The sequence below is a fragment of the Bos mutus genome, chromosome 5 (assembly GCF_027580195.1).
Source record: "Bos mutus isolate GX-2022 chromosome 5, NWIPB_WYAK_1.1, whole genome shotgun sequence".
NCBI lineage: Eukaryota > Metazoa > Chordata > Mammalia > Artiodactyla > Bovidae > Bos > Bos mutus.
The window spans coordinates 72,643,245-72,715,333 of NC_091621.1; the positions used below are offsets into that span (position 1 = coordinate 72,643,245).

The window sequence follows — 72,089 nt, forward strand, 5'->3', positions numbered from 1 at the left end:
GAGAGTAGCCCCCAACTGTCTCAACTAGAGAAAGCCAGTGCAGCCAAAAATAAATCAATAAGTAAAATTATTTTAAAAAAGAAAGTGTCAAAAACCAAAATGACTGAGCTAAATGAGGATAACTTCATAAACAACATGTCATATTGAGTGTGCAAAAATTTGATTTAGATTTAGAAATTGACAAACTCAACAAATCAGCCCCTCAACTTCACCTCTGAGAGGCAGTTGTTAAACATTTACTATTCTCTCATTTAGAACATCTGTCATGTCATGTGGTGGATACTCAATAAATATTTCTGAATGAATAAATATTTGAAATAGTTTTTTTAAGGAATCTTTTAGTGTATACTCAATAAAATCAATTTTGGATCAAGTACTCAATAAAATCTTAAAAACTTCAGTTAAAAATAAAGAAAAAAAAAAGAAGAAACAAAATAGAAATTGAAAAAAAAGAATCACTATTTGGATAAAAAAATGTTAGTTGCTCAGTCGTGTCTGACTCTTTGAAACCCCATGGACTGCTAGCCCACCAGGCTCCTCTGTCCATGGAATTCTCCAGGCAAGAATCCTGGAGTGGGTTGCCAGTCCCTTCAAATATAAAGGCAAAGTCTCTTACCGGGGCAGATTTCAAGAACCTGTGCACAATTGGGTCCCATGATGTGGTCCAGACAGGCTCCAGCACACCACTGCTGGGAGTAAACCAGTTCATCTACAAAGTGGACAAAGATCCCTGCTTTCATGGGGTGAGGGATGGGAGAGAATGTAGACAATATGCATGAATGTAATAATAGTAAGTGTTTTGGAAAGGAAGAGAAAACTGAAATGCCTTGAAAGTGGGGAGCTAGTATAATTTTAAATAGTGTCAGTGGGGTAGATTTTATTGAGGTGATATTTGGACAGAGATCCGAAGGAGGGATGGGTGCTAACCATGTGATTATCTGGGAGAGGGATACTTTCCAGCTTAAGAAACATTTAGTGTAAATATAGTAATATACTAGAAGGAAAATCATGCTGATTGCAAAGAATTATTTTTGGTTGTTTATTTTGTTTTCTCATTTCTGATATTTTTCAATTTTTGTTAAACTAGTTTCCTGGATAGAATCTCCAGCAGAGTATTGAATAAAGCAGTTATAGTGGTTCTTCACATCTTAAAATTGATTTTACCAAAAACACAGCTACTATTTAACATTAAAAATGATATGTGCTGTAAACTTTAAATTATGAATATTTTAAAGTATACACTAGGATAGAGAACTGGAGAAATAGTTTCAAGTACAGATCAAGCAGATTCAATAAATATGAAGGCTATTTTATATTGCTTTATCTGTTTTTTGAAAAGCTTTGAAATAGTTTGCTGTATTTTAAACTAGAACTTATATAGCAAACTTTTCTTACCTGTATATTTTCAGTATGAATTCCTAATATGTGTATCTTAATCCTGATGCAGTTTCCAAGCTAGCTAAATTAGCAAAATGTCTTTGGTATCATTTATCACCTTGCACACACTTGCACATATTCATGCTCACTTGCTCAGTTGTGTCCAATTCTTTGTGACCCCACGGACTCTAGCCCACCAGGCTCCTCTGCTTATGGGATGTCCCAAGCAAGAACACAGGAGGAGGTTGCTATTTCCTCCTCTAGGAGATCTTCCAGACCCAGGGACTGAACCCATATCTCCTGAGTCTTCTGCCTTGGCAGGAGGATTCTTTGCCACTGAGCCACTGGGAACATACTCCTAATACCCAATTGTCTCAAAACATCATTTTTTGTTGACTTGTTCAAATTGGAGCCAGACAAGGAACAGGTAGCATATCTAGTTGTGATGATCTAGTCAGGTTACTTATGCTACTGAAATAATGTTCTATTCTGTTTTACTAAGAGACTTTAAAAAGTCATGAATGGTCACTGCATTTTATCATTGTATATATGATTTTAATTTCAACTTTTGTTTTTCATTTTTAGTCTTTTGATGAGGCAAATTCCACAAGTAAATTCTCTAAAGATAATTATCTTTGGGATAAGGCCACATGTAACATGAAATACTAGTTTTGATCATTTCTTTTAGTACATTATCTCCTTATTTATGAGTCAAATTGCTGGTGACTTTCTCACTTAATCTTTTGATATCAAAAACCAATATAAATGTCCAAAAATGAGTTAGAAATGTTTGCCTCATCTTTTCTTCTATAAATATTTTATAAGTTGTCCTCATTCACCTTCTTAAAAAATAAATAAATGACATTTGCTGTTAAATTTGAAAATCTTATATCTTTTATTGAATTTTCAAATTTTAGTCAAATTAACTTATATTAAATAGGAAATAATATACTAGCCAAAGTTTATGCAAAAACTGTTGTCCATTTGTCATAGTTGGCCCACCACATATTTGTGTTAAAAGTTTAATTGGGCACACCTGAGCCCTTTCATTCACATATGGTTTATAGCTGCATTTGTATGACAGAGGGGGAGAACTGAGTAATTTCATCAGGGACACTATAGTCTGCAAATTCTAAATTATTAATATAGTGCCCTTTAGGCACAAATTGTGTTGACTTCTGATACTGATAATTAAAATGTTTACACTGATTGAAAACTTTATAATAACCACTAAAGAGTTTGTGTAGAGTTAGCCACATTATTTGATATCAGCATAAACCCCTTCATATCTTTTGTAATAAAATTTACAGTTTCTTTAATTCTTGGAACTATAACTTGCTAGTTTATGGTATATTTTTATTCAGGTATCAAGAACCCACATCATCAATCAATTCTAAACTTCACTATTTTAAAATATTTCCAATTAACTGTAGAAATTATTAATTCAACAAGAAGGTAGGAGATAGTAGCTCCATGACTCTTTCCAAACTGGAAAACTCTTTAGTAATGTTTAAAGTTGTTTTCTTTGTTTTTCAGCAATTATGGATCTAAACTTTCAACTGAGTACAGTGTATGCATATCAGGAATAATTTGGCTCAATGAATTAGGATTACAGTCATAATAGAAAATAGGTTAGAAAATGTAAGTTGAGTTTGGGTAACATTCAATATTATTTAAAATTTTGGCTTCATGGAAAAGCAAAAAAAAAAAAACAAAAAAACAACTTAGTGCCAGAGTTGCATGATCTTGTATAATCATCTTCTAAATTCTAATCATTATAATGCTTAAAGCAGAGTGAACATACAAATTTTTAACAAAAGAAAATTTCAAATTTATATACAGTAAAATTTTGCCAATGTCAGCATCTTTATCCCTATTCATTAAGATTGTCATTTAATTAGGTAATTGAATGCTTTATATTTGTATGATATTAACTCAAAATAACCACTAATATAAGAAAGTTGTAAAAACTGTCAACTATTGATTAATTAAAAAAACAGCTTAATTTCAAGCATTAATTTAATATAAAACTGATTATAGCAAATGTAGTCATATATGGTTTCCAACAATATTTAATTCTTCAGGCTTTTATTAGAAATTATTATGTGTTACTTAAAGTGTTCCCCAAAAGAGGGACAATTTCACAGTTTTCTTGAAAGTATATATTCATAATTGTTCTCAAATTGATAAATTACTTGGCAGAGAAGATTTTAAGTTGGGTAATAAAAGATTTTTGATTTCTCAAGAAACTATATTTCCATTAATTTTTTTTTTGCTATTTTTCACGCATAATTCCAAAGTAGGCCATTGTAGGGAGAGAATAATATATGTAATACTCTAATAAGATGGTCAGATTATGCTCATGGTCTTCTATAGTAAATTAAAAATAGTGTTTAGCATGATTTACTGTTTCCTGAATTTCTAGAAAGAAATCTCTCTTGTGCATTCTTGCTCTGCCTCTTTCTGTCTGAATTCAATTTCCCAAAAAATATTGTGGAAGAAATGGAATTTTAAAAGTTTCAAAGAAGGAAATGGCAGTTTCATAGTTACAGAGTGGAACACATGTGTGCAGCTGCACAGTCATGCCAGGTCTTTGTGACACCATGGGCTGTAGCCCATCAGGATCCTCTGTTCATAGAATGTTCCAGGCAAGAATACTGGAGTGTGCTTCCATCTCCTACTCCAAAGTGTCTTCCCCACCCAGGGATCAAACCTGTTTCTCTTGAGTCTCCTGCATTGGCAGGTGGACTCTTTACCCCTGGCACCAACCAGGAAGCACAGAATGAAAAGCTGAGTCCAAAGGAAGGTAAGTGAATGAGAGAAGGATGGGAATTCGAATAGAAAAAAAAATGTATACAATATGCTTGCAAAGCTGCTGTCAATGAAATTATGAGTAATGAAAAATAACTCTGGAGACAATATGAAAATCAATAGATTTTGAAAAGTTCTGAGTTTTATTTAATTGCATTTCATTATGCCTCTAATTTATGAAATATAACTTTTATTTTTTCATTTCTTTGAGAAAAGTACATTCTTCCTTGCCATGTCCATGAAGGCTCTCTTGACTTGCTGATTCCTAGGATATAGATGAATGGGTTTAGCATGGGGGCAATTGAGATATTTTGCGTAGCTACTCCCATGCTCAAAGACCACTGTCCTTCCCTGATGGATTCATGTACATGAAAATGCAGCTGGCATAAGAGATAGAGATGACAATCATGTGGGAAGAACATGTGGAGAGGCCTTTGACCTATCAGTGGTAGAAGGGATCGTGAAAATTGTTCTAATGACATATGTATCAGTTCAGTTCAGTTCAGTTGCTCAGTCGTGTCTGGCTCTTTGCAACCTCATGAACCACTCCAGGCCTCCCTGTCCATCACCAACTCCCGGAGTTCACCCAAACCCATGTCCATCAAGTCGGTGATGCCATCCAACCATCTCATCCTCTGTTGTCCCCTTTTCCTCCTGCCCTCAATCTTTCCCAGCATCAGGGTCTGTTCAAATGAGTCAGCTCTTCATATCAGGTCACCAAAGTATTGGAGTTTCAGCCTCAGCATCAGTCCTTTCAATGAATACCTAGGACTGATCTCCTTTAGGATGGACTGGTTGAATCTCCTTGCAGTCCAAGGGACTCTCAAGAGTCTTCTGCAACACCAGTTGAAAAGCATCAATTCTTCTGTGCTCAGCTTTTTTTTTTTTTTTTTTTATTTTAGAAATGTTTTGGCAATTTAAAAAAAAACAAAGCTTGCTGGTGTTTACATTGGAACTACACTGTACATCAGTTTGAAGAGAATATTATAAATACTCCTCATAATCCATGAATGAAGTATATCTCACCATTTATTTAAATTTTCTTTGATTTTTCAAATCAAATTTTACAGCATGTAATATACAAATTTTGCACATATTTTGTAAGATTTTTCCCCAAATGTTTCATGTGTTTTTTTTTTTTTAATAAACTTCTGTTTGATTTTGTCCTGCTATTCTGTCATTTCTTACAGAGATCCTCAGCTAAGAACTCAGAAGGGTAAAGGGAAGTAAGCCTCTATGTCACCCTAAGTCAGCTTCAATAATTGCCATAGTGAGCAGTCTTTTTTTTTTTTTTTTTTTTTGGATGAAATGTCCTATAGCTATCAATTAGGTCTAACTGGTCTATTGTATCGTTTAAAGTTTGTGTTTCCTTGTTAATTTTCTGTTTAGTTGATCTATCCATAGGTGTGAGTGGGGAATTAAAGTCTCCCACTATTATTGTGTTATTGTTAATTTCTCCTTTCATACTTGTTAGCATTTGTCTTACATACTGCGGTGCTCCCATGTTGGGTGCATATATATTTATAATTGTTATATCTTCTTCTTGGATTAATCCTTTGATCATTATGTAGTGACCTTCTTTGTCTCTTTTCACAGCCTTTGTTTTAAAGTCTAATTTATCTGATACGAGTATTGTGACTCCTGCTTACTTTTGGTCCCTATTTGCATGGAAAATCTTTTTCCAGCCCTTCACTTTCAGTCTGTATGTGTCCCCTGTTTTGAGGTGGGTCTCTTGTAGACAACATATGTAGGGGTATTGTTTTTGTATCCATTCAGCCAATCTTTGTCTTTTGGTTGGGGCATTCAACCCATTTACGTTTAAGGTAATTACTGATAAGTATGATCCCGTTGCCATTTACTTTATTGTTTTGGGTTCGAGTTTATACACCATTTTTGTGTTTCCTGTCTAGAGAATATCCTTTAGTATTTGTTGGAGAGCTGGTTTGGTGGTGCAGAATTCTCTCAACTTTTGTTTGTCTGAAAAGCTTTTGATTTCTCCTTCATACTTGAATGAGATCCTTGCTGGGTACAATAATCTGGGCTGTAGGTTATTTTCTTTCATCATTTTAAGTATGTCTTGCCATTCCCTCCTGGCTTGAAGAGTTTCTATTGAAAGATCAGCTGTTATCCTTATGGGAATTCCCTTGTGTGTTATTTATTGTTTTTCCCTTGCTGCTTTTAATATTTGTTCTTTGTGTTTGATCTTTGTTAATTTGATTAATATGTGTCTTGGGGTGTTTCTCCTTGGGTTTATCCTGTTTGGGACTCTCTGGGTTTCTTGGACTTGGGTGATTATTTCCTTCCCCATTTTAGGAAGTTTTCAACTATTATCTCCTCAAGTATTTTCTCATGGTCTTTCTTTTTTTGTCTTCTTCTTCTGGAACCCCTATAATTGAATGTTGTAGCGTTTAATATTGTCCTGGAGGTCTCTGAGATTGTCCTCATTTCTTTTAATTCGTTTTTCTTTTATCCTCTCTGATTCATTTATTTCTACCATTCTATCTTCTAATTCACTAATCCTATCTTCTGCCTCTGTTATTCTACTATTTGTTGCCTCCAGAGTGTTTTTAATTTCATTTATTGCATTATTCATTATATATTGACTCTTTTTTATTTCTTCTAGGTCTTTGTTAAACCTTTCTTGCATCTTCTCAATCCTTGTCTCCAGGCTATTTATCTGTGATTCCATTTTAATTTCAAGATTTTGGATCAATTTCACTATCATTATTTGGAATTCTTTATCAGGTAGATTCCCTATCTCTTCCTCTTTTGTTTGGTTTGGTGGGCATTTATCCTGTTCCTTTATCTGCTGGGTATTCCTCTGTCTCTTCATCTTGTTTAAATTGCTGAGTTTGGGGTGTCCTTTCTGTATTCTGGCAGTTTGTGGAGTTCTCTTTATTGTGGTGTTTCCTCGCTGTGTGTGGGTTTGTACAGGTGGCTTGTCAAGGTTTCCTGGTTAGGGAAGCTTGTGTCGGTGTTCTGGTGGGTGGAGCTGTATTTCTTCTCTTTGTTCAGTCGCGCTGTGGGGAGGGAGGGAGGGATGCTGCAAACAAATAACACTGGCGTGCGCTCACAGTGCCTCAGCCACACTGGGTCTGCCCCCGCTCACGGCGCGTGTAGCCTCCCTGCCCACACTGCTCAGGCTCTAGGTTGTTCCGCCAGGAACAATCCTAGGCTGGCCCTGGGTTGCATGCACCTCCCAGGTCCAAGCCGCTCAGGTTCAGGCACTCAGGTAGTCCTCAGAGGCGCAGACTCAGTTGGGCCTGCGTTTTGTGCTCTTCCCAGGTCCGAGCAGCTCAAGTGATGAGGTGTTTGGCGAGCGCCAATGCTGCGACTTATCGCCTCCCTGCCACTTGGTTATCTGTGTGTAAAACCGGCGCACCTTCTCAGGCAGATGTTGACCGTCCAGACCCCCAATAAGTTTTAGTTAGCAAAGAAGCCAGTTTTATAGATAATGTCTCTCTGGGGCTGCGATTGCCCCCTTCTGGCTCTGGCTGCCTGTCACCAGAGGGGGAAGGTCTGCAGCCGGCTATCTCTGTTTAGTCCTTTGTTCCGTGCGCGGGCTGGCGGTGTCTTAGGTTAGGGCTGGCTTTTCGCATGGTAGATATCCCACAGTCTGGTTTGCTAGCCCAAATTATTTTGCTCAGATAGTGCTCAGGATATTCAGGCCAGATTCTTACTCTCAGCGATGCAGCCCGCGCCGCGCCTCCCTGCCCAGCCCCCGCTTGCTAATGGCGGATGCAGGCGTCTGCGCTGCTTCTCCACTGGGGGGAGTTACCGTAGGGCTCGCAATCTGCGAGTTTTAATTGTTTATTTATTTTTTCTCCCTGTTATGTTGCCCTCTGTGCTTCCAAAGCTCGGCACGGATTCGGCAGTGAGAAGGTTTCCTGGTGTTTGGAAACTTCTCTCTTTTTAAGACTCCCCTTCCCGGGATGGAACTCCGTCTCTCCCTCTTTTGTCTCTTTTATTGTCTTTAATATTTTTTCCTACCTCCTTTCGAAGAGTTGGGTTGCTTTTCTGGGTGCCTGATGTCCTCTGCCGTCATTCAGAAGTTGTTTTGTGGAATTTACTCGACGTTTAAATGCTCTTTTGATGAATTTGTGGGGGAGAAAGTGTTTTCCCCATCCTACTCCTCTGCCATCTTGGCGCCTCCCCTGTGCTCAGCTTTCTTTATAGTCCAACTCTCACATCCATACATGACCACTGGAAAAACCATAGCCTTGACTAGACAGTCCTTTGTTGGCAAAGTAATGTCTCTGCTTTTTAATATGCTGTCTAGATTGGTCATAACTTTCCTTCCAAGGAGTAATTTTCTGGAAGGAAACTTACTGATGGATTTTAATTTCATGGCTGCACTCACCATTTGCAGTGATTTTGGAATCATGGCTGCAATCATCAACTGCAGTGATTTTGGAGTCATGGCTGCAGTCACCATCTGCAGTGATTTTGGAGTCAAGAAAAATAAAGTCAGCCAGTGTTTCCACTGTTTCCCCATCTATTTGCCATGAACTGATGGGACCAGATGTCATGATGTTACTTTTCTGAGTGTTGAGCTGTAATCCAACTTTTTCACTCTCCTCTTTCACTTTCATCAAGAGGATCATTAACTCTTCTTCACTTTCTGCTATAAGGGTGATGTCCTCTGCATATCTGAGGATATTGATATTTCTACCGGCAATCTTGATTCCAGCTTGTGTTTCTTCCAGTCCAGCGTTTCTCATGATGTACTCTGCATATAAGTTAAATAAACAGGGTGAAAATATACAGCCTTGACGAACTCCTTTTCCTATTTGGAAGCAGTCTGTTGTTCCATGTCCAGTTCTAACTGTTGCTTCCTGACCTGTATACAAATTTCTCAAGAGGCAGATCAGGTGGTCTGGTATTCCCATCTCTTTCAGAATTTTCCACAGTTTATTGTGATCCACACAGTCAAAGGCTTTGGCATAGTCAAGAAAGCAGAAATAGATGTTTTTCTGGAACTCTCTTGCTTTTTTGATGATCCAGCAGATGTTGGCAATTTGATCTCTGGTTCCTCTGCCTTTTCAAAACCAGCTTGAACATCAGGAAGTTCACGGTTCACATATTGCGAAGCCTGGCTTGGAGAATTTTGAGCATTACTTTACTAGCGTGTGAGATGAGTGCAATTGTGTTGTAGTTTGAACATTCTTTGACATTGCCTTTCTTTGGGATTGGAATGAAAACTGACCTTTTCCAGTCCTGTGGCCACTGCTGAGTTTTCCAAATTTGCTGGCATACTGAGTGTAGCACTTTCACAGCATCATCTTTCAGGATTTGGAATAGCTCAACTGGAATTCCATCACCTCCACTAGCTTTATTCGTAGTGATGCTTTCTAAGGCTCACTTGACTTCACATTCCAGGATGTCTGGCTCTAGGTCAGTGATCACACCATCGTGATTATCTGGGTCATGAAGATCTTTTTTGTACAGTTCTTCTGTGTATTCTTGCCATCTCTTCTTAATATCTTCTGTTTCTGTTACATCCATACCATTTCTGTCCTTCATCGAGCCCATCTTTGCATGAAATGTTCCTTTGGTATCTCTGATTTTCCTGAAGAGATCCCTAGTCTTTCCCATTCTGTTGTTTTCCTTTATTTATTGCACTGATCGCTGAAGAAGGCTTTCTTATCTCTTCTTGCTTTTCTTTGGAACTCTGCATTCAGATGTTTATATTTTTCCTTTTCTCCTTTGCTTTTTGCTTCTCTTCTTTTCACAGCTATTTGTAAGGCCTCCCCAGACAGCCATTTTGCTTTGTTGCATTTATTTTCCATGGGGATGGTCTTGATCCCTGTCTCCTGTACAGTGTCACGAACCTCATTCCATAGTTCATCAGGCACTCTATCTATCAGATCTAGGCCCTTAAATCTATTTCTCACTTCCACTGTATAATCATAAGGGATTTGGTTTAGGTCATACCTGAATGGTCTAGTGGTTTTCCCTACTTTCTTCAGTTTCAGTCTGAATTTGGCAATAAGGAGTTCATGGCCTGAGCCACAGTCAGCTTCTGGTCTTGTTTTTGCTGACTGTATAGAGCTTCTCCATCTTTGGCTGCAAAGAATATAATCAATCTGATTTCGGTGTTGACCATCTGGTGATGTCCATGTATAGCGTCTTCTCTTGTGTTGTTGGAAGAGGGCGTTTGCTATGACCAGTGCATTTTCTTGGCAAAACTCTATTAGTCTTTGCCCTGCCTATTCCATATTCCAAGGCCAAATTTGCCTGTTACTCCAGGTGTTTCTTGACTTCCTACTTTTGCATTCCAGTCCCCATAAAGTCATCAGTGAAATGCAAATTAAAATGAGACAAAGCACTATGTGTTCTAAGTCACTTCAGTTATGTCCACTCTTTGCAAGCATGGACTGTTGCCCGCCAGGTTCCTCTGTCCATGATTTTCCAGGCAAAAATACTGGAGTGGTTTGCCATTTCTTTTTCCAGAGGATCTTCTCGACCTAGAAATTGAACCCATGTGTCCTGCTTGGCAGGTGGATTCTTTACCACTGAGCCATCTAGGAAACACTTTCAAGTTATGATATCCTCTAACAAATACATCACAGAAAAATGTATTTATACGATTATTTCTTTAAAAATGCAATTATTTGAATAAATTGGACAAAGCCAAGAATTGGTTTAATGTAGTCACTGAATAATACAACTTATTGTGTGAAAATTACCTAACATCTCCTGCTCGATTTAGAATGAGTGCTAGAAAATAAAGCAGGACTCAAATGTTTTAAGGTACAATGCAAAGAAAATAATCAAAAGAAAATAACATTGGCATGAATATAGAGAATGTTTTAGAATTGTATTCATGTTAATGATATTGATCACAATGAATTAAATTTTTCATCTTTTCCCTTTAATACACTTTGCACCTAAATATATTTATAAGAAGGAAAAAGGAGAAAAAGAGACAGATAAATGAACCACACAGTGATAACAGAGTTTGTCCTCCTATGCCTTTCTGATGATCCTGACCTTCAGATTGTGATTTTCCTTTTTTTATTTATCACATATGTATTGTTACTGGAAACCTATTATCACCCTAACCTGAGTGGACTCCCATCTCCAGAGACCAGTGTATTTCTTCCTCCTAAACTTCTCTTTCTTAGAAATCTCCTTTACTACTGTGTGTATCCCCAGATTTATGGGGGCAATCATTACTAGGGACAAGACTATTTCTTACAATTGTGCAGCCTAACTATTTTTCTCTATTTTCATGGGGGTGACTGAATTTCACATTCTAACCTCCATGTCCTATGACCACTACGTTGCCATCTGCAAGTCCATGCATTACACAACCACTGTGAGCAGGAAATTCTGCAGCGGGCTTGTGCTCTGTGCTTGGTTGGGCAGGTTTCTGACCATCTTCCAATGCCTTATGCTTTTCCTCCATCTGGATTACTGTGCTTCCAATAGAAGCATAGTAATAACTTTTTGATCACTTTTTGTGTGACTGTTTTCCCCTTTTACAATTGTCTTGTTCACATTGATCATTTTGTGTGTGACTGTTTCCCCCTTCTGCAATTGTCTTGTTCAGATACATGACTTCTAGAGGTAATGGGATTTTTACTTTGTTTTTGTTAGTTTGCTATTCACCTTGGCATTAGTGATTTTGTCCTGCTGCTGCTGCTGCTGCTGCTGTGTCACTTCAGTCGTGTCCAACTCTGTGTGACCCCAGAGACGGCAGCCCACCAGTCTCCCCCGTCCCTGGGATTCTCCAGACAAGAACAGAGGAGTGGGTTGCCATTTCCTTCTCCAATGCACGAAAGTGAAAAGTAAAAGTGAAGTTGTTCAGTTGTGTCCAACTCGTAGCGACCCCATGGACTGCAGCCTATGAGGCTCCTCCGTCCATGGGATTTTCCAGGCAAGAGTACTATTAGGGTCCAATTCCTTTCAATTTATTACAGGAGAATTAATGCTGTTGTTCATAATTCCTTTACCAAATCTAGAAAAAGAAACTTCGGTGCTCAAGCAGATAAACAGCCCACCCAGGCAAAGGACTATTTTAAAAAGAGGCGCCAGGTCTATAAAGACACAAGATATCCTCCTGAAGTCTGTGTGCAAGTTGAAGCTCTGTTACTTGTAGAAGTATAAATGCTACCACATTATTAGGACTTTAGAGAATTTCATCTGCTAGTCAGAGAAAAAAGGCCTTCTCTACTTGTTCCTTTCACGTGATTGTCATTTCCATCTCCTATGGAAGCTGTATATTCATGTATGCTAATCCCTCAGCCAAAGAAAAGGCATCGTTGACAAATGGAGTAGCTATTCTCAATACCTCTGTGGCCCCCATGCTGAACCCCTTCATCTACACCCTAAGAAACCAGCAAGTGAAACAAGCCTTCAAAGACATGGTCTATAAAGCAATGTTTCCTGCCAATAAGTGAGATTTTGGTAAAAAATGAAGGCCACTTTAAATAGAAATTAGATTAAGTCCTGAAATTCCTAAATATCTGTATAGCTATGCTTGCTGTTTATAGTCTTTTAACAGGCCACATAATAGTTAATATAATAATTTCCCAAGGTTTCTTTCACTTCAATGCCCAAGTTTCTCCACTGAATTGTTATTGGCATTTAAAATTATAGAAAATGTTATTTCTTATGCAGAATTTTCTGGAAATGAAACATTTCTTTAAGATATAGCACAATGTGAATAGTTTTAATTCTGTTAATCAGTTCCTGAAAGGATCCTATAATGCTGCATCGTACTTCAAATGTAGAGTTTCAAAATGAGTGTGTAATTTCCAGTGTATTTTCAGGCTGAACATTGACAATTTCCAATGGTTTAAGAATTTATATATTAACAATGATAAGGCACTAAAGAGATAAAAGTCCAAAGAGATAAAATGTACTTTAAATGTAGAGCTTTTTATTTTGTAAAGTTCAGTAGCTATTTTCAAGGTAAATGTTTACCATATTATGTGCTAGTCATAGAATTCATATATTCTCTATCACTTTTGAAAAATATTTATATTCAAATAATTCAGAGTAAATGCAATAAAACTAAATCACTACCACTTTCCTGAACTTAGTGATCATATTTATGACAATTGTTTTTCATTCCTGGTGAAGTGTTCACAAACCTCCAATTTTTAGGGTCTACTTTTCGAAATTAATTTTATTTGATTGTTATTTTCTCTTTCTTCATGTCCCTTGTAAATTGGTTGTTATCTACACATTTGACAAAACAGTCAGTTCTCCCTGAGGATGGATTTGTTTACGGGAAACCATAATCATTCGGTCCGTCTAGAGTTTCTGGGAGCCTCTCAGATCTTTTCTAAGGATGTGTCTCCTCAGATTTGTGTTTGGAGATTCCTCGGTAAACTGAGTGAAGGTGGGAAACATTTCTACTTTGATTCCATTGTGTCCCTGTTTTTGTATAGTATCTAAAGATAGCAGGTCTGCAAAAAATATTTGTGGAATGAATAATAGTGATTCAGTCAATAGATTATTTTTGTCACTTCTAATATGAGATTAAAAGGAATCTGAATTATAAAATCTTGTAAAATTCCTAGATTTTATGCTTCCTTTAATTCCTGGGACCCAGTTTAATAATTGGATAAAAAAGGACACTTGGATAATAGATCCTTCTCAACAACCTGTCCCAGAACACGTGTATACCTGTGGCGGATTCGTGTTGATATATGGCAAAACCAATACAACATTGTAAAGTTAAAAAATAAAATAAAATAAAATAATCTAAGAAGATTCTTGGAAAAGACTGACAATTTTAATGAACATTTTTTCAAAGTTTTTCATGTTGCTTTATGGGAATTCACTTAGCACTATCTTCTAGATCATTCTTATTTTATTGTTCTCAATTTCATGTTTTGAATAATTCATTTTATACTTAATAGATTTGGGAGCTACTTTATGGAGACATTTTATTATATAAGAAAGTAAGTTGAAAAAAAAAAAGAAAGGAAGTTGTAATGTTTACATATGAGATTCATTCATCTTAGTATTTTAGCCAGCTAGCAAAACAATGCTTTTCAGAGAAATACTGACTTAGGAAATTCAGGAAACCACTTCCATAACTTTTGCACATTTAGATATCTTCACATAGATACTATGCAAAATATTGCATATGCCTCTGGCCTATTTCTCATGTTTTTCTATCCCTATGGACATTGTCTGGCAAGTTTTCTGTTTCAGTAGTGGTACAAATGTTGATAACATGTTTATAATCCTCAGTGTATTTTCCTCTTCGCCCTGGTTGGTACATTTGATTCACTGGAGTATTTCCAATGAGCCTTGGGCATATGTAGTGGATAAAGCAACATTTGTCTCATGCAGGTTAAATTCCACATTGAAATCATGTCCATAAAGGACCACATTAACTCCATATATGCTTTCCTTCACTATTTTCGCTCTCATGGTTAAATGGAAAATGCATTCAAATATTTTCTATAGTAACTATATAAATAAAATAATTTCAAATGTATTGAGAAAGAATAACTCTCAGAAGTGCTGCATTGCTTAAACGAAAACTGAAACAGTTTCCAATATATTATTTGTAATTTCAACTGGGTGATGTGATGCATTGTATGACAAGGAGAGGTAAGATTGTGGAGTAAAAGGCAATGAATCTTTTCTAAGCACTGATTTATTAGTTTTTAGCTCAGCTTTTTATCAGGTTCAAATGAATAATTGAGTTGCCATTTCTTTCTGATGTATGTCAAGGATTATGAAAAATGAGCATGTTTATATTTCCTGATTGTCATAGGAATATATTTTTTCATTAGTTTTCAGAAAATTATTCTCTGAGTTTGGTCTTCCTTACTAAATAAAGGTTTGCAAAGTAACACAAGCTTCTGTTTCAGACAAAAAGAGTTTAGAATTCTAATTTGACCATTAACTAGCTGTATGATTTTGTTCATATTATTTAACCTCTTAGTGTCAGTTTCTCCAAACTTAACATAGTGTTATTATAGTAAGTAAATGAGATAAGTACATCAACTGCAGCATTGTCCCTTAAATGAGGTTCTTCATAAATAGTTACTATTGTTTTATAGTGACACCATCTTTCTCAAATGTGATAACTGATTTTATTTTTAGGAATAATGAAGAGAACAATATTTATGTGAGTAAAAGCTTTAAAAATTGTATATAATTTAATTTTACTTGTAAATTAAATAAGCCCTCACAATAACTCAGTGAAGCATTGTCCAAATTTTCACAGTGGGGGAAGGGAGTAAGCACAGAATCCAAACCAAAAATTCAGGGAGGGTTATATTTTTAACAAATTTTCCTTGGAATGCAAGCCCCAATAATCTCACACATTATAAATTAACTCCTGATCAGTTCAGTTGCTCAATCATGTCCGATTCTTTGGGACCCCATGGACTACAGCATGCTACGCTTCCTGTCCATCACCAATTCACGGAGCTTGCTCAACCTAATGTCCATTGAGTTGGTGATGTCATCCAACAATTTCATTCTGTTTTCCCCTTCTCTTCCTATCTTCAATCTTTCAAAGCATCAGGATTCTTCCCAGTGAGTCAGTTATTCATATGAGGTGGCCAAAGTACTGGAGCTTCAGCTTCAGTATCAGTCCTTCCAATGAATATTCAGGACTGATTTCATTTAGGATGGACTGGTTGGATCTCCTTGCAGTCCAAGATACTCAACAGTCTTCCCCACATCACGGTTCAAAAGCATCAATTCTTCGGTGCTCAGCTTTCTTTATAGTCCAATTCTCACATTTGTATATAACTATGAAAAACCATAGCTTTGACTAGACAGACCTTTGTTGGGAAAACAATGTCTCTGCTTTTTAATATGCCATCTAGGATGGTCATAGCTTTTCTTCCAAGGAGTAAGCATCTTTTAATTTCATGGTTGCAGTCACCATCTGCAGTGATTTCTGAGCCCCCCAAAATAAAGTCTGTCACTGTTTGCATTGTTTCCCCATCTATTTGCCATGAAGTGATGGGACTGGATGCCTTGATCTTTGCTCTTTTGAGTGTTGAGTTTTAAGCCAGCTTTTTCACTCTCCTCTTTCACTTTCATAAAGAAGCTTGTTAGTTCTTCTTTGCTTTCTGCCATAAGGGTGGTGTCATCTGCATATCTGAGGTTATTGATATTTCTCCTGGCAATCCTGATTCCAGTTTGTGCTTCATCCAGCCCAGCATTTTGGATGATGCAATCTGCATATAAATTAAATAAGCAGTGATAGTGTACAGCCTTGATGTACTCCTTTTCCTGTTTGGAACCAGTCTGTTTTTCCATGTCTGGTTCTAACTGTTGCTACTTGAACTGCATGCATTTCTCAGGGGGCAGGTAAGGTGGTCTGGTATTCCCATCTCTTGAAGAATTTTCCACACTTTATTGTGATCTACACAGTCAAAAGCTTTGGCATAGTCAATAAAGCAGAAGTAGATGTTTTTCTGGGACTCTCTTGCTTTTTCAATGATCCAGCGGATGTTGGCAATTTGATCTCTGGTTCCTCTGCCTTCTCTAAATCCACCTTGAACATCTGGAAATTCATGGTTCATGTACTGTTGAAGCCTAACTTGGAGGATTTTGTGCGTTACTTTGCTAGCACGTGAGATGAGGGCAATTGTGTGGTAGTTTGAGCATTCTTTGGCATTGCCTTTCTTTGGGATTTAATGAAAACTGACCATTTCCAGTCCTTCCACTGCTGAGTTTTCCAAATTTGCTGGCATATTGAGTGCAGCACTTTCACAGTGTCATCTTTTAGAATTTGAAAGTGTTCAACTGGAATTCCATCACCTCCACTAGCTTTGTTCATAGTGATGTTTCCTGAGGCTAACCTGACTTCAGACTCCAGGATATCTGGCTGTAGGTGAGTGATCACACCATCGTAGTTATCTGGGTCATTAAGATTTTTTTTTGTATAGTTCTTTTGTGTATTCTTGCCAGCTCTTCTTAATATCTTCTGCTTCTGTTAGATCCATACCATTTCTGTCCTTTATTGTGACCATCTTTGCATGAAATGTTCCTTTGGTATCTCTAATTTTCTTGAAGATAGCTCTAGTCTTTCCCATTCTATTGTTTTCCTCAACTTATTGGATTTATCACTGAGGAAGGTTTTCTTATCTCTCCCTGCCATTCTTTGAAACTCTGCATTCAAATGGGTATATCTTTCCTTATCTCCTTTGCCTTTTGCTTCTCTTCTTTTCTCAGCTATTTGTATGCCTCCTCAGACAACCATTTTGCCTTTTGCATTTCTTTTTCTTGGAGATAGTCTTGATCACTGCCTCCTGTAGAATATCATGAACCTCCATCCATAGTTCTTCAGTCATTCTGTCTATCAAATCTAATCCTTTGAATCTATATGTCACTTCTGTTGTATAATTGTAAGGAAGTTGATTTAGATTGTAACTGAATGGTCTAGTGATATCCCCCACTTTCTTCAATTTAAGTCTGAATTTGGCAATAAGGAGTTCATGACCTGAGCCACAGTCAGCTCCCAGTCTTATTTTTGTGGACTCTATAGAGCTTCTCCATCTTTGGCTGCAAAGAGTATAATCAATCTGATTTTAGTAGTGACCATCTGGTGATGTCCATGTGTAGAAACTTCTCTTGTCTTGTTGAAAGAGGGTGTTTGCTATGACCCTTGCGTTCTTTTGGCAAAACTCTGTTATCCTTTTCCTGCTTCATTTTGTACTCCAAGTCTAAACTCGCCTGTTAGTTTAGGTATCTCTTGACTTCCTACTTTTCCATTCCAATCCCCTATGATGAAAAGGACATCTTTTGGGGGTATTCGTTCTAGAAGGCCTTGTAGGTCTTCACAGAACTATTCAACTTTAGATTCTTCTGTTTTAGTGATTGGGGCATAGGCTTGGATTACTGTGATATTGAATAGTTTCTCTGGAAAAGAACAGAGATCATTCTGTTGTTTTTGAGATTTCACCCAAGTACTCCATTTTAGAATCCTTTGTTGACTATAAGGGCTACTTCATTTTTTCTAAGGGATTCTTTCCCACTATAGTAGATACAATGGTCATCTGAATTAAATTTGCCCATTCCAATACATTTTAGTTCACTGATTCCTAAAATGATACTCATTCTTGCCATCTCCTGTTTGAACACTTCTAATTTACCTTGATTCAAGGACCTAATATTCCAGGTTCCTATGCAATATTGTTCTTTACAGCATCAGACTTTACTTCCATCACCAGTCACATCCACAATTGGGTGTTGTTTTCGCTTTGGCTCCTCTCATTCTTTCTGGAGTTATTTCTCCACTGATCTCCAGTAGCATATTGGGCCCCTACTGACCTGGTGAGTTCCTTTTAGTGGCCTATCTTTTTGCCTTTTCATACTGTTCATGGGGTTCTCAAGGCAAGAGTTCTGAAGTGGTTTGCCATTCCCTTCTCCAGTGGACAACATTTTGTCAGAATTCTCCAACGTGACCAGTCCATCTTGGGTGGCCCTACTCGACATGGTTCATAGTTTCTTTGAGTTAGACAAGGCTGTGGTCCATGTGATCACTTTGATTAATTTTCTGTGATTGTGGTTATCATTCTGTCTGCTCTCTGACAGATAAGGGTAAGGATAATTCCTGATGCCATTTTATCATAAGTATTTATATTGCTTTTTAAGCTAAATTTTATCTTCAAGTGTATATATAGTTTTCAAACTGAAACAATCAGGAGAGAAATAAAAACAGCTCTGATTAATAATCTGAAAATAATCTTAATTTATTCTTCTCAGTTTCTGTTTTTTTTTTTTTTTTTTTCCTTCATGCAATTGTGATGAAGGTCTTCCACAATATTTGATGTCATGGTAAACACAGTCAGGAGAGGAATTAATCATTAAAAAAAAAATAGAGCTGTTATAAAACCAAACTATTTTCCAACATATCAAGTGAAGTGAAGTGAAGTGAAAGTCCCTCAGTCCTGTCCAACTCTTTGCGACCCCATGGATTGTAGCCCACCAGGCTCCTCTGTCCATGGAATTCTCCAAGCAAGAATATTGACGTGGATTGCCATTTCCTTCTCCAGGGGATCTTCTAGACCCAAGGATTGATCCCAGATCTCCCGCATTGCGGGCAGATTTCTTACCATCTGAGCCACCAGGATCTGTTCTCTTCTATGACACAATAGCCTAGTTTATAAACCTAACACCAAAAAAAATGATTAACCAGTGAAAGCACAGGAGAGATAATTGGAAAACTGCACAGTAAATCTGAAGCTGTAAGTTGCCTTGAGGATATATGTATTCACAGCATTACTTGTGATTTCCTAGAAATCTTAATGTTAAGAAGAGAAAATACAATACACATAGAGAATGCTGGAAGCTAATTTATGTTTACAATTATATTGTGGAATTTAGGGAGTGTCCCACCCACTTCTCACAATTTGCATAAAATAAGGAAAATAATCTGTTTTTAATAGATACATCAATACTGTTGCTTCTTTTAAATTGGAGAATTTGGGGAATGCTAGTGCTCTTTTTGCAAGAAATCATCCTTACAATCTACTAAAGAATGACAGAGGTGTCCTGAAAACCATTTCCGTTATCTTGCTCGAAGCAATGTCAAGCTTTTGCCTTTTTTGTTTTCCTTTTTATTGGATATAGTTGTTTTACAATATTATGTTATAAGTGGTATCAATTATGCATAAACTAGATAACTAATGAAGCATACTATATAGCACAAAGAACTCTACGCAACAATAGCATGTGGTTTTCTCAATGGCTCAGTGGGTAAAGAATCTGCCTGCAATGCAGGAGACACAGATTCAATCCCTGGGTCAGGAAGATTGCCTGGAGGAGGAAATGGCAACCCACTCCTGTATTTCTTTCCTGAAAAAATTTCATGGACAGAGGAGCCTGGCAGGCTACAGTCCAAAGGACCACAAAGAGTTGGATGCAACTGAGATGAGCAATAGTGAGCAATGATCAATAGTGTGTATGGGCCAATCTCAATTATCCCTGCTTCCTCCAGCAAGCAATAGTTTATTGAATATGTTAATTTTCACTTTAAATGAACCACAAGCCTGATTCAACAATGAAATATCTAAGACATTAGAATTTAAAAAGAAAGGGACAGAAAAGAATATGAAGCTTGTTATCCTAAATTCTAAGGGAATAGCAGGGAAAATGTGGAAAAGTCTTAAGGAAGGAAAGTTTAAAATGATGTCTTATAGACTTGGATATATTCTTCATTGCTTTACCAAAAACATCCCAGGAATGGCTGACACTTCACATTCCAGAAATGGTTTACTGATCTGAATTATAGGCAGCTGTTAATTACAGACAATTGTTGTTAATTGAGAACAAGGACTTTTACATTTGCCTTAGAAAGTATCTATAAAATACTTGAGTTGCCATGAATTTGTTTACAAAAAACATAAAGCCTGTTGTTTTTGTAAGTGCTCTTAACATTGTTTTCCTCTGGTCCTTGAGGATTAGCAAAAGAATATATTCATTTTCTCCTAAACATCACATGATTTCCCAGTAGAATTGGCCACTGTTCATCTCAGTTGGAATTTTCCCTGAATTGACAGTAGCTATATTTTTCCTATACAGGAAAGTGAGTGAAAAGAGGGCTCATGCTTATAAGACAGATAAACACTGAGAACTTTCACAATATTATGATGCAGACTAGACAGTATATTAAAAAAAAAAAAAAGAGACATTGCTTAGCTGACAAAGGTCAGTCTAGTCAAAGTTACAGTCTTTCCAGTAGTCAGGTGTGGATATAAGAGTTGGACCATAAAGAAAGCTGAGCACTGAAGAATTAATGCTTTTGAACTGCGGCGTTGGAAAAGACTCCTGAGAGTCCCTTGGACTGCAAGGAGATCAAACCAATCAATTGCAAATGAAATCAGTCCTGAATATTAATTGGAAAGACTGATGCTGAAACTGAAGCTCCAATAATTTGGACACCTGATGCAAAGAACTGGCAAATTGGAAAAAACCCTGGTGCTGGGAAAGATTGAAGGCAGGAGGAGAAGGGGACAACAAAGGATGATATGGTTGGATGGCATCACTGACTTGATAGACGTAGGTTTGGATGGACTCTGGGAGTTGGTGATGGACAGGAAAGCCTGGACTGCTGCAGTCCATGGGGTCACAAATAGTCAGACAAGACTGAGAGATGAAACTGAGTAATGATGCCATACATACTAAAAAGGGCTTCCCTGGTGGCTCAAATGCAATGCAGGAGACCCTAGTTCGATCCCTTAGTCAAAAAATCCCCTGGAGAAGGGAATGGCTACCAACTCCAGTATTCTTGCCTGGAGAATCCTATGAATATAAGAGCCTGACCTATGGCATATAGTCCATAGGTTTGCAAAGAGCTGGACAACTGAGTGACTAAGCATGCACATACAACAAATCAAAAAACTTATATCTTTAAATTAAATATTCTATTGCATAAAGATCTCTCCTGATACTGGAATTAACTTTACCACTCAATTTGAATTCACAGCATGAGTGATATTGAAAAGAACTGGATCAATTTATTGAGGGAATTCTTTTTTTTTTTTTAAGTAAATGGATTGTTATTATTATTATTGCTAAACAGGAAGACAAAATAGAAGGCTTTCATTGCTATTTAATGAATTATACCAATATACTGACAGAGTATAGCTTTAACTAAGTGAACATGAATGTATAAAAAAGGAAAATATAAAAATACAACATAGACTAGAAAGCAGAATACACACACATATAGAGAATAATAATAACATTTAGATGGGAGAAATTTTGAAGAAAAAATGTTCTCTGGAAGGTATTGCTTTATGTTTGGTATTAGATATTCATACAATTTGGTCTCCTTAGCCAATGACACAGATCCAGTCTATGAAAAATCCACTCTGCCTCCTCTGTACTCTGGACTCTACAGAAGTTCCCTAACTTTTTGTGACCAGGGGATCAATTTAGTAGATGACAATTTTTCCATGGACCTGGGTGGGGGGTAGTTACAGGATGGCTCAAGCTCATTATGTGTATTTTGCACTGTATATCTATTATTATTTCATCCTCGTCATATCAGATCATCAGGCATTAGATTGCAGACTTCAGAAACCCCTGCTCCAATGCTTGAGGAGGTCACAACAATGAGTCCATTAGATGTGATTCAGATAAGGACTTGGAAGTTAGGAAAGTGAATGTGAGTCAGAGTGAGAACTTAGACGTCTTTCATATTGTTGAAGATTTAACTCCAGTGATGTTCATTTGGGAGACAGTCCCATTTGAGCGATCTTTCTCCTGACATTTTTGGATTTTCTATATTAATTAGCAAATACTAATACAAGAAATCAGATAAAAGATTAGGAAATAATAGAGTTTTACTGTGTTTGAAGAAAAGACGAGGAGCTTCCCAACGGGAAAGAAATCATTTAGGGAAAGATTTAATAGAGTCAACAAGTAGCATTTCTATTCCAGTATTTCAAACACTTAGAAAAGCCTAGGTTAAAATTCCTACTCCTCTTACTTAGATTATATGATTAGGATAAAATGAAAACTATATATTTTTAACCTCATACAGATAAATAAAATAGGGATTTCAAAAGAAATATTCTATGATAAATACACACACTAGCATATGGTAAAAAAAAAAGTCTTAAAAAATAAATTCTCCCAAGTTAAATTAATATGGCATAGCCCTTCCAGAAATAAATTACAGTTCTATTCATGGATACTTCCCTTTTCTTTGAGCTTCTTTGTGTTTTACTCTGAAGGTTATTGAAAAGAAGATAATGAGAAATTACACAGAAATAAGAGAGTTTATCCTCCTGGGACTGTCAGATGACCCACAAGTTCAGGTTGTGATCTTTGTCTTTCTGCTCATCACCTACATGCTCAGCATCACTGGGAACCTGACCATTATCATCCTGACCCTGCTGGATGCCCACCTCCAGACCCCCATGTATTTCTTCCTCAGGAGTTTCTCTATATTAGAGGTGTCATTCACAACTGTCACTATACCAAAGTTCCTGACCACCATCATTACAGGAGATAAAACTATCCCTTTTAATGATTGTATGGCTCAGTTATTTTTTTTCATTCTCTTGGGAGTCACTGAGTTTTACCTTCTGGCTGCCATGTCCTATGACCGCTACATTGCCATCTGCAAACCGCTGCATTACATGACCATCATGAATCATAAAGTCTGCGCCCTGCTTGTCTTGGCTTCTTGGCTGGCTTCATTCTTAATTATATTCCCATCACTCATGCTGTTCATACAGCTTGATTACTGTAAGTCCAATGCTATCGATCATTTTACTTGTGATTATTTCCCCTTATTACACCTTTCATGTTCAAACACTAAATTACTAGAGATGATGGGCTTTTCCTCTGCTGTGTTTACCCTAATGTTCACTTTGACATTAATAATTCTTTCCTATACGTATATCATCAGAACAATTTTGAGGATCCCTTCTACCACTCAGAGGACAAAGGCCTTTTCCACGTGTTCTTCCCACATGATTGTCATCTCCATCTCTTACGGCAGCTGCATTTTCATGTATATGAATCCATCAGCAAAGGACAGGGTGTCTTTGAGCAAGGGAGTGGCTGTGCTAAACACCTCAGTAGCCCCCATGCTGAACCCCTTTATTTATACCCTAAGGAATCTACAAGTCAAGCAAGCCTTCATGGACATGGCCAGGAAGATTCTACTTTTCTCAAGGAAATGAAAAAATAAAAGTCCTGCTTTATAAATTAGAGGCATAACAAAGAGCAATCAAATAAAAATCAGGGCTTTTCAAAATCTATTAATTTTCACATAATTTCCCTAGAAGTGTTTTTCACTGCTCATACTTTTATTGCCAGCATCTTACCAAAGATAGTATATACATTATTCCCATTCTAATTCCCATCATTCTCTCATGTATTTCCCTTCCCTTGGGCTTATCATTCCACTTTGTAGCCTTGGACTGGCTTAATTTCCCTTTTTGAAACATTTTTTAAGTCCTTGTTTTCACAATATTTCTTATAAAATTAAGAGCAGACAGAAAGAGGCAGAGAAGCAGCACATGAGAGAGAACTGTGTTTTGATTTCACCAAGAAATATTCTTTCTAGAAATTTAGGGAATATTAAATTATTTTACGCACTATTTTTTCAATTTTTTTAATTGGAGGATAATTGTTTAACAATGTTGTCTTGGTTTCTTCCATGCATTAACATGATTCAGTCATAAGTATCCATATGTCTCCTCCTTCTTGACTTCACTTCTGCCTCCTACCCCAGCCTGCCCCTCTGCATTGTCACAGAGCCCTGGGTTAAGTTCCCTGTGTTATACAGCAACCTCTCATTGCTACCTATTTTACATATGTAATGTATAAGTTTCAATGCTATTCTCTCAATTCATCCTGCCTTCTCCCAACCCACACTGCCACTATGCTCACAAGTCTGTTTTCTATGTCATGTCTCTATTGCTGCCCTGGAAATAGGTTCACCAGTACCATTTTTCTAGATTCCATATTGAACATCAACATTTTAGCATCAGCAAACTAAAATGGACTGGAATGGGTGAATTTAACTCAGATGACCATTGTATCTACTACTGTGGACAAGAATCCCTTAAAAGAAATGAAGTAGCCCTGATAGTCAGCAAAAGAGTCCAAAATTCAGTACTTGGATGCAATCTCAAAAATGACAGAATGATCTCTGTTCATTTCCAAGGCAAGCCATTCAATATCAGAGTAATTCACGTCTATGCCCTGACCAGTAATGCTGAAAAAGCTGAAGTTGAACAGTTCCATAACTTCTAGAACTAACATCCAAAAAGATGTCCTTTTCATCATAGAGGACTCCACGAAATACCTGGAGTAATAGGCAAATTTGGCCTTAGAGTACAGAATAGTGCAGGACAAAGGCTAATAGAGTTGCAAAGAAAACACACTGGTCATAAGAAACACCCTATTCCAACAACACAACAGAAGACTCTACACATAGATGTTAGAAGATGGTCAATACCGAAATCAGATTGATTATATTCTATGCAGCCAAAAATGAAGAAGTTCTATACAGTCAGCAAAAACAAGATCAGGAGCTGACTGTAACTCAGATCATGAACTCCTTATTGACAAATTCAGACTTAAATTAAAGAAATTAGGGAAAATCACTAGACCATTCAGATATGACCTAAATCAAATCCCTTGCAATTATACAGTGAAAGTGACAAATAGATTCAAAGGATTAGATCTAATAGACAGAATGACTGAAGAACTATGGACAGAGACTTATGACATTCTACAGCAGGCAGTGATCAAGACAATCTCCAAGAAAAAGAAATGCAAAAAGGCAAAATGGTTGTCTGAGGAGGCCTTACAAACAACTGAGAAAAGTACAGACACAAAATGCGAAGGAAAAAAGGAAAGATATACCCATTTGAATGCAGAGTTACAAAGAATAGTAAAGAACAAAAAGAAAACCTCCCTCAGTGATCAATGCAAAGAGGTAGAGGAAAACACTAGAATGGGAAAGACTGAAAATCTCTTCAAGAAAATTAAAGATACCAAGGGAACATTTCCTGCAAAGATGGGGACAATAAAATACAGAAATGGTATGGATCTAAAAGAAACAGAAGATAATAAGAAGAGATGGCAAGAATACACAAAAGAACTGTATACAAAAGATCTTTATGACCCAGATAATCACGATGGTGTGATCACTCACCTGGAGCCAGACATCCTGGAATGCAAAATCAAGTGGGCCCTAGGAAGCATCACTATGAACAAAACTAGTGGAGGTGATGGAATTCCAGTTGAGCTCTTCCAAATCCTAAAAGATGATACTGTGAAAGTGCTCCACTCAATATGCCAGCAAATTTGGAAAACTCAGCAGTGGCCACAGGAATGGAAATGGTCAGTTTTCATTCCAATCCCAAAGAAGGGCAATGCCAAAGAATGCTCAAACTACCACACAGCTGTGCTCATCTCACATGCTCAAAATCCTCCTAGCCAAGCTTCAACGGTACATGAACCATGAACTTCCAGATGTTCAAGGTGGATTTAGAGAAGGCAGAGGAACCAGAGATCAAACTGCCAACATCCACTGGATCACGGAAAAAGTAAGATAGTCCCAGAAAAACATCTACTTCTGCTTTATTGACTATGCCAAAGCTTTTGACTGTGTAGATCACAACAAACTGTGGAAAATTCTTAAAGAAATGGGAATACAGGACCACCTGATCTGCCTCTTGAGAATTTTGCATGCAGGTCAGGAAGCAACAGTTAGAACCAGACATGGAACAGCAGACTGGTTCTAAATAGGGAAAGGAGTATGTCAAGGATGTATATTGTCACCCTGCTTATTTAACTTATATGTAGAGTACATCATGAGAAACTCTGGGCTGGATAAAGCACAAGCTGGAATCAAGATTGCCAGGAGATATATCAATAACCTCAGATATGCAGATGACACCACCCTTATGGCAGAAAGCAAAGAGGAACTAAAGAGCCTTTTGATGAAAGTGAAAGAGGAGAGTGAAAATGTTGGCTTAAATCTCCACATATAGAAAAATAAGATCATGGCATCCGGTCCCATCACTTCATGGCAAATAGATGGGGAAACAATGGAAACAGTGATGGATATCATTTTGGGGGGCTCCAAAATCACTGCAGATGGTGACTGCAACCATGAAATTAAAAGACACTTATTCCTTGGAAGAAAAGTTATGACCAAACTACACAGCATATTAAAAAGCAGAGACATTATTTTGTCAACAAATGTCTATTTAGTCAAAGCTATGGTTTTTCCAGTAGTCATGTATGGATGTGAGAGTTGGAATATAAAGAAAACTGAGTGCCAAAAAATTGATGCCTTTGAACTGTGGTGTTGAAGAAGACTCTTGAGAGTCCCTTGGACTACAAGGAGACCCAACCAGTCCATCCTAAAGGAAATCAGTCTTGAATATTCTTTGGAAGAACTGATGCTGAAGCTGAAACTGCAATACTTTGATCATCTGATACAAAGAACTGACTCATATGAAAAGACCCTCATGCTGGGAAAGATTGAAGGCAGGAGGAGAAGCAGATGACTGAGAATGTGATGGTTGGATGGTATCACTGACTTAATGTTCATTGAGATGGTGATGGGCAGGGAGGTCTGGTGTGGTGCAGTCCATGGGGTCCCAAAGTGTTAGATATGACTGAGTGTTTGAACTGAATGGATATGTATGCATTAATATACAACATTTGTTGTTCTCTTTCTGACTTACTTCACTCTGTATAACAGGCTCTAGATTCATGTACCTCACTACAACTGACTTGAATTTGTTCCTTTATGTGGATGCTTGGTTTATGAACCAGTTTATAACCCAGCGTATGGTTGTGCATGTGTGCTCTGTAGAGGCCAAGTCTTTGTGACCCTTTGACAACCTTCTCTGTGCATGTGCTTAACACAACTTCTTTATCCATTCGTCTGTCAAGGGACATCAAGGTTGCTTCCATGTCCTGGTTATTGTGAATTATGCTGCAATGAACATTAGGATACATGTGTTTTTTAGAACTGTGATTTTGATACATTGATTCTTCCAATCCAAGAATTGGTATATCTCTCCATGTGTTTATGTCATCTTTGATTTCTTTCATCAGTGTCTTATTGTTTCCTCTATACAGCTCTTTTGTGCATTTATTCCTAGATATTTTGTTCTTTTTGTTGCCTTGGTGAATGTGGGTGATTTCTTAATTTATCTTTTGGATTTTTATTGCTAGTGTATAGGAATTCAAGGGATTTCTGTGTATTGATTTTGTATTCTGCAACCTTACTAAACTCATTGATTAACTCTAGTCATTTTCTGATAGTATTTTTAGGGTTTTCTTTGTACAATATCATGCTGTCTCCAGTGAAAGTTTTACTTCTTCTTTTCCAATCTGGATCCCTTTTCTTTCTTATCCTTCTCTATTGCCAATTAAATTTAATTTCATATTTTACCTTTTCATCATGGCTGTGAAATAAGAATAATCATATAAAACATTTCCAAATGAAAAACAAGGTAAACATTTCTTCAAGAGAAAAACATTTACAGTTACCTCAGAAAGTTGTTTAAGAAAAGCTATGATGAACCTAGATAGTATATTAAAAAGCAGAGATATAACTTTGCAAACAAAGATCCATATAGTGAAAGCTATTTTTTTCTAGTAGTTATGTATGAGTGTGAGAGTTGGACCATAAAGAAGGTTGAGCACCCAAGAATTGATGCTTTTAGACTGCACTGCTAGAGAAGACTCTGGAGTGTCCTTTGGACTGCAAGATCAAACCAGTCAATCCTACAGGAAATCAACTCTGAATATTCATTGGAAGGACTGATGCTGAAGTTCAAGCTCCAAAACTTTGGCCACCTGATTCAGAGAGCCAACTCACTGGAAAAGACCATAGTGCTGGGAAAACTTGAGGGCAGGAGGAGAAGGGGGCAACAGAGGATGAGATGGTTGGATGGCATCGCCAGATCATTGACATCAGTTTGAGCAAACTCAGGAAGATAGTGAAGGACAGAGAAGCCTAGTGTGCTGCAGTCCATGGTAACACAGAGTCAGACATGAATGAGTGACTGAACAATGACATAAAGTTGTTGGAAAGATTCAATGAGCCAATATAAAGAGAATAATTAGAATAGGTCTGTAATATAGTAATTGCTGACAAAAATTAATCTCAACTTTCCTCTTCTCTTTCTCCTTATTATCATAAAAGTATTATTAATAGTAAAAAGAGTTCAATATACTTGAATTTCTAATCTTTTAAAAATATTTGAATAGATATTTATATTGTATTTCCAGCACTCTATTGATTGCCATTGTTTGATTTCCTGAAAATTCCAAATAGAATAAAATTTCCTAATAATGTCATTTCTATTACCTGGTAAAATGAAAATTTCAGAAGTCCACATCAACCCTCACACTCTTTTCATCAAACTAAATGCCTGTGCATCTTCAAAAATAAAGTTTCTACTCAAAATTTTAACATTTACCTGTGTTTTTTTTTTTTTTACTTTATTCAAGTATATTTGAATAAAAAGAATTACAGAATATTTTGAAACAATAGTCAGCTTTAACCAGTTTATTGGTTTGGGTGTGGGGAAATTTGAATGTGGAAATAAATGAAAAGGAATCATACAACTGTAATGAAAGAGTTTTTGACAGATTATGAGTAATAGAAAGTACTAATGAGAACTTTATTCTTCTAATGATACAATCACTTGCCTTTACTGGAGAAAAAGATAACCTTTTGGATGGTCTCCTTGAAGGCTTGTTTCACTTGCTGGTTCCTCAATGAATATATATATGGATTCATCATAGGAGGAATAGAAGTATTTATAATAGCAACTCCTTTGTTAAAGGATGCCTTTTCTTTTGCTGAAGGGTTGGCATACATGAATATACAGCTTCCATAAGAGATGAAAATGACAATGATGTGAGAGGAGCATGTAGAAAATGCCTTTTTTCTCTGACTGGCAGAAGGCAGTCTCAGAATTGTCTTGATGATGAACATGTAGGATAGAATTATTAATGCCAAAGTAAAAAGCAGAATCACTATTGCAGAGTAAAATCCAATCACTTCAAGGAGCCATGTGTCTGAGCAGGATAGTTGCAAGAGAGGGAAATAGTCACAAGTAAAGTGATCAATGATATTAGAACCACAGTAATCTAACTGGAGAAAAAGAATAACAGGTGGGAAGATGTTTAAGAACCCTGCCAGCCAAGCACAAAAGACAAGCAGTGCACAGACTCTGTTGTTCATGATGGTTGTGTAATGCAGGGGTTTGCAGATAGCTACATAGCGATCATAGGACATGGCAGTTATGAGATAAAATTCAGTGATACCCAAGAAAATGAAGAAAAACAGCTGAGCTGTACAATCATTGTATGAAATCGTTTTGTTCCTGGTGATAATTGTGCCCAGAAATCTAGGAATACAGACAGTTGTAAAGGAGATTTCTAATATAGAGAAGTTCCTGAGGAAAAAATACATAGGTGTCTGTAGATGGGAGTCCACCAAGGTGAGAATGATGATGGTCAAATTTCCAGTGACACTTAATATATATGTGATGATTAAAAAGAGAAAAATCACAATCTGAAGCTCTGGGTCATCTGATAGCCCCAGAAGAATGAATTCTGTGGGTCTTGTGTGGTTTTTCATTGTTGATCCTTTCTCCCCATTCAAAAAGAAAATGGATGTGTCTCCTATAAGAAATAAAAAATCAAAATACATTTGAGGATAGAATACAAAGCTTTTAAAGTACCCTTCATGATGATAATGAATGAAATTTAAGAACATGTTCACCTACAGAACTCTCTCCAATTTCCATTCAACTTTTAATTCTAGTAAGGAATATTAACTGAAGCTCAATATTATTTTTTCTTCAAAAATACATTAATATAGACTATGGATAAAATAAAACTCATATTATAACACTTATATAAGGCTTTTTTCTCTAATAATTTTTAGTTGTTTCAAGTTATTCTTTTAAATATTTATCTTCCTTTGTAAAACAGAAATATTTTAATGATTTTTCTGCTTTCTTCAGTATTATAAAAACAAGTATAGTTTGCATTTTAATCTAAATAGAGAGTTTAAAAGCATACACAGTTTATGTATGTCTACTTCCACATTTTATTTTTTGCATAACTGAGGCCCACTTTGTTTAAGTGACTTTCATTAGTTTAAAGGACTAGTCAACATAGTAAAACAGTGGAAAATTCTTCAAGAGATGGGAATACCAGACAATCTAACCTGCCTCCTGAGAAATGTATATGCAGGACAAGAAGCAACAGTAAGGACTGGACATGGAACAATGGACTGTTTCAAAACTGGGAAAGGAGTACTTCAAGGCTGTATATTATCACATGCTGGTTAGTGTGTGTGTATTTTAGTTGCTCAGTCGTGTCTGACTCTTTGCAACCACGTGGATTGTAACCCACCAGGCTCATCCGTCCATGGGATTTTCTAGGCAAGAATACTGGAGTGGGTTGCCATTTTCTTCTCCAGAGAATCCAGAGGATCTTCCCAACCCAGGGATCAAACCTGCATCTCCAGCATTGCAGACAAACTTTATCATCTAAGCTAGCAGGGAAGATTATCACCCTGCTTATTTAACTTACATGCAGAATGCATCATGCAAAATGCCAGGCTGGATGAATCACAGGCTGGAATAAAGATTGCTGGGAGAAATATCAATTTCCTCCGTTATGCAGATAATACCACATTCATGGCAGAAAGTGAAGAGGAATAAATAGTCTCTTGATGAAGGTGAAAGAGGGCAGTGAAAAACCTGGCTTAAAACTCAACATTCAAAAAACTAAGACCATGACATCTGGTCCCATCACTTCATGGCAAGTAGAAGGGGGAAAAATGGAAACTGGCAGATTTTCTTTTCTTGGGTTCTAAAAGCACTGCAGATGGTAACTGCAGCCATGAGATTAAAAGGTGCTTGCTCCTTGGAAGAAAAGCTATTATGAACCTAGACAGTGTATTAAAAAGCAGAAACATCACTTTGTGGGCAAAGGTCCAAGCAGTCAAAGCTGTGGTTTTCCAGTAGTCATGTACGGATGTGAGAGTTGGACCATAAAGAAGGCTTAGAGCCAAAGAATCGATTTCTTTGAACTGTGGTGCTAGAGAAGACTCTTCAGTCCTGGATAGCAAGGAGATGAAATCAGTCAATCCTAAAGGAAATTAACCCTGAATATTCACTGGAAAGACTGAAGCTCTAATAATTTGGCCACCTGATGGGAAGAGCTGACTCACTTTAAAAGACCCTGATGCAGGGAAAGATTGAGGGCTGTGGAGAAGGCGAAAACAGAAGATGAGATACCTTCATAGCATCATCGACTCAGTGGACATGAGTTTGAGCAAACTCCAGGAGACAGTGAAGAATAGCGAACACTGGCATGCTGCAGTTCATGGGTCACAAAGAGTCAGACACGACTAACCACCTGAGCAACAACCACACAACATAGTAATATCTCACGTTAGAATACGGGTGTTTACCCATGGGAATATTTTGTTGGCACTCTCTCCCAAATTACCTTTTTAAGGCTTTGGTTGATGCAATCTCTTCTTCCTTTCCTTATAAAGACTAAAAGCACAAGAAAGGGTAACTTCTGCTACCAAAAGAAAGAATTGCCTAGACACAGTTTAGTTCATACAATGCACACTTGTTTTCTTTTGTTTTACAATTTTACTTTATCAAAAGAATAAGTAGATGGTCAAAACCTTTACTGGGAAGCAGCTATTCCTTTAAATAGGGGATGTCATTTTTATAGTTTTATTCCTATAAGAGAAAACCATTCAACTTAAGAAAAATTAATGAACAACTAAAGACTTACTGCTATGCTGCTTCTTTAGGACTCCATGAATAGTTTTCTTGTTAGTAACCACCATTTAATCTTTAATAACAAAAATTTCCTAAATTCACAAACCCATATACAAATAAAACACATAATTGAGATGTAGTAATATGCATTAACCTAAATAATAACAAATTTTACTTACCTCCTGGTTTTTCTTGATGATTTAGTCTCAAATTGTATGGTCTGTCACTTCAATGATTGTATAATTTCAGAGTTGATGAAGTGAGTTAGCAAGTTATTTGATTTCTATAGTACTCTGTAAACAAATATGGTGACTTAACTCTGCAATGGCTCTCAAGGATTATATTCTCATTGTGGTTCAACTGGTAATATTTGACCACAACAGCCTTCATTCCTGATACTGCAAAATTTGGGGCACATTTCACCACAACACATAATTGCTATTTGTCTCTTATACAATCTCTGTGTAAAACACTCGGTTGCACTGGGTGGGTTAATAAAACACTTCTTGTATTTGCCCCTTTTCATATAATTAAAACACTACTTATTAAAACATTTCTTTGTATTAATGCACAGATTTTAAATGATTATTTTCTAATTCTGTGATTATATATCCATGCAATTTGAGTAGTATTTTTCTTAGGCTTCAGAGACTATTATATTTTCCTACAAATGCTGCTTTGAGAAAAAGAGATTTAGAAATTTCTTCTCCATGTAAGTCATACATACGGAATTGGATTTATCTTGTCTTTCCTGTTTTCTCAGAGGATTGTGTTAAGTAAACAGAGGGCTAATGATGCATTATTAAAAGACACAGGTGAATCGGTTTTGTAAGTATGAATAAGAAAATGTTTGGGCTTCCCTGGTGGTTCAGTGGTAAAGAATCCACTTGCCAATGCTGGAGACGTGGGTTCGATCCCTGATGTGGGAAGGTCCCACATGCCATGGAGCAACTAAGACAGTGTGCCACAAATATTGAGCCTGTGCTCTAGAGCCTAGAAACCACAATTACTGAGTACATATGCTGCAACTACTGAAACTCCTGCTACCTACAGCCTGTGCTCCACATGGAGAGAAGCCACAGCAATGAGGATCTCACACAACGTGAGTAGAAGTAGCCCGCACCTGTCTCAACTAGAGAAAGCTGGTGCAGCCAAAAATAAATGAATAAGTAAAATTATTTTAAAAAAGAAATTGTCAAAAACCAAAATGACTGAGGTAAATGAGGCAACTTCATAAACAACACATGATATTGAGTCTGCAAAATTCTGATTTAGTTTTGACTCTTTATTATTGTGTTTAAAGAGTCCACACTTTTTCCTCAGAAATTCTGGACTTTTCCTCAGGAGAATTACTGTGATTATTTCCATTGAATTTTGACTTTGCATCATAGAAATTGGCAGACATGACAAAACAGTCCCTCACCTGAGAGACAGTTGTTAAACATTTACTATCCTCTCATTTAGAACATCTGTCAGTCATGTGGTGGATACTCAATGAATATTTCTGAATGAATAAATACATTGAAATCATTTTGGTGTATAATCAATCTCTGGTACTCAATAAAATCTTAAAAACTGATTGTTAAATAATTTGAGAAACAAAATATGAAAAGAATCACTTTGGGTAAAAAAATTTGGGTAAAAAAATATTAGTCACTCAGTTGTGTCCTACTCTTTGCAATCCCACGGACTGTGGCCCACCCAACTCTTCTGTCCATTGAATTCTCCAGGCAAGAATCCTGGAGTGGGTTGCCAGGCCCTTCAAATATAAAGGCAAATCTCTCACTGTGGCAGATTTCAAGCTACCAGTGCACAGCTGAGTCCTGTGATGTGGTCCAGACAGGCTCCAGTACACCACTGTTGGGAGTGAACCAGTTCATCTACAAAGTGGACAAAGATCACTGCTTTCATGGGGTGAGGGATGTGAGAGAATGTAGACAGTAAGCATGAATGGAATTAATTAGTAAACTATATAGTATTTCATATGCTAATAATTATTTTGAAATAGAAAACTGAAATGCCTTGGAAGTGGGGGGGCTAGTATAATTTTAAATAGTGTCAAAGGGGTAGATTTTATTGAGGTGATATTTGGACAGAGATCTGAAGGAGGGATGGGTGGTAACCATGTGATTATCTGGGAGAGGAGACTTTCCATTTTAAGAAGCATGTAGTGTAAATACAATAAGGTCCTAGAAGGAAAATCACGTTACTTGAAAATAATGATTTGGGTTGTTTGTTTTGTTTTCTCATTTCTGATATTTTTCAATTTTTGTTGAAATAGTTTCCTGGATAGAATTTCCAGGAGAGTATTGAATAAAAACAGTTATAGTGGTCCTTCACATCTTATAACTGATTTTACCAAGACTACAGCTACTATCTAAAACATTAAAAATGATGTTTGCTGTAAACTTTAAATTTTGAATACTTTCAAGTACACACTAGGATAGAGAACTAGAGAAATAGTTTCAAGTACAGATCAAGCAGATTCAATAAATATGAAGGCTATTTTATATTGCTTTACTTGTGTTTTGAAAAACTTTTAAATATTTTGTTGTATTTTAAACCAGAACTTAGCAAAATGTCTTTGGTATCATTTATCACCTTGCACACACTTGTGCTTGTTCATGCTCACTTGCTCAGTTGTATTTGACTCTTTGAGACCCCATGGACTCTAGCCCACCAGGCTCCTCTGTTCAGGGGATTTCCCAGGCAAGAACACTGGAGGAGGTTGCTGTTTCCTCTTTGAGGGGATCTTCCTAACCCAGAGACTGAATCCATGTCTCCTGAGTCTTATGCATTGACAGGAGGATTCTTTACCACTGAGCCACTGGGAACATACTCCTAGATACCCAGTTGTCTCAAAACATCATTTTTTGTTGACTTGTTTAAACTGGAGCCAGACAAGGAGCTTGTAGTGTATCTAGTTGTGATGATCTAGTCAGGTTACTTATGCTACAGAAATAATGTTCTATTCTATTTTACTAAAAGACTTTAAAAAATCATAAATGGACATTGAATTTTATCAGAGGATATGTGATTTTCTTTTTCAATTTTTGTTTTCATTTTTACTCTTTTAATGAGGCAAATTTCACAAATAAATTTTCTAAAGATAAATTTTCTTTGAGATAAGACCACATATAAAATGAAATACTAATTTGATAATTTATTTGGGTGCATTATCTCCTTAATTTATGAGTCAAATTGCTTGTGACTTTATTTCTCACTTAACCTTTTGATATTATGAACATTATAAATGTCCAAAAATGAATATGAAATGTTTTCCTCATCTTTTTTCTGAAAGTACTTTATAAGATTGTGCTTATTTACCTTCTTAACAATAAATTAAAAAATAAATAATTTTGCTATTAAATTTAAAATACTTATATCTTTATTGAATTTTCAAATTTTAGTCAAATTACCTTATATTAAATAAGAAATACTATACTAGCCAACGTTTATGGAAAAGTCTAAAACAGAGGTGTGCAAACTGTGGTCCATGGGCAACAGTTGGTCCACCCCCTCTTTGTGCTAAAAGTTTAATTGGACACACCTGAGCACTTTCATTAACACATTGTTTATAGCTTCACTTGTATTACAGAGGGGGAAGAGTTGAGTAATTTCATCAGGGACATTATGGTCTGCAAATTCCAAATTATTAATATAGTGCCCTTTATACACAAATTCTGTTGACTTCTGATACTGATAATTAAAACGCTTGTACTGACTGAAATCTTTATAGTAACCACTAAAGAGTTTGTGTAGAATTATATAAACAGTCACATTATCTGATATCAGCATAAACTCCTTCATATCTTTTGTAATAATTTTACAGTTCTTTTAATTCTTAGAAATACAACTAGCTAATTTATGGTATATTTTTATTCAGATATCAAGAACCCATATCATCAATCAATTCTAAGCTTCAGTATTTTCAAATACTTCCAATTAACAGTAGAAATTATTGTTTCAACAAGAAGGTAGGAAATAGTAGCTCCATGACTCTTTCCAAACTGGAAAACTCTTTAGTATTGTTTAAAGTTGTTTTCTTCCTGACTTTAGAGGAAATGCTTTCAATTTTTCACCATTGAGGATAATGTTTGCTGTGGGTTTGTCATATATAGTTTTTATTATGTTGAGGTATGTTCCTTCTATTCCTGCTTTCTGGAGAGTTTTTATCATAAACGGATGTGGGATTTTGTCAAAGGCTTTCTCTGCATCTATTGAGATAATCATATGGTTTTTATTTTTCAATTTGTTAATGTGGTGTATTACATTGATTGATTTGCGGATATTGAAGAATCCTTGCATCCCTGGGATAAAGCCCACTTGATCATGGTGTATGATCTTTTTAATGTGTTGTTGGATTCTGATTGCTAGAATTTTGTTAAGGATTCTTGCATCTATGTTCATCAGTGATATTGGCCTGTAGTTTTCTTTTTTTGTGGCATCTTTGTCAGGTTTTGGTATTAGGGTGATGGTGGCCTCATAGAATGAGTTTGGAAGTTTACCTTCCTCTGCAATTTTTTGGAAGAGTTTGAGCAGGATAGGTGTCAGCTCTTCTCTAAATTTTTGGTAGAATTCAGCTGTGAAGCCGTCTGGACTGGGGCTTTTGTTTGCTGGAAGATTTTTGATTACAGTTTCAATTTCCATGCTTGTGATGGGTCTGTTAAGATTTTCTATTTCTTCCTGGTCCAGTTTTGGAAAGTTGTACTTTTCTAAGAATTTGTCCATTTCTTCCACGTTGTCCATTTTATTGGCATATAATTGCTGATGGTAGTCTCTTATGATCCTTTGTATTTCTGTGTTGTCTGTTGTGATCTCTCCATTTTCGTTTCTAATTTTGTTGATTTGATTTTTCTCCCTTTGTTTCTTGATGAGTCTGGCTAATGGTTTGTCAATTTTATTTATCCTTTCAAAGAACCAGCTTTTGGTTTTGTTGATTTTTGCTATGGTCTCTTTTGTTTCTTTTACATTTATTTCTGCTCTAATTTTTAAGATTTCTTTCCTTCTACTAACCCTGGGGTTCTTCATTTCTTCCTTTTCTAGTTGCTTTAGGTGTAGAGTTAGGTTATTTATTTCTTTTTCTTGTTTCTTGAGGTGTGCCTGTATTGCTATGAACTTTCCCCTTAGGACTGCTTTTACTGTGTCCCACAGGTTTTGGGTTGTTGTGTTTTCATTTTCATTCGTTTCTATGCAAATTTTGATTTCTATTTTGATTTCTTCTGTGATTTGTTGGTTATTCAGCAGCGTGTTGTTCAGCCTCCATATGTTGGAATTTTTAATAGTTTTTCTCCTGTAATTGAGATCTAATCTTACTGCATTGTGGTCAAAAAAAATGCTTGGGATGATTTCTATTTTTTTGAATTTACCAAGGCTAGCTTTATGGCCCAGGATGTGATCTATCCTGGAGAAGGTTCCATGTGCGCTTGAGAAAAAGGTGAAATTCATTGTTTTGGGATGAAATGTCCTATAGATATCAATTAGGTCTAACTGGTCTATTGTATCGTTTAAAGTTTGTGTTTCCTTGTTAATTTTCTGTTTAGTTGATCTATCCATAGGTGTAAGTGGGGTATTAAAGTCTCCCACTATTATTGTGTTATTGTGAATTTCTCCTTTCATACTTGTTAGCATTTGTCTTACGTACTGTGGTGCTCCCGTGTTGGGTGCATATGTATTTATAATTGTTATATCTTCTTCTTGGATTGATCCTTTGATCATTATGTAGTGACCTTCTTTGTCTCTTTTCACAGCCTTTGTTTTAAAGTCTATTTTACCTGATATGAGTATTGCTACTCCTGCTTTCTTTTGGTCTCTATGTGCATGGAAAATCTTTTTCCAGCCCTTCACTTTCAGTCTGTATGTGTCCTTTGTTTTGAGGTGGGTCTCTTGTAGACAACATATGTAGGGGTCTTGTTTTTGTATCCATTCAGCCAGTCTTTGTCTTTTGGTTGGGGCATTCAACCCATTTAAGTTTAAGGTAATTACTGATAAGTATGATCCCGTTGCCATTTACTTTATTGTTTTGGGTTCGAGTTTATACACTGTTTTTGTGTTTCCTGTCTAGAGAATATCCTTTAGTATTTGTTGGAGAGCTGGTTTGGTGGTGCAGAATTCTCTCAGCTTTTGCTTGTCTGAAAAGCTTTTGATTTCTCCTTCATACTTGAATGAAATCCTTGCTGGGTACAATAATCTAGTCTACAAATAATAAATGCTGGAGAGGGTGTGGAGAATTGGGAACCCTCTTACACTGTTGGTGGGAATGCAAACTAGTACAGCCACTATGGAGAATAGTGTGGAGATTCCTTAAAAACCTGGAAGTAGAACTGCCTTATGATCCAGCAATCCCACTGCTGGGCATACACACTGAGGAAACCAGAAGGGAAAGAGACACATGTACCCCAATATTCATCACAGCACTGTTTATAATAGCCAGGACATGGAAGCAACCTAGATGCCCATCAGCAGATGAATGGATAAGAAAGCTATGGTACATATACACAATGGAGTATTACTCAGCCATTAAAAAGAATACATTTGAATCAGTTCTAATGAGGTGGATGAAACTGGAGCCTATTATACAGAGTGAAGTAAGCCAAAAGGAAAAACATAAATACAGTATACTAACGCATATATATGGAATTTAGAAAGATGGTAACAATAACCTGGTGTACGAGACAGCAAAAGAGACACTGATGTATAGAACAGTCTTATGGACTCTGTGGGAGAGGGAGAGGGTGGGAAGATTTGGGAGAGTGACATTGAAACATGTAGAATATCATGTAAGAAACGAGTTGCCAGTCCAGGTTCAATGCGTGATACTGGATGCTTGGGGCTGGTGCACTGGGACGACCCAGAGGGATGGTGTGGGGAGGGAGGAGGGAGGAGGGTTCAGGATGGGGAACACATGTATGCCTGTGGCAGATTCATTTTGATATTTGGCAAAACTAATACAATTATGTAAAGTTTAAAAATAAAATAAAATAAAAAAAAAAAGTTGTTTTCTTTTTCAGCAAAGCATGGCTCTGAATCTCTTAACTGAGTACAGTATCTGCATATCAGGAAGAATTTGGCTCAATGAATTACAATTACAGTCTTTCTAGAAAAATCATTAGAAAATATAAGATGAGTTTGTGTAACATTCATATTGTTTGAAATTTTGGCTTCATGGAAAAGCAAAAACAAAAAAAAAAAACATTTCTTTAGTACCAGAGACCAAGATCTTCTATAATCATCTTCTAAATTCTAATCAATACATTTTCAAATGCAATGCTGCATTATAATGCTTAAAACAGAGTAAATATACAAATTTTTAACAAAATAAAAGCTAAAATTTATATACAGTAAAATTTTGCCTATGTTAGCATCTTTATCCCTATTAATTGTCATTTAATTAGGTAATTGAATGAATTATATGTGTACAGTATTAACTCAAAATAACCATTAATATGAGAAAGGTGTAAAAAAGTGTCAGCTATTGATTATTAAAAAAAACAGTTTGACATCAAGCATTAATTTAAATATACAACTGACTATAACAAATCTAGTCATATATAGTTTCCAATAGTATCTAATTCTTCAGAGTTTTATTAGAAATTGTTATGTCATATGTGTTAAAGAGTTCCCCAAAAGAGGGATAACTTCACAGTTTTCTTGAAAGTATATACTCATAATTGTTCTCAAATTGATAAATTATATGGCAGAGAAGATTTTAAGATGGATTATGAGAAAAGTTTTTTGATTTCTTAAGAAACTATAATTCCATTAATTTTTTAGTTGTGCTGTTTTTTATGCAATTACTAAGTAGACCATAGTATGGAGAGAATAATATATGTAATACTCTAATAAGATGGTCAGATTATGCTCATGGTCTTGTATAGTAAACTAAAAATAGTGTTTAGCATGATTTACTGTTTCCTGAATTTCTAGAAAGAAATCTCTCTTGTGCATTCTTGCTCTGCCTCTTTCTGTCTGAATTTAATTTCCCAGAAAATATTGTGGGAGAAATGGAATTTTAAAAGTTTCAAAGAAGGGAATGGCAGTTTCATAGTTACAGGGTATAACACATGCATGCAGTTGCACAATCATGCCAGATCTTTGTGACATCATGGAGCATAGCCCATCAAGATCCCCTGTTCACAGAATTTTCCAGGCAAGAATACTGGAGTGTTCTGCCATTTCTTACTCCATAGGATCCTTCCCACCCGAGGATCGAACATGTGTCTCTTGTGTCTTCTGCATTGAAGGTGGATTCTTTACCCCTGGTGACAACTGGGAAGCACAGAATGAAAAGCTGAGCCCAAAAGTAGGGAAGTGCATGAGAGAAGGATGGGAATATGAATAGAAACAAAAAATGTATACAGTATGCTTGCAAAGCTGCTGTCAATGAGAGTATGAGTAATGGAAAATAACTCCATGGAGACAATATGAATATTAATAGATTTGAAAAGCTCTGAGTTTTATTTAATTGCATTTCATTACGCTTCTAATTTATGCTTCTAATAAATAAGACTTTTATTTTTTCCTTGAGAAAAGTACATTCTTCCTTGCCATATCCATGAAGGCTTGCTTAACTTGCTAATTCCTTAAAGTATAGATAAATGGATTTAGCATGGGGGCTACAGAGGTATTTAGCACAGCTATCCCTTGCTCGAAGAGACCCTGTCCTTTGCTGATGGATTCATGTACATGAAAATGCAGCTGCCAAAAAAGATGGAGACGGCGATCATGTGGGACGAACACGTTGAAAAGGCCTTTGTCCTCTGAGTGGTAGACGGGATCCTCAAAATTGTTCTGATGATATATGTGTAGGACAGAATTATAATGCCAAAGTGAATATCAGAGTAAACACAACATAAGAAAACACCATTATCTATAGGAATTTGATGTCTGGACAAGAAAGTTTAAAAGGGGGGAAAATTACATGCATAATGTTCAATAGCATTGGACTTGCAATAATCAAGCTGTAGGGAGAACATGAGTAATGGAAATGTGATAAAGAATGAAGCCAGCCAAGAAGTCAAGACAAGCAGTGTGCAGACTCTATGATTCATGATGGTCATGTAATGCAGCAGTTTTCAGATGGCAATGTAATGGTAATAGGACATGGTAGTCAGAAGATAAAACTCAGTGACTCCCAAGAGAATGAAAAAAGAAAAATAACTGAGCCATACAGTCATTAAGAGAAATGGTTTTATCCCCTATAATAATGGTGGATATAGTGACAGTTGTGAATGACACTTCTAATATGGAGAAATTCTGAGGAAGAAACACATGGGGGTTTAGAGGTGGGCATCCAGCAGGGTCAGGATGATAATTTAGGTCAGGTTCCCAGTGATGCTGAGCATGTAGGTGATGAGCAGAAAGACAATGATCACAACGTGAACTTGTGGGTCATCGGACAGTCCCAGGAGGATAAACTCTCTTATTTCCATGTAGTTACTCACTTTTTTCTTCTTCTGAGTAACTTTCTGGAGAAAACAGAAACAAAAGAGCTGAAAGAAAAGAGAATTATTCATGGACTACACTGGAATTTATTTCTGAGAGTGTTATGCCATTCTGATCTAACTTGGGAGATCTTTGAAACAACAATAAAATAGATAACTCTTTTTAAAAGAATTTCTTACATCAACATGAATTTGCAACGGGTATACACGTGTTCCCATTCCTGAACCCCCCCACCTCCCTCCCCGTACCATCCCTCTGGGGGTACAACCATCCCAATACAATATTGTAAAGTAATTTACCTCCAATTAAAATAAATAAATGTATTTTAAAAATAAAAGAATTTCTTACTATATGCCACTGTGTGTGTTTTCCATAGAATTCTTTTAAAATCTCCATTTTACTTATAGGAACTAGGCTAAAAATACTTTAAAATTTTTTGTTTGGACACTCCCATGGACAGGGGACTCTAGAGTAGAGCATGGCAACGCACTCCAGTATTCTTGCCTGGAGAATCCCCATGATGGGCTACAGTCCATGGATTCAAAAACAGTAGGACATGACTGAAGTGACTAAGCACATGGACAGAGGAGCCCGTCAGGCTATAGTCCACAGGGTCACAAAGAGTCAGCCACATCTGAGCACACACGCACAGCCATATGCTGGATTATAAACTGGTTCATAACAAGCCAAGAATTCATAAAAAGGAACAAGTTCCAGTCAGTTGTGAGGTGGATGAATCTAGAGTCTATAATACAGAGTGAAGTAAGTCAGAAAGAGAAAACCAAATATCCTATATTAATGCATACATATGAAATCTAGAAAAATAGGACTGATTAATCTTTTTACAGAGAAGAAATGGAGATGAAGACATAGAGAATGGAATTGTGACAAAGCAAGGGAAGTAGAGGCTAGGAAAAATTGAGAAAGTAGTATGTATGTGTATATATATATATATATATACATATCTATATCTATATATATATATATCTAATATATATATAATATATATATTAGATAACTAGTGGGAGTTGCTATATAACACAGGGAGCCCAGCCTGGGACTCTGTGACAACCTAACAGGGTGGGATGGAGCAGGGAAAAAGACGCTCAAGAGGAAGGAGATATATATATAATTCTGACTGATCCACATTGCTGTATGACAGAAACCACCACAACATTGTAAAGTAATTATGCTTCAATTAAAAAAAAATGTCAAAGAATTGAAAACATTCTGACCACAGAAGTGTTTATTTAAAAACCAGTATGGGTCCCAAATGATAAGGCTTTCAAAGAAAATATTCCAAATGAGTACAGGTAGGCTGATTAGAGTTTCTGGGTGTCTGATAAGAATTTTCACTCTTCCTGTTGGTTACATGTGTGCACATTTTTTTTTTTCATAATTAGGTGTGTTACACATGTATTTTATGTGTACCTTTCTTCATGGCACACAAATTCAATAAAAACTGAAAGACAATACTGCTGAGGCAATCCTAAAAAGAAGGTGAGGAAACCAGGATAATTATTCTACCAGATAAAGCCACCATAACTAAGACTGTATCAGTTGTACTGTTGCTGCTGCTAAGTCGCTTCAGTCGTGTTCACTCTGTGCGACCCCAGAGACGGCAACCCACCTGGCTCCCCCATCCCTGGGATTCTCTAGGCAAGAACACTGGAGTGGGTTGCCATTTCCTTCTCCAATGCATGAAAGTGAAAAGTGAAAGTGAAGTCATTCAGTCGTGTCCGACTCTTCGCGACTCCATGGACTGCAGCCCACTAGGCTCCTCCATTCATGGGATTTTCCAGGCAAGAGTACTGGAGTAGGGTGCCATTGCCTTCTCCAATCAGTTGTACAGGGATAGGCAAATAGTCAGTAGGACTGAAACATCTCAATACATCATGTTAAGAGATATTTGATGTCAGCTTGATAAGGAAATGGCAACCCACTCCAGTATTCTTGCCTGGAGAATCCCAGGGAAAGAGAAGCCTGATGGGCTGCCGTCTATGGAGTCGCACAGAGTTGGACACGACAGAAGCGACTTAGCTTATATTATCAATGTTAGTATTTCTTACTGGTTAGCTAGTTTCTCTACTATAAAGTTCTCCACTGTAAAGGTACTTTCCCCTCATTGCACAGTGATATTCTGTGCAATGCAGGAATACTTTGAGATTGTATAAATATCATATTTCTTAACAAACTCTTATCTATTATAATAATTCAGTATTAGTTGTTCTCTAATCTAGATAGTGGAAATATATAATAGAGTACCATTAATATTAACACAATATTTATTTTTCTAAATCTATCAGTTCTTTTACATCTATTAGTTGGGATTTTACCATAAAGAACAACACTCTTTTCTCTAATCCTATTAACAATTTATTAATTTATTTTGAAGTGTTTTCTACTTAATGTGTTATTATCTATTTATATAATTATTTATTGGAGGGATCAAATGTCCTGATATAGAGTACTCCTTCTAAGTGAGTCCTTTGTTGACATGCTGCTACCCTTTCTGTAACAATAAGATACTCTAGCTCATCATATCCTTCAAATATTTAGTCCTGTAATCAACCATTTCTCCAGTTCTCAGAAACTATTTTTAGCAAGAAATGATGCTTAGAACCATGCATCTGGATGCTTTGTGGGGTTTTGCTATTGAGCTATCATGACTCCTTGGAACTTTCATGAAATGGAGAAAGGAAATACATAAAAAATAATGGCATCACACTGACAATTTTATTCTAATCCAATAACAGGATTTTTCAACTTCTCTTATACAACATTGGATCTTTCTCTGCCATGAGAAACTAGGCTCCAAAGTAAATCTGTTAGCCTATCAATTATTCAGTTTAAAACTGAATAGTTTCTGAATTGTTACACTATTATAAAGACAAATATACTAAATAAAGTTCAATTTATCTCTGCAGTTCCCATCCTACTGGTGGTGAATTGTCAAAATATTTGAAAAAATTATCTTTGAATTTGAAAGGTAAAATTTAAAAACCCTACATGGTTAGCAATGTGTTTTAACATTATGCTCAGTGGTGTGTGTTTAATTTTAGTGTTTCCCTGCTTAATTTTATCTTTGGATTATGTGAACAATACGAATATTTCAAAAGTTTATGCAATTAGGTATACTCAGAAATGTGTCTGTCATTTTTTTTTCTCCATTTATCTCTATTTTCTTACCTGAGTATATGTTTTTGTTATAGAAGCCTGAGGTCATATCTTAATATTTGTGTGGTTAGTCCTCTCCTATCACTCTTGTTTCTCAAGATTTCCTAATTATCATATTTGCTTTTCCATGTGAAATTTAGTATTATGCCCTTTTTGCATGGGCCAAATGATCAAGAAATTCCAATGTTACTTGAACAATCAATGACAAATGGAATTCTTTAAGTCTTCGTCACAAGTAAACATTCATAACACAAACTGTGATTATGAAACATGCAGATAAACATGTTTACAGATAAACATGCTCCTTTGGGACAATACTCCCTGGCTTTCTACTGGGTCCTAGTAGAGACTAAGGCCCAAACACAGGACCTCAATTCACCATTAGATTTGAGCTTTCCATAATGAACTGAGTATTACTGGACCTTCTGATTGATAAACTAGGTCATTTACAACAGTCTATCATTAAAGGGAAAGAGTACTTGGGAGATCACACTTGAACAGGTCCAGAAGGCAAAAGTAAAATTTATGAAGAGATGACTTAGACTTCTTTAAAATAAATTTCTGGTGGATTACATCCTCTTCCGCTATCCATATTTATGCCCTTATTGGGAAAACCTAATAACTAGCTGACAAATACATAAAAATATGTACCTGGTTTTGGATGTTCTACACAATATGCTAATATACTCTCAAAAGTAAATGATTGATAGGCACAAAATATGCCATAAAAGTAATGTTTAATATATATATTTTAAATGCTGATAATGCTGACATTAAAGAAGAAAAGTGTGCTTCAGATAGAGAGGAATTGGTGGTTTTTCATAATGATAAACAATTATGTCCCAGAAGATATAACGATCCCAAATTCTTCATAAATATACAGTGTTAATATTTTTAAAAATAAACGCATGTTGATGTATGGCAAAACCAATACAATATTGTAAAGTAATTAGCCTCCAATTAAAATAAATAAATTTCATTGATTGATTTGTGGATATTGAAGAATCATTGCATCCCTGGGATAAAGCCCACTTGGTCATGGTGTATGATCTTTTTAATGTGTTTTTGGATTCTGATTGCTAGAATTCTGTTAAGGATTTTTGCTTCTATGTTCATCAGTGATATTGACCTGTAGTTTTCTTTTTTTGTGGGATCTTTGTCAGGTTTTGGTATTAGGGTGATGGTGGCCTCATAGAATGAGTTTGGAAGTTTACCTTCCTCTGCAATTTTCTGGAAGAGTTTGAGCAGGATGGGTATTAGCTCTTCTCTAAATTTTTGGTAGAATTCAGCTGTGAAGCCATCTGGACCTGGGCTTTTGTTTGCTGGAAGATTTTTGATTACAGTTTCAATTTCCATGCTTGTGATGTAAAGTCAGGAACAAGACAAGGGTGCCCACTTTCACCATTACTATTCAACATAGTTTTGGAAGTTTTGGTCACAGCAATCAGAGCAGAAAAAGAAATAAAAGGAATCCAAATTGGAAAAGAAGAAGTAAAACTCTCACTATTTGCAGATGACATGATCCTCTACATAGAAAACCCTAAAGACTCCACCAGAAAACTACTAGAACTAATCAGTGATTATAGTAAAGTTGCAGGATATAAAATCAACACACAGAAATCCCTTGCATTCCTATACACTAATAATGAGAAAAGAGAAAGAGAAATTAAGGAAATAATTCCATTCACCATTGCAACGAAAAGAATAAAACACTTAGGAATATATCTACCTAAAGAAACTAAAGATCTATATATAGAAAACTATAAAACACTGGTGAAAGAAATCAAAGAGGACACTAATAGTTGGAGAAATATACCATGTTCATGGATTTGAAGAATCAATATAGTGAAAATGAGTATACTACCCAAAGCAATTTATAGATTCAATGCAATCCCTATCAAGCTACCAACGGTATTCTTCACAGAGCTAGAACAAATAATTTCACAATTTGTATGGAAATACAAAAAACCTTGGATAGCCAAAGCTATCTTGAGAAAGAAGAATGGAACTGGAGGAATCAACCTGCCTGACTTCAGGCTCTACTAGAAAGCCGCAGTTATCAAGACAGTATGGTACTGGCACAAGGACAGAAATATAGATCAATGGAACAAAATAGGAAGCCCAGAGATAAATCCACACACATATGGACACCTTATCTTTGACAAAGGAGGCAAGAATATACAATGGATTAAAAACAGTCTCTTTAACAAGTGGTGCTGGGAAATCTGGTCAACCACTTGTAAAAGAATGAAACTAGAACACTTTCTAACACCATACACAAAAATAAACTCAAAATGGATTAAAGATCTCAACGTAAGACCAGAAACTATGAAACTCCTAGAGGAGAACATAGGCAAAACACTCTCCAACATACATCACAGCAGGATCCTCTATGACCCACCTCCCAGAACATTAGAAATAAAAGCAAAAATTAACAAATGGGACCTAATTAAACTTAAAAGCTTCTGCACAACAAAGGAAATTATTAACAAGGTGAAAAGGCAGCCTTCAGAATGGGAGAAAATAATAGCAAATGAAGCAACGGACAAACAACTAATCTCAAAAATATACAAGCAACTCCTACAACTCAATTCCAGAAAAATAAATGACCCAATCAAAAAATGGGCCAAAGAACTAAATAGACATTTCTCCAAAGAAGACATACAGATGGCTAACAAACATATGAAAAGATGTTCAACATCACTCATTATCAGAGAAATGCAAATCCAAACCACTCTGAGGTACCATTTCATGCCAGTCAGAATGGCTGTGATCCAAAAGTCTACAAACAATAAATGCTGGAGAGGGTGTGGAGAAAAGGGAACCCTCTTACACTGTTGGTGGGAATGCAAACTAGTACAGCCACTATAGAGAACAGTGTGGAGATTCCTTAAAAAACTGGAAATAGAACTGCCTTATGATTCAGCAATCCCACTGCTGGGCATACAGACTAAGGAAACCAGAATTGAAAGAGAACATTGTGTACCCCAATGTTCATTGCAGCACTTTATAATAGCCAGGACATGGAAGCAACCTAGATGTCCATCAGCAGATGAATGGATAAGAAAGCCATGGTACATATACACAATGGAGTATTACTCAGCCATTAAAAAGAATACATTTGAATCAGTTCTAATGAGGTGGATGAAACTGGAGCCTATTATACAGAGTGAAGTAAGCCAGAAAGAAAAACACCTATACAGTATACTAACGCATATATATGGAATTTAGAAAGATGGTAACAATAACCCTGTGTACGAGACAGCAAAAGAGACACTGATGTACAGAACAGTCTTATGGACTCTGTGGGAGAGGAAGAGGGTAGGATTATTTGGGAGAATGGCATTGAAACGTGTATAGTATCATGTATGAAATGAGTTGCCAGTCCAGGTTTGATGCACGATACTGGATGCTTGGGGCTGGTGCACTGGGATGACCCAGAGGGATGGTATGGGGACGGAAGAGGGAGGAGGGTTAAGGATGGGGAACTCATGTATACCTGTGGTGGATTCATTTCAATATTTGGCAAAACTAATACAATATTGTAAAGTTTAAAAATAAAATTAATAAATAAATAAATTAAATAAATTTATATTAAAAATTAAAAAATAAATAAAAAGATGGCATGACTATGAACAGAAAGAAACTGCTCCACAGTTGTTTTGGAAATTTTAAGTAACTCAGTAATGGTGGAAAGAGTAAGAGTACAGATTTAAATCATGTGATTAATGAACTTGTATATACTAGCTGACTCAAATAGAACAATGCATTCAACTACCATTACGTATAATTCTCAGGTGTATGAGAAATGCTTACAAAAAACTCTAATCACATACTAGGCTATAAATTGAGATTCAAATAATTTAGAAGGATGTAACTTAATTAATACATGTTTTATGACAATATAAGTGGATTCTTTGGAAAATTTTATGTCCAGAAGGCCCACCTGTATCAGACTGAGGCCAGTGCAACTCAGTGACTCTCCCTCACTGAGGGGAAAAAGAATAGTGTGGAGCATGTATCCGGCATCTGGGCTTTTCGGGGACTAAGGAAGCACTAGTGTCTGTGTAGTTTTTATTGGGGCCTCTATGGGACCTGACATACTATAAATGCCTAAGGGCTACTGAAGTCAAAAAAGGGCTGGGTGATGTGCTGTCGCTTCAAGGAGCTGAGTTACAGCAAACAGAAACAGGGAGCAAGAGACTATGGGCTGCATGCAAAAAAAAAAAAAAATAGATAAAATCTTCTAGTTAGGAATCTTCACACACAAATCTGAAAAGACACAGCCTCAGAAAATATTTAAAAGACCCCTCAGAACCTCTAGGTGGACTGAATGATGATGGATTCCCCTGTAAAGGTGGTGGTTTTTGTTGGGGGCCAGAGTGAGGTACTCCACCCATGGCAAAGGTCATGAGGAAGGAGGCTCAACATACACAAAGGTGGGATCGAGCGTTAGGAGTCCCCCTGGAAATCCTCGAGCATCTTCCCCCATAACCAGAGTCTGCCTACTTTACTACTTTGTGCTCTCACCTACACCTCTGACTTTACGGGGGTCTGTCCCCTGCCACCTCTTTCAGAGAAGGAGTTAACTTAGACCTCCAGTTAATAAAAACTCCTGGGCATGACAAGAGTGTTTTAACCTACAAACTCCTCTGAAGGTTCTCTGGCCTGCCTGACAGGCTTGTCCAGCCACATGTGATTGCTCACAGCCTCCCAACCATGAGAGGCATGAGATGCTTTAAACCTTCTAAAAACAGGTTCCTTAGAAAAGTTAGAAAACTATGAGTATTAAGTATAGTGGGCTGATTAGAAATTGTATTGGTGAAGGGTTTTTCATTTGTTGAGCCAATGTTTGTTGCTAAGTCTCCATATCCCCGCCCTTACACACATTAATGAATATATAGAAGAAATAAGTATTAACCTTTGATATTAATCATGTTAGACCTTAGGCTAAGTAAATTCTTTCCTTAACTAAAACCCACTACACCCTCACCCTATAGGAATGTAACTTTATTTGGGTGGCGTCTGTTTTAAGAATAATCACCCATGGAGAAATAAGTGTCCTGGTTGACTGACTGCTGTCACAGGAGAGGGTCATAAATTGTCAGCAGGCCCCCTGGCCAGAAGATGATGTAACACCCCTAAGACCTCTGTATACATTTGTATGAAGCACCTGACTTTGATAAAAGTCAGGACTGCTGACCCCACGTGACTTTTGCATAACATCTCAGTGTATAAAAGTAGACCATGGAAAATAAAGAATTGGGATCAGTTTCTCGAAATACTGGTCTCCCCATGTCACTCTCTCTCTCACTCTGGCTGAGTCTCCATCTGAGCGCGGAACCCGCCATGCTTACTAATTATGCCTGGGCTTCTAAGATCTGACCGGGGAGGCCTCAGTGTCTCCTCTCCTTCGGGAGAACGGAAGGACGCCTGCGGCCTATGTAAGTGGTGCAAACTTCTTGTCTTGAAGTTTTATTGGTCTCCCGCATAAACCAAGCTATTCAGCCTCTTTTCTCCACTGAATTTTCCTACTGAGCTATCCTCATTCTATTACTCTTTACATCTTTAATTAATATCTAATTAAAGGTATTGTATCCTGATCCTCGCCGAAGCCATCCCCGCTTCGAATACCCTGGATCAGCCTGGGCTGGACCCTGGCAGGTTTTGTCAAATGTGTAGATAACAACACAATTAAAAGGAACATAAAACAAACAGAAAAGTACCCCAATCAACCAGACAAAATAAATCTCAAAACATAGACCCTAAAAAAATGGAGGTAAGTAAATATCTGACAAAAAATTTAGAATAACTGTCATAAATGCAATCAATGAGCTCAATAAAGTGGAAGTATTTTAGTTTTACTTGATTTTTTGAATTTTTAAATATCAGCATTTTTTAAAATGATACAGAAAAAAGAAATTCTATAATTAATACATAATATCTTGATAAATATTTATCTTGAAAATATGCACTTAATTTCACAAAGTATAAAGAACTGCATTTAAAGTGCAATGCACTACTACATATGATATTTTTGGAATGAATTTACTGTATTATAATATACAACAGGTAGATTCTTTAATGTTAAGAAATTATCAGTGTTCATTGTGAAAATAAATAAGATATTACACACTAATTTTGAAACTTTGCATTTAAAGTACAATGTGATATCATATGATCATTTTAGGGACTGATATTTACAGGATTAAAACTGTTTTTAACTTCATGCTCTAAAGTATGTCTTAAAGAAATACAATTCTATTCTAGAATATGCTATAGGATATTTAACTTTTACTATACTTTAAATGTCAATAAACAATGGCTGGAGAAATGGAAGAAATAGACTGAAAAAGTATATATTAGCAGGCATGTGGCCTGGTAAAAGGATATAAACTGCAAGCAGAGTTATACAAATATTTAGGAATTTAAAAATTTAACCTAGTTGTTCTTTAAAGTGTTTTTGACCCCAAAAAAATCATTTATTAGCACAAAACACTGCTTTATAGACCATGTCTTTGAAGGCTTGTTTTACTTGCTGGTTTCTCAAGGTGTAGATGAAGGGGTTCAGCATGGGGGCCACAGAAGTATTGAGAATAGCTACCCCTTTTGTCAATGATGCCTTTTCTTTGGCCGAGGGATTAGCATACATGAATATACAGCTTCCATAGGAGATGAAGATGACAATCATGTGAGAGGAACAAGTGGAGAAGGCCTTTTTTCTCTGACTGGCAGATGGGATTCTCAGAATAGTCCTGATAATGTACATATATGACAAAATCACTAAGGCCAAAGTGAATAGCAAGGTAACCAAAGCAAAGTAAAAACCAATTATTTCTAGGAACCATGTATCTGAACAAGACAATTGTAAAAGGGGGAAATAGTCACATGCAAAGTGATCAATGACATTGGAAGCACAGTAATCCAGCTGGAGGAGAAGCATAAGGGGTGGGAAAATGGTCAGAAACCCACCGAGCCAAGCACAGAGCACAAGCAGGCTGCAGAGTTTCCTGCTCATGATGGTTGTGTAATGCAGGGGCTTGCAGATGGCAACATAGCGGTCATAGGACATGGCAGTTAGAATGTAAAATTCAGTCACCCCCATGAAAATAGAGAAAAATAGTTGGGCTGCACAATTGTTGTAAGAAATAGTCTTGTCCTTGGTGATAATTGCCCCCAGAAATCTAGGGATGCACACAGTAGTAAAGGAGATTTCTAAGAAAGAGAAGTTTCGGAGGAAGAAATACATTGGTGTCTGGAGATGGGAGTCCACCCAGGTTAGGGTGATAATAGTCAGGTTTCCAGTGACACTTAATACATATGTGATTAATAAAAAGAGGAAAATCACAATCTGAAGCTCAGGATCATCAGAAAGGCCTAGAAGGACAAACTCTGTGATCACAGTGTGGTTCATTTCTCTCTCTCTTCTTCTTTTAAATATATTTAGGTGAAAAGTCGGAGAAGGCAATGACAACCCACTTCAGTACTCTTGCCTGGAAAATCTCATGGGCGGCAAAGCCTGGTAGACTGCAGTCCATGGGGTCGCTAGGAGTTGGACACGACTGAGCGACTTCACTTTCATTTTTCACTTTCATGCATTGGAGAAGGAAATGGCAACCAACTCCAGTGTTCTTGCTTAGACAATCCCTGGGACCGGGGAGCCTGGTGGGCTGGGGTCTGTGGGGTTGCACAGAGTCGGACACGACTGAAGCGACTTAGCAGCAGCTGCAGGTGAAAAGTGTATTAAAAGGGAAAAGATGAAAGATATAATTTATTATAATCAATGTCATCATCATTAATACAATTCTAAAACATTATCTCTAATTCATGCTGTCATTTTTTTAACTTACTTTCATTATATATTAAAACATATACATGATTTGTGCTTTATATAATACTCTCATTTTAATTAGAAAATCTTCATACAATAAATCACACTACTGAGAGATGATAAATGAAATTTATACTCTTTATTTTGTACATTTAATGTAATCCCTTGCAATTTTGTTGGAATAATCCTATAAAATATTCATTTTTCTTTTTTTCTATCATGTATTTATCAGAAGACCACCACTTAAAAAACAGAAAGGGATGATCTCATTTCCTTCAAAAGATCAAAAATGAAATTTAAAAGACTAAAGTAGCAACCCATTTTTCTTTGTGCAGAACTCATTACTTTATATGATATAAATCAATTAAAGATCTTCTTAGCAAATAAACTTTAAAATGTTTAATGATTAAATTATTAATTTTATTAATATTAATTAATTAAAGTAATATTAATATTTATGAAGTAATTAACATAACATGAGAATGCTCTATACTTATATATATGTATAATAAAATAGAATAAATAGCATAATTATGTTATTTAATAGGAAATATATTCACTTAAAGATTTGTCTATAATTCCATTGAAATCATTAATGTTTGGCATCTTCTGTGATTTGCTACAGAGAAGGCAATGGCACCCAACTCTAGTACTCTTGCCTGGAAAATCCCATGGACGGAGGAGCCTGGTGGGCTGTAGTCCATGGGGTCGCGAAGAGTCATACACTACTGCGCAACTTCACTTTCACTTTTCACTTTCATGCATTGGAGAAGGAAATGGCAACCCACTCCAGTGTTCTTGCCTGGAGAATCCCAGGGACGGGGGAGCCTGGTGAGCTGCCGTCTATGGGATTGCACAGAGTTGGACACGACTGAAGCGACTTAGCAGGTGCAGTGATTTGCTAAGAATATACATATAGAAACATTTCTATTTTTTTATCTTTTTGTTTTTTTATATTTATTTTTAATATAAACGTATTTATTTTAATTGGAGGCTAATTATTTTACAATATTGTATTGGTTTTGCCATACATCAACATGAATCCACAGGATATGCTGTATTTATCTACTTTTCTTTTTGTATTGAAGCACAAACTGAAAAGTAACCACTTGCCTCAGATCATAGCAGCTCTGTCATCCAGATCGTATCCCAGTGCATTTTCCGTTTGAACATCCTTATTTCTCAGCTATTAAGCTTTATGAAAAACTATTTTATTCCCTTGAAGTTCTGCCCCACGTTTACCTTTTGCATGAGGCAACTTATCCAAAAGGATATTCCAGAAATGTAGAGGGAAACCTCTCCTATGCATAGAAACCTATTCACTTAATTTCCATCTCTGCTAGATATATCATTCTGTTTATTTGTTTTGCTAAAATCATGACAGATCCCTTCTCCTTATTTCTGCTATTCACATTTCTGCTGTGAGTAATAAAATACAAAATCATTGCTTCCCTGCCAGACACTAGCAAATGTCACATTAATCAAATTTCACTAAATTTTCTCTATTTTATGGTGACTCAAGGGAAATAGTTCAGGAAATAAAAATAATGTCAGAAACCTATAGAAGGTGTGGAAATACACTATCCTCCTTTTCAATAAAGTTGTTCTAGAAGTTTAAGGGAGCAATATTTAAAGAGAGAACTGCAAGGAATATGACAATATTGGGTATTATGAGCATAGATACTTAAACTAGGATCTGGTATTTCTCTGGCTGCACAAATAGCTCAAATTTTTCACGTCCAGTTGTTTTGACCTATGAAGAAAGTCATAAATTGATCTCCTGGGAATTAAGCAAAGTCAAGGCCAAATCTCTGCTAAGGTATAGACCATGAGGGATTTCTGGAAGCCATACTTGGCATTCTCAGTAGCCTCCTAGTTCTCCTCTATAGTGAATCTCTCTTGAGAATGGCTATGTTCATCTTTGTATCCCATAGAAGACCTCAATGTTGACTTTTATAAAATAACCACTTCCATTAACCACAATTATTTAATATTTCATGAGTAATAGAAATAAATGGGAAATCTTACAAAAATAGAACTTTTAATCTAACATGCCCTTGATAAATAGACAGTGTATACAAATAACAGATACTCAAAACAATAAGGATCTAACCAATTAGTTAAAGTGTTTGTTCTGAAGTCAATAATGACTTCATTAGACAATGAAACCTTGGTACTCTACATGATACTAGAAAGGCAGAAGTCACTTAGAATTAAGTGCCTACTAAAACAAGATTGATGAAGCTTGCATAATGAATAGGAGGCCTGTGCACTGTGCTGGCATCTTCAAAATGCATCTGAGAGCTAAAAGAAAAAGATACATATAACTTTAATATTTCAGTCATCTCATAACCAAGGAGATGGCATTACCAATAATAAATCCTGATGCTATAGTCTCCTTAATTATATAAATGATTTAATTCAAAACTTTTCCTCCTGTCTCATGTGACTATTAGTGTGTTGACTGGAAAATGTTGGGGACAGAGAATTAGTTTGAAGCTTATATAGATTCAGATGACTCAAAAGCTGAATTTGGAAGCACCACATAGACTTCCTTGCCAAGAAAAGGATCCATCTCCCTCTGCTTCATGAAGCTAGCTATGCATTGTTCAGGGACCCTGCCATTATCTCATATGAAGGAGCTATTTTTCTCTTGTGTGCATTTGTCACTCCTAAACTATTTTTAAGCTTATAGCACATATACATGTCTGGAATTATCCAGGAGGTGGTACACAATAAAAAAATAAAAGAGCTTTATATATGAAAATTTTCACAATTTCTTGCTATTTTTGCAAACTTAAAAACTTTTTTTTAATTGGAGGTTAATTGCTTTACAGAATTTTGTTATTTTCTGTCAAACCTCAACATGAGTCAGCCATGGGTACACATATATCCCCTCCCTTTTGAACCATCCTCCCATCTCCCTCTCCTTCCAAATCCTTTAGGTAGATACAGAGCCCCTGTTTGAGTTTCCTGAGACATACAGCAAATTCCTGTTGGCTATCCATTTTATATATGGTAATATGTTTCCATGTTACTCTTTCCATACATCTCACCCTCTCCTCACCTCTCCCCACGTCCATAAATCTATTCGCTATGTCTGTTTCTCCATTGCAGCCCTGTAAATAAGTTCTTCAGTACCATTTTTCTAGATTCCATATATATATATGTGTTCAGTTCAGTTCAGTCGCTCAGTCGAGTCCAACTCTTTGTGACCCCATGAATCACAGAACGCCAGGCTTCCCTGTCCATCACCAACTCCTGGAGTTCACTCAGACTCACGTCCATTGAGTCAGTGATGCCATCCAGCCATCTCACCCTCCGTCATCCCCTTCTCCTCCTGCCTGCAATCCCTCCCAGCATCAGAATCTTTTCCAATGAGTCAACTCTTCGCATGAGGTGGCCAATTGGAGTTTCAGCTTCAGCATCATTCCCTTCAAAGAAATCCCAGGGCTGATCTCCTTCACAATGGACTGGTTAGATCTCCTTGCAGTCCAAGGGATTCCAAGAGTCTTCTCCAACACCGCAGTTCAAAAGTATTAATTCTTCAGTGCTCAGCCTTCTTCACAGTCCAAATTTCATATGCATACATGATCAGAGGAAAAACCATAGCCTTGATTAGATGGACCTTTGCAGGCAAAGTAATGTCTCTGCTTTTGAACATGCTATCTAGGTTGGTCGTAACTTTCCTTCCAAGGAGTAAGTGTCTTTTAATTTCATGGCTGCAGTCACCATTTGCAGTGATTTTGGAGCCCCAAAAAATAAAGTCTGACACTGTTTCCACTGTTTCCCCATCTATTTCCCATAAACTGATAGGACCAGATGCCATGATCTTTGTTTTCTGAATGCTGAGCTTTAGGCCAACTTTTTCACTCTCCTCTTTCACTTTCTTTTTTTTTTTTTCTCTATTGTATTGGCTTTGCCATATATCAAAATGAATCCGTCACAGGTATACATGTGTTCCCCATCCTGAACCCTCCTCCCTCCTCCCTCCCCATACCGTCCCTCTGGGTCGTCCCAGTGCACCAGCCCCAAGCATCCAGTATCGTGCATCGAACCTAGACTGGCGACTCGTTTCATATATGATATTATACATGTTTCAATGTCATTCTCCCAAATCATCCCACCCTCTCCCTCTCCCACAGAGTTCAAAAGACTGTTCTATACATCAGTGTCTCTTTTGCTGTTTCCTATACAGGGTTATTGTTACCATCTTTCTAAAATCCATATATGTGTGTTAGTATTCTGTATTGGTGTTTTTCTTTCTGGCTTACTTCACTCTGTACAATAGGCTCGAGTTTCATCCACCTCATTAGAACTGGTTCACATGTATTCTTTTTAATGGCTGAGTAATACTCCATTGTGTACATGTACCATGACTTTCTTATCCATTCATCTGCTGATGGACATCTAGGTTGCTTCCATGTCTTGGCTATTATAAACAGTGCTATGATGAACATTGGGGTACATGTGTCTCTTTCAATTCTGGTTTCCTCAGTGTGTATGCCCAGCAGTGGGATTGCTGGATCATAAGGCAGTACTATTTTCAGTTTTTTAAGGAATCTCCACACTGTTCTCCATAGTGACTATACTAGTTTGCATTCCCACCAACAGTGTAAAAGGGTTCCCTTTTCTCCACACCCTCTCCAGCATTTATTGCTTGTAGACTTTTGGATCTCAGCCATTCTGACTGGCGTGAATGGTACCGCATAGTGGTTTGGATTTGCATTTCTCTGATAATGAGTGATGTTGAGTATCTTTTCATGTGTTTGTTAGCCATCTGTATGTGTTCTTTGGAGAAATGTCTATTTAGTTCTTTGGCCCATTTTTTGATTGGGTCATTTATTTTTCTGGAGTTGAGCTGTAGGAGTTGCTTGTATATTTTTGAGATTAGTTGTTTGTCAGTTGCTTCATTTGCTATTATTTTCTCCCATTCTGAAGGCTGTCTTTTCACGTTGCTTATAGTTTCCTTTGTTGTGCAGAAGCTTTTAATTTTAATTAGGTCCCATTTGTTTATTTTTGCTTTTATTTCCAATATTCTGGGAGGTGGCTCATAGAGGATCCTGCTGTGATGTATGTCGGAGAGTGTTTTGCCTATATTCTCCTGTAGGAGTTTTATAGTTTCTGGTCTTATGTTTAGATCTTTAATCCATTTTGAGTGTATTTTTGTGTATGGTGTTAGAATGTGTTCCAGTTTCATTCTTTTACAATTGGTTTATCAATTTTCCCAGCACCACTTGTTAAAGAGATTGTCTTTAATCCATTGTATATTCTTGCCTCCTTTGTCAAATATAAGGTGTCCATAAGTGTATGGATTTATCTCTGGGCTTTCTATTTTGTTCCATTGATCTATATTTCTGTCTTTGTGCCAATACCATACTGTCTTGATGACTGTGGCTTTCTAGTAGAGCCTGAAGTCAGGCAGGTTGATTCCTCCAGTTCCATTCTCTTTCTCAAGATTGCTATGGCTCTTCGAGGCTTTTTGTATTTCCATATAAACTGTGAAATTATTTGTTCTAGCTCTGTGAATACCGTTGGTAGTTTGATAGGGATTGCATTGAATCTGTAGATTGCTTTGGGTAGTATACTCATTTTCACTATATTGATTCTTCAAATCCATGAACATGGTATATTTCTCCATCTATTAGTGTCCTCTTTGATATCTTTCACCAGTGTTTTATAGTTTTCTATATATAGATCTTTAGTTTCTTTAGGTAGATATATTCCTAAGTATTTTATTATTTTCGTTGCAATGGTGAATGGAATTGTTTCCTTAATTTCTCTTTCTGTTTTCTCATTATTTGTGTATAGGAATGCAAGGGATTTCTGCGTGTTTATTTTATATCCTGCAATTTTACTATATTCATTGAATAGTTATAGTAATTTTCTGGTGGAGTCTTTAGGGTTTTCTATGTAGAGGATCATGTCATCTGCAAACAGTGAGAGTTTTACTTCTTCTTTTCCAAGTTGGATTCCTTTTATTTCTTTTTCTGCTCTGATTGCTGTGGCTAAAACTTCCAGAACTATGTTGAATAGTAATTGTGAAAGGGGGCACCCTTGTCTTGTTCCTGACTTTAGAGGAAATGCTTTCAATTTTTCACCATTGAGGATAATGTTTGCTGTGGGTTTGCCATATATAGCTTTTATTATGTTGAGGTATGTTCCTTCTATTCCTGCTTTCTGGAGAGTTTTTATCATAAATGGATGTGGAATTTTGTCAAAGGCTTTCTCTGCATCTATTGAGATAATTATATGGCTTTTATTTTTTGATTTGTTAATGTGGTGTATTACATTGATTGATTTGCCGATATTGAAGAATCCTTGCATCCCTGAGATAAAGCCCACTTGGTCATGGTGTATGATCTTTTTAATGTGCTATTGGATTCTGATTGCTAGAATTTTGTTAAGGATTCTTGCATATATGTTCATCAGTGATATTGGCCTGTAGTTTTCTTTTTTTGTGGCATCTTTGTCAGGTTTTGGTATTAGGGTGATGGTGGCCTCATAGAATGAGTTTGGAAGTTTACCATCTTCTGCAATTTTCCGGAAGAGTTTGAGTAGGATAGGTGTTAGCTCTTCTCTAAATTTTTGGTAGAATTCAGCTGTGAAGCCATCTGGACCTGGGCTTTTTTTTGCTGGAAGATTTCTGATTACAGTTTCAATTTCTGTGCTTTTGATGGATCTGTTAAGATTTTCTATTTTTTCCTGGTCGAGTTTTGGAAAGTTGTACTTTTCTAAGAATTTATCCATTTCTTCCACGTTGTCCATTTTATTGGCATATAATTGCTGATAGTAGTCTCTTATGATCCTTTGTATTTCTCTGTTGTCTGTTGTGGTCTCTCCATTTTCCTTTCTAATTTTATTGATTTGATTTTTCTCCCTTTGTTTCTTGATGAGTCTGGCTAATGGTTTGTCAATTTTATTTATCCTTTCAAAGAACCAGCTTTTGGTTTTGTTGATTTTTGCTATGGTCTCTTTTGTTTCTTTTGCATTTATTTCTGCCCTAATTCTTAAGATTTCTTTCATTCTACCAACCCTGGGGTTCTTCATTTCTTCCTTTTCTAGTTGCTTTAGGTGTAGAGTTAGGTTATTTATTTGACTTTTTTCTTGTTTCTTGAGGTATGCCTGTATTGATATGAACTTTCCCCTTAGGACTGCCTTTACCGTGTCCCACAGGTTGTAGTGTTTTCATTTTCATTCGTTTTTATGCAAATTTTGATTTCCTTTTTTATTTCTTCTGTAATTTGTTGCTTATTCAGCAGTGTGTTGTTCAGGCTCCATATGTTGGAATTTTTAATAGTTTTTTTCCTGTAATTGAGATCTAATCTTACTGCCTTGTGGTCGGAAAAGATAATTGGAATGATTTCAATTTTTTTGAATTTACCAAGGCTAGATTTATGGCCCAGGATGTGATCTACCCTGGAGAAGGTTCCGTGTGTGCTTGAGAAAAAGGTGAAATTCATTGTTTTGGAATGAAATGTCCTATAGATATCAATTAGGTCTAACTGGTCTATCGTATTGTTTAAAGTTTGTGTTTCCTTGTTAATTTTCTCTTTAGTTGATCTATCCATAGGTGTGAGTGGGGTATTAATGTCTCCCACTATTATTGTGTTATTGTGAATTTCTCCTTTCATACTTGTTAGCATTTATCTTACATATTGTGGTGCTCCTATGTTGGGTGCACATATATTTATAATTGTTATATCTTCTTCTTGGATTGATCCTTTGATCATTATGTAGTGACCTTCTTTGTCTCTTTTCACAGCCTTTGTTTTAAAGTCTATTTTATCTGATATGAGTATTGCTACTCCTGCTTTCTTTTGGTCTCTATGTGCATGGAAAATCTTTTTCCAGCCCTTCACTTTCAGTCTGTATGTGTCCCCTGTTTTGAGGTGGGTCTCTTGTAGACAACATATGTAGGAATCTTGTTTTTGTATCCATTCAGCCAGTCTTTGTCTTTTGGTTGGGGCATTCAACCCATTTATGTTTAAGGTAATTATTGATAAGAATGATCCCATTGCCATTTGCTTTATTGTTTTCGGTTCGAATTTATACACCTGTTTTGTGTTTCCTGTCTAGAGAATATCCTTTAGTATTTGTTGGAGAGCTGGTTTGGTGGTGCTGAATTCTCTCAGCTTTTGCTTGTCTGTAAAGCTTTTGATTTCTCCTTCATATTTGAATGAAATCCTTGCTGGGTACCATAATCTGAGCTGTAGGTTATTTTCTTTCATCACTTTAAGTATGTCTTGCCATCCCTCCTGGCCTGAAGAGTTTCTATTGAAAGATCAGCTTTTATCCTTATGGGGATTCCCTTGTGTGTTATTTGTTGTTTTTCCCTTGCTGCTTTTAATATTTGTTCTTTGTGTTTGATCTTTGTTAGTTTGATTAATATGTGTCTTGGGGTGTTTCACCTTGGGCTTATCCTGTTTGGGACTCTCTGGGTTTCTTGGACTTGAGTGATTATTTCCTTCCCCATTTTAGGGAAGTTTTCAACTATTATCTCCTCAAGTATTTTCTCATGGTCTTTCTTTTTGTCTTCTTCTTCTCGGTCTCTATGATTCAAATGTTGTAGCCTTTAATATTTTCCTTGAAGTCTCTGAGATTGTCCTCATTTCTTTTAATTCGTTTTTCTTTTTTTCCTCTCTGATTCATTTATTTCTACCATTCTATCTTCTAATTAACTAATTCTATCTTCTGCCTCTGTTATCCTACTATTTGTTTCTTCCAGAGTGTTTTTGATCTCATTTATTGCGTTATTCATTATATACTGACTCTTTTTTACTTCTTCTAGGTCCATGTTAAACCTTTCTTGCATCTTCTCAATCCTTGTCTCCAGGCTATTTATCTGTGATTCCATTTTTATTTCAAGATTTTGGGTCAATTTCACTATCATTATTCGGAATTCTTTATCAGGTAGATTCCCTATCTCTTCCTCTTTTGTTTGGTTTGGTGGGCAATTATCCTGTTCCTTTACCTGCTGGGTATTCCTCTGTCTGTTCATCTTGTTTATATTGCTGAGTTTGGGGTGTACTTTCTGTATTCTTGCATTTTGTGAAGTTCTCTTTATTGTGGAGTTTCCTCGCTCTGTGTGGGTTTGTATAGGTGGCTTGTCAAGGTTTCTTGGTTAAGGAAGCTTGTGTCGGTGTTCTGGTGGGTGGAGCTGGATTTCTTCTCTCTAGAGTGCAATGAAGTGTCCAGTAATGAGTTATGAGATGTCAGTGGTTTTGGAGTAACTTTGGGCAGCCTGTATATTGGAGCTCAGGGCTGTGTTCCTGTGTTGCTGGAGAATTTGCATGGTATGTTTTGCCCTGGAACTTGTTGGCCCTTGGGTGGTGCTTGGTTTCAGTGGAGGTATGGAGGCGTTTGATGAGCTCCAGTCAATTAATGTTCTCTGGAGTCAGGAGTTCTCTGGTGTTCTCAGGGTTTGGACTTAAGCCTCCTGCTTCTGGTTTTCAGTCTTATTTTCACAGTAGTCTCAAAACTTCTCCTTCTATAGAGCACCATTGATAAAACATCTAGGTTAAAGATTAAAAGTTTCTCCACTGTGAGGGTCACCCAGAGAGATTCACAGAGTTATATGGAGAAGAGAAGAGGGAGGAGGGAGTTCGAGGTGACCCGAATGAGATGAGTTGGAATCAATAGAGGAGAGAGCAGTCTAGCCAGTAATCACTTCCTTATGTGCACTCCACAAATGGACCTCTCAGAGATGTTCACGGAGTTATACAGAGAAGAGAAGAGGGAGGAAGGAGACAGAGGTGGCCAGGAGGATAAAAGGGGGGAATGAAAAGGAGAGAGACAGATCCAGCCAGTAATCAGTTCCCTAAGTGTTCTCCACCATCTGGAATACACAGAAATTCACAGATTTGGGTAGAGTAGAAAGGGGTTAGGGTGGAGACACAGGCAACCTGGTGGAGAAAAAGGAGAGTCCAAATGGGGAGAGAACATTCAAGCCAGTAATCTCGCTCCCAAGTAAAAAATGGATACTGCAGTTTGGGTTCTTCAGATCAGATCAGTCGCTCAGTCGTGTCTGACTCTTTGTGACCCCATGAATCACAGCACGCCAGGCCTCCCTGTCCCTCACCAACGCCTCACCAACTGAGTCAGAGTTCACTCAGATTCACATCCATCGAGTCAGCGATGCCATCCAGCCATCTCATCCTCTGTCGTCCCCTTCTCCTCCTGCCCCCAATCCCTCCAAGCATCAGAGTCTTCTCCAATGAGTCAATTCTTTGCATGAGGTGGCCAAAGTACTGGAGTTTCAGCTTTAGCATCATTCCTTCCAAAGAAATCCCAGGGCTGATCTCCTTCACAATGGACTGGTTGGATCTCCTTGCAGTCCAAGGGACTCTCAAGAGTCTTCTCCAACACTACAGCTCAAAAGCATCAATTCTTCAGCGCTCAGCCTTCTTCACAGTCCAACTCTCACATCCATACATGACCACAGGAAAAACCATAGCCTTGAATAGATGAACCTTTGTTGGCAAAGTAATGTCTCTGCTTTTGAATATGCTATCTAGGTTGGTCATAACTTTCCTTCAAAGGAGTAAGCGTCTTTTAATTTGGCTGCAGTCACCATCTGTAGTGATTTTGGAGCCCAGAAAAATAAAGTCTGACACTGTTTCCACTGTTTCCCCATCTATTTCCCATGAAGTGGTGGGACCGGATGCCATGATCTTCGTTTTCTGAATGTTGAGCTTTAAGCCAACTTTTTCACTCTCCACTTTCACTTTCATCAAAAGGCTTTTGAGTTCCTCTTCACTTTCTGCCATAAGGGTGGTGTCATCTGCATATCTGAGGTTATTGATATTTCTCCCGGCAATCTTGATTCCAGCTTGTGTTTCTTCCAGTCCAGCGTTTCTCATGATGTACTCTGCATACAAGTTAAATAAACAGGGTGACAATATACAGCCTTGATTTACTCCTTTTCCTATTTGGAACTAGTCTGTTGTTCCATGTCCAGTTCTAACTGTTGCTTCCTGACCTGCATACAGATTTCTCAAGAGGCAGATCAGGTGGTCTGGTATTCCCATCTCTTTCAGAATTTTCCACAGTTTATTGTGATCCACACAGTCAAAGGCTTTGGCATAGTCAATCAAGCAGAAATAGATGTTTTTCTGGAACTCCCTTGCTTTTTCCATGATCTAGCAGATGTTGGCAATTTGATCTCTGGTTCCTCTGCCTTTTCTAAAACCGGCTTGAACATCAGGAAGTTCACGGTTCACATATTGCTGAAGCCTGGCTTGGAGAATTTTGAGCATTACTTTACTAGCATGTGAGATGAGTGCAATTGTGTGATAGTTTCAGCATTCTTTGGCATTGCCTTTCTTTGGGATTGGAATGAAAACTGACCTTTTCCAGTCCTGTGGCCACTGCTGAGTTTTCCAAATTTTCTGGCATATTGAGTGCAGCACTTTCACAGCAGCATCTTTCCGGATTTGGAGTAGCTCAACTGGAATTCCATCACCTCCACTAGCTTAGTTCATAGTGATGCTTTCTAAGTCCCACTTGACTTCACATTCCAGGATGTCTGGCTCTAGGTCAGTGATCACACCATCATGATTATCTGGGTCATGAAGATCTTTTTTGTACAGTCTTCTGTGTATTCTTGCCATCTCTTCTTAATACATTCTGCTTCTGTTAGGTCCATACCATTTCTGTCCTTTATAGATCTCATCTTTGCATGAAATGTTCATTTGGTATCTCTGATTTTCTTGAAGAGATCCCTAGTCTTTTCCATTCTGTTGTTTTCCTCTATTTTTTTGCATTCTTAAAGGTACAAAATTGGTAACAAATACCTAAAAGCAAAAATTAAAAATCTAGTGTAGAGTTTGGAATTTCAAAAATACAATGTTAAAGAGAAGAAAAAGGAAAAGAAACAGAAAAAGAAAAAAAAAGTCACAAAAATTATAAAGAAAATATAGGTACAAAATTGATAACAAATACCAAAAACCAAAAATTAAAAGTCTAGAGTAGAGTTTGGAATTTCAAAAATACAATGTTCAAGAAAAGATGATAAAAAAGCAGAGAAAAAACAAACAAACAAAAACAAAGTCACAAAAATTATAAAGAAAATATAGGTACAAAATTGATAAAAAAAAATACTAAAAAGCATAAATTAAAAATCTAGAGTGGAGTTTGGAATTTCAGAAATACAATGTTAAAGAAAAGAAGAAGAGAAAGAAAAGAGAGAAAAAAAAAAGTCACAAAAAGTATATAAAAAAAAAGGTACAAAATTGATAACAAGTACCAAAAAGCTAAAATTAAAAATCTAGTGTAGAGTTTGGAATTTCAGAAATACAGTGTTAAAGAAAAGAAGAGAAAAGAAAGAAAGAGAAAAAGAAAAAAAACAAAACAAGGTCACAAAAATTATAAAATATATATATATATGAAGTTTGCTTTAAAAAAAATTAGGTCCTTTCTTTTTGCAAAGTAATAGGTTATAAAAGTGAAAATTAAAGGAGTAATAGAGGACTTAAAAGTGTTAAAAATTAAAAATAAAGAAAGAATGATCATAAAAGTAGTAAAAATATATCTAGGACTTTCTCTGGTGGTGGTGTGGGTATTGTGGGGTCAGTTCATTTTCATTTAGTTCCTTGGTCCAGCTTATATTTCTCAAGATCTATAGGCCCCTTCCTATGTAGTCAGTATTAACGACAGGGTTTTAATCTATTGCCTGTCGCTTCCAAGGCAGTTCCCTCTGTTATAGCTTCTCCTGTTTGCTGGTCTCTTCAGTGTCTGATTTCCGCCCTGATGCAAAGGGGGTGGTGGTGGACACTTTTTTGTTTTTGTTTTTTTAGGCTCACTTGTTCAGTAGTGCTGTGGGGAGGGAGGGACACTGCAAACAAAACACTGGCGTGTGCTTGCAGTACCTTAGCCACACTGGGCCTGCCCCCGCTCACGGCGCATGTAGCCTCCCTGCCTACACTGCTCAGGCTCTAGGTTGCTCCACAGGGAACCATCCGAGGCTGGTCCTGGGATGCCTGCACCTCCCAGGTCTAAGCCGCTCAGGTTCAGGCACTTGGGTCATCCTCAGAGGCACAGATTCTGTTGGGCCTGCGTTTTGTGCCCTTCCCAGGTCTAAGAAGCTCAGGTGATGAGGTGTTTGGTGAGCGCGGTCGCTGCGACTTATTGCCTCCCTGCCGCTCGGTTTTCTGGGTGTACAACCGGCGTACCTTCTCAGGCGGATGTTGACCTTCCAGAACCCAAGAAGTCTTAGTTAGCAAAGAAGCCTGCTTACAGTTTTGTAGATAATGTCTCTCTGGGGCTGCAATTGCCCACTTCCGGCTCTGGCTGCCTGTCACTGGAAGGGGATGGTCTGCAGCCAGCTATCTCTGTTCAGTCCTTTGTTCTGTGCGCGGGCCTGGCTGTGTCTTAGGTTAGGGCTGGCTTTCCGCGTGGTAGCTATCCCACAGTCTGGTTTGCTAGCCCTAATTAGTTTGCTCAGGTAGTGCTCGGGGCAGTCAGGCCAGATCCTTACTCTAAGCGATGCAGCCCACTCCTTCTTGCCCAGCCCCCACTTGCTAGTAGCGGGTGCAGGCGTCTGCGCTGCTTCTCCGCTGGGGGAGTTACCATTGGGATTGTAATCTGTGGGTTTTAATTGTTTATTTATTTTTCCTCCCTGTTACGTGGCCCTTTGTGCTTCCAAGGCTCGGCATAGACTCAGCAGTGAGAGTGTTTCCTGGTGTTTGGGAACTTCTCTCTTTTTAAGACTCACTTCCCGGGATGGAGCTCCGTCCCTCCCTCTTTTGTCCCTTTTTTGCCTTTTATATTTTTTCATACCTCCTTTCAAAGACAATGGGTTGCTTTTCTGGGTGCCTGATGTCCTCTGCTGACATTCAGAAGTTGTTTTGTGGAATTTACTTGGCTTTTAAATGTTCTTTTGATGAATTTGTGGGAGAGAAAATGGTCTCCCCGTCCTATTCCTCCGCCATCTTAGCTCCTCCTTTTCCTGCTTCATTCCGTATTCCAAGGCCAAATTTACCTGTTACTCCAGGTGTTTCTTGACTTCCTACTTTGGCATTCCAGTCCCCTATAATGAAAAGGACATCTTTTTTGGGTGTTAGTTTTAAAAGGTCTTGTAGGCCTTCATAGAACCATTCAACTTCAGCTTCTTCAGTGTTACTGGTTGGGGCATAGACTTGGATTACTGAGATATTGAATGGTTTGCCTTGGAAACCAACAGAGATCATTCTGTCGTTTTTGAGATTGCATCCAAGTACTGCATTTCAGACTCTTTTGTTGACCATGATGGCTATTCCATTTCTTCTGAGGGATTCCTGACTGCAGTAGTAGATATAATGGTCATCTGATTTAAATTCACCCATTTCAGTCCATTTGAGTTTGCTGATTCCTAGAATGTCGACATTCACTCTTGCCATCTCTTGTTTGACCACTTTGAATTTGCCTTGATTCATGGACCTGACATTCCAGGTTCTTATGCAATATTGCTCTTTACAGCATCGGACCTTGCTTCTATCACTAGTCACATCCACAGGTGGGTATTCTTTTTGCTTTGGCTCCATCCCTTCATTCTTTCTGGAGTTATTTCTCCACTGATCTCCAGTAGCATATTGGGCCCCTACTGACCTGGGCATTGCTCTTTCAGTATCCTATCATTTTGCCTTTTCATACTGTTCATGGGGTTCTCAAGGCAAGAATACTGAAGTGGTTTGCCATTCCCTTCTCCAGTGGACCACATTCTGTCAGATCTCTCCACCATGACCCGCCCGTCTTGGGTCTAAGCACGGCGGCGGCTGCGTCCAGCGCACTAAGCATGGCGGCGGCTGCGACCAGTGCACTAAGCCCGGCCGAGAGGAGCTACCCCACGTCTGAGGTCAGGGGCAGCAGCAGGGAGGACCCCATGCCCGAAGGGTGGCAGAGAAGAGGAGTTACCCCACGTCTGAAGTCAGGGGCAGCAGCGGGGAGGACCCCATGCCCAAAGGGCGGCAGCCAAGAGGACTTACCCCACGTCTGAAGTCAGGGGCAGCAGCCCAGAGTGCCAGGCTGCAACAGCGCAGGAATGGCCGAGAAGAGCTACCCAAGTCTGAGGTCAGGGGTGGTGGCCAGGAGGAGCTACCCCATGTCCGACGTCAGGGACAGCAGCGGGGAGGACCCCATGCCCAAAGGGCGGCAGCCAAGAGGAGTTACCCCACGTCCGAAGTCAGGGGCAGCGGCAGGGAGGAGCTACCCAATGCCCCAGGCCAGGGGCGGCAGCTGGGAGGACCAACCCCACGTCCAAGGAGATGTGGCTGCCCGGGCACAGGAGGGCCTAGAGGAGCTATCCCACGTTGAAGGTCAGGAAGGGCAACAGTGAGGAAATATCCCTCGTCCAAGGTAAGGAAGAGCAGCTGTGCTTTGCTGGAGCAGCCGTGAAGAGATACCCCACACCCAAGGTAAGAGAAACCCAAGTAAGATGGTAGGTGTTGCAAGAGGGCATCAGAGGGCAGACACACTGAAACCATATATATGTTCGAATATGATATTTATCTTTCTCTTTCTGACTCATATCACTGTGTATAATAGGTTCTAGGTTCATCCACCTCATTAGAACTGACTCAAATGTGTTCCTTTTTGTGCCTGAGTAATATTCCATTGTGTATATGTACCACAACTTTATCCATTCATCTGTTAATAGACATCTAGGTTGCTTCCATGTTCTAGCTGTTGTAAATAGTGCTGCAATGAACAATGGGATATATGTGTCTTTTTCAATTTTGGTTTCCTCAGGTGATATGCCTAGGAGTGGGATTGATGGATCATGTGGTTCTATTCCCAGTTTTTTAAAGTAATCCCCATACCATCTTGCATAGTGGCTGTATCAATTTACATTGCCACCAACAGTGCAAGAGCGTTCCCTTTTCTCCACCCTCTCCAGCATTTATTGTTTGTAGGCTTTTTGATGATGATCATTCTGACCAGTGTCAAGTGATATCTCATTGCAGTTTTGATTTGCATTTTTCTAATAATGAGCGATGTTGAGCATCTTTTCATGTGTTTGTTATCTATCTATACGTCTTCTTTGGAGAAACGTCTCTTTAGGTATTTTTCCCACTTTTTTTTTTTTTTTTTTTTTTTATTCTTCCAATTTTATTTTATTTTTAAACTTTACATAATTGTATTAGTTTTGCCAAATATCAAAATGAATCTGCCACAGGTATACATGTGTTCCCCATCCCGAACCCTCCTCCCTCCTCCCTCCCCCCATACCATCCCTCTGGGCCGTCCCAGTGCACCAGCCCCAAGCATCCAGCATCATGCATCGAACCTGGACTGGCAACTCGTTTCCTACATGATATTTTACATGTTTCATTGCCATTCTCCCAAATCTTCCCACCCTCTCCCTCTCCCACAGAGTCCATAAGACTGTTCTATACATCAGTGTCTCCTTTGCTGTCTCTGCATAATCGGGTTATTGTTACCATCTTTCTAAATTCCATATAAAGCGTCAGTATACTGTATTTATATTTTTCCTTCTGGCTTACTTCCTCGAAACTCTGTATAATAGGCTCCAGTTTCATCCACCTCATTAGAACTGATTCAAATGTATTCTTTTTAATGGCTGAGTAATACTCCATTGTGTATATGTACCACAGCTTTCTTTTCCATTCATCTGCTGATGGACATCTAGGTTGCTTCCATGTCTTGGCTATTATAAACAGTGCTGCGATGAACATTGGGGTACACGTGTCTCTTTCCCTTCTGGTTTTTCAGTGTGTATGCCCAGCAGTGGGGTTGCTGGATCATAAGGCAGTTCTATTTCCAGTTTTTAAGGAATCTCCACACTGTTCTCCATAGTGGCTGTACTAGTTTGCATTCCCACCAACAGTGTAAGAGGGTTCCCTTTTCTCCACACCCCTCCAGCATTTATTATTTGTAGACTTTTGGATCGCAGCCATTCTGACTGGTGTGAAATGGTACCTCATAGTGGTTTTGATTTGCATTTCTCTGATAATGAGTGATGTTGAGCATCTTTTCATGTGTTTGTTAGCCATCTGTATGTCTTTTTGGAGAAATGTCTATTTAGTTCTTTGGCCCATTTTTTGATTGGGTCATTTATTTTTCTGGAGTTGAGCTGTAGGAGTTGCTTGTATATTTTTGAGATTAGTTGTTTGTCGGTTGCTTCATTTGCTATTATTTTCTCCCATTCTGAAGGCTGTCTTTTCACCTTGCTAATAGTTTCCTTTGATGTGCAGAAGCTTTTAAGGTTAATTAGGTCCCATTTGTTTATTTTTGCTTTTATTTCCAATATTCTGGGAGGTGGGTCATAGAGGATCCTGCTGTGATGTATGTCAGAGAGTGTTTTGCCTATGTTCTCCTCTAGGAGTTTTATAGTTTCTGGTCTTACGTTTAGATCTTTAATCCATTTTGAGTTTATTTTTTGTGTATGGTGTTAGAAAGTGGTCCAGTTTCCTTCTTTTACAAGTGGTTGACCAGATTTCCCAGCACCACTTGTTAAAGAGATTGTCTTTAATCCATTGTATATTCTTGCCTCCTTTGTCGAAGATAAGGTGTCCATATGTGCATGGATTTATCTCTGGGCTTTCTATTTTATTCCATTGATCAATATTTCTGTCTTTGTGCCAGTACCATACTGTCTTGATAACTGTGGCTTTGTAGTAGAGCCTGAAGTCAGGTAGGTTGATTCCTCCAGTTCCATTCTTCTTTCTCAAGATCGCTTTGGCTATTCGAGGTTTTTTGTATTTCCATACAAATTGTGAAATTATTTGTTCTAGCTCTGTGAAGAATACTGTTGGTAGCTTGATAGGGATTGCGTTGAATCTATAAATTGCTTTGGGTAGTATACTCATTTTCACTATATTGATTCTTCCAATCCATGAACATGGTATATTTCTCCATCTATTAGTGTCCTCTTTGATTTCTTTCACCAGTGTTTTATAGTTTTCTATATATAGGTCTTTAGTTTCTTTAGGTAGATATATTCCTAAGTATTTTATTCTTTCCGTTGCAATGGTGAATGGAATTGTTTTTAATTTCTCTTTCTGTTTTCTCATTATTAGTGTATAGGAATGCCAGGGATTTTTGTGTGTTGATTTTATATCCTGCAACTTTACTGTAGTCATTGATTATTTCTAGTAATTTTCTGGTGGAGTCTTTAGGGTTTTCTATGTAGAGGATCATGTCATCTGCAAATAGTGAGAGTTTTACTTCTTCTTTTCCAATTTGATTCCTTTTATTTCTTTTTCTGCTCTGATTGCTGTGGCCAAAACTTCCAAAACTATGTTGAATAGTAATGGTGAAAGTGGGCACCCTTGTCTTGTTCCTGACTTTAGAGGAAATGCTTTCAATTTTCACCATTGAGGATAATGTTTGCTGTGGGTTTGTCATATATAGCTTTTATTATGTTGAGGTATGTTCCTTCTATTCCTGCTTTCTGGAGAGTTTTTATCATAAATGGATGTTGAATTTTGTCAAAGGCTTTCTCTGCATCTATTGAGATAATCATATGGTTTTATTTTTCAATTTGTTAATGTGGTGTATTACATTGATTGATTTATGGATATTGAAGAATCCTTGCATCCCTGGGATAAAGCCCACTTGATCATGGTGTATGATCTTTTAATGTGTTGTTGGATTCTGATTGCTAGAATTTTGTTAAGGATTTTTGCATCTATGTTCATCAGTGATATTGGCCTGTAGTTTTCTTTTTTGTGGGATCTTTGTCAGGTTTTGGTATTAGGGTGATGGTGGCCTCATAGAATGAGTTTGGAAGTTTACCTTCCTCTGCAATTTTCTGGAAGAGTTTGAGCAGGATAGGTGTTAGCTCTTCTCTAAATTTTTGGTAGAATTCAGCTGTGAAGCCGTCTGGACCGGGCTTTTGTTTGCTGGAAGATTTTTGATTACAGTTTCAATTTCCATGCTTGTGATGGGTCTGTTAAGATTTTCTATTTCTTCCTGGTCGAGTTTTGGAAAGTTGTACTTTTCTAAGAATTTGTCCATTTCTTCCACGTTGTCCATTTTATTGGCATATAATTGCTGATAGTAGTCTCTTATGATCCTTTGTATTTCTGTGTTGTCTGTTGTGATCTCTCCATTTTCGTTTCTAATTTTGTTGATTTGATTTTTCTCCCTTTGTTTCTTGATGAGTCTGGCTAATGGTTTGTCAATTTTATTTATCCTTTCAAAGAACCAGCTTTTGGTTTTGTTGATTTTTGCTATGGTCTCTTTTGTTTCTTTTG

General features: G+C 37.2%; 3 protein-coding genes and 2 pseudogenes across 3 annotated transcripts; 2 read left to right on the forward strand and 3 right to left on the reverse strand.

Moving 5' to 3' along the window:
* The first annotated feature begins 11,124 nt into the window (after positions 1–11,124).
* Positions 11,125–12,593, forward strand: LOC102272829 (olfactory receptor 6C3-like; annotated as a pseudogene).
* A 10,290-nt stretch (positions 12,594–22,883) lies between these two features.
* On the forward strand, positions 22,884–23,822 carry LOC102273107 (olfactory receptor 6C1). The gene has a single exon (XM_005910707.2). The coding sequence runs from the start codon at positions 22,884–22,886 to the stop codon at positions 23,820–23,822; it is 939 nt and encodes a 312-aa protein (XP_005910769.1).
* A 5,501-nt stretch (positions 23,823–29,323) lies between these two features.
* LOC102273390 (olfactory receptor 6C3) lies at positions 29,324–30,268 on the reverse strand. The gene has a single exon (XM_005910708.2). The coding sequence runs from the start codon at positions 30,266–30,268 to the stop codon at positions 29,324–29,326; it is 945 nt and encodes a 314-aa protein (XP_005910770.2).
* A 10,684-nt stretch (positions 30,269–40,952) lies between these two features.
* Positions 40,953–42,103, reverse strand: LOC138987883 (olfactory receptor 6C1-like; annotated as a pseudogene).
* Positions 42,104–51,540: 9,437 nt separating this feature from the next.
* On the reverse strand, positions 51,541–52,476 carry LOC102272257 (olfactory receptor 6C3). The gene has a single exon (XM_005910706.2). It carries the CDS (start codon positions 52,474–52,476, stop codon positions 51,541–51,543), a length of 936 nt encoding a protein of 311 aa, XP_005910768.2.
* Between the last annotated feature and the right edge of the window lie 19,613 nt (positions 52,477–72,089).

Excerpts from the sequence above, each read along its gene's own strand:
- LOC102273390 (XM_005910708.2), bottom strand. The coding sequence starts at position 30,268 with ATGAAAAACCACACAAGACCCACAGAATTCATTCTTCTGGGGCTATCA.
- LOC102272257 (XM_005910706.2), bottom strand. The coding sequence starts at position 52,476 with ATGAACCACACTGTGATCACAGAGTTTGTCCTTCTAGGCCTTTCTGAT.
- LOC102273107 (XM_005910707.2), top strand. The coding sequence starts at position 22,884 with ATGAGAAATTACACAGAAATAAGAGAGTTTATCCTCCTGGGACTGTCA.